Source organism: the organism of the source record quoted next, unplaced genomic scaffold (genome assembly GCF_019419815.1).
Source record: "Pyrus x bretschneideri cultivar Hongxiangsu unplaced genomic scaffold, Pyrus_bretschneideri_v1 Contig23, whole genome shotgun sequence".
NCBI classification, from domain to species: domain Eukaryota; kingdom Viridiplantae; phylum Streptophyta; class Magnoliopsida; order Rosales; family Rosaceae; genus Pyrus; species Pyrus x bretschneideri.
In genome coordinates this window covers 683,547-753,817 of record NW_025999535.1, presented here as the reverse complement: position 1 = coordinate 753,817, position 70,271 = coordinate 683,547, and the positions used below count along the sequence as shown (strand labels likewise).

At 37.7% G+C, this 70,271-nt stretch overlaps 11 protein-coding genes across 11 annotated transcripts in view; 6 read left to right on the top strand and 5 right to left on the bottom strand.

Annotated features, from left to right (window-relative positions):
• Positions 1–1,213: 1,213 nt before the first annotated feature.
• LOC125478091 (desiccation-related protein PCC13-62-like) lies at positions 1,214–3,884 on the top strand. Its single transcript, XM_048585869.1, has 3 exons — positions 1,214–1,581; positions 1,671–1,896; positions 2,039–3,884. Exons 1-3 carry the CDS (start codon positions 1,250–1,252, stop codon positions 2,405–2,407), a joined length of 927 nt encoding a protein of 308 aa, XP_048441826.1. The 5' UTR covers positions 1,214–1,249; the 3' UTR covers positions 2,408–3,884.
• Positions 3,885–19,155: 15,271 nt separating this feature from the next.
• LOC103934141 (putative indole-3-acetic acid-amido synthetase GH3.9) lies at positions 19,156–21,754 on the bottom strand. The gene is made up of 4 exons (XM_048585855.1): positions 21,451–21,754; positions 21,263–21,364; positions 20,135–20,958; positions 19,156–19,874 (listed from the first exon to the last, which is right to left on the bottom strand). Exons 1-4 carry the CDS (start codon positions 21,738–21,740, stop codon positions 19,300–19,302), a joined length of 1,791 nt encoding a protein of 596 aa, XP_048441812.1. The 5' UTR covers positions 21,741–21,754; the 3' UTR covers positions 19,156–19,299.
• A 5,126-nt stretch (positions 21,755–26,880) lies between these two features.
• LOC103934142 (protein LOW PSII ACCUMULATION 1, chloroplastic) lies at positions 26,881–30,369 on the top strand. Its single transcript, XM_009343855.3, is given in 10 exon segments — positions 26,881–27,287; positions 27,637–27,740; positions 27,892–28,027; positions 28,231–28,462; positions 28,908–29,065; positions 29,203–29,356; positions 29,359–29,390; positions 29,495–29,595; positions 29,734–29,830; positions 30,081–30,369. Coding segments are annotated over 10 exon segments (1,332 nt in total). The 5' UTR covers positions 26,881–27,044; the 3' UTR covers positions 30,156–30,369.
• An 844-nt stretch (positions 30,370–31,213) lies between these two features.
• Positions 31,214–31,772, top strand: LOC103934137 (protein RALF-like 33). The gene has a single exon (XM_009343848.3). It carries the CDS (start codon positions 31,302–31,304, stop codon positions 31,641–31,643), a length of 342 nt encoding a protein of 113 aa, XP_009342123.1. The 5' UTR covers positions 31,214–31,301; the 3' UTR covers positions 31,644–31,772.
• A 332-nt stretch (positions 31,773–32,104) lies between these two features.
• LOC103934143 (heat shock factor-binding protein-like) lies at positions 32,105–33,562 on the bottom strand. The gene is made up of 5 exons (XM_048585538.1): positions 33,416–33,562; positions 33,039–33,092; positions 32,881–32,904; positions 32,762–32,804; positions 32,105–32,476 (listed from the first exon to the last, which is right to left on the bottom strand). The coding sequence occupies exons 1-5, from the start codon at positions 33,416–33,418 to the stop codon at positions 32,331–32,333; spliced, it is 270 nt and encodes an 89-aa protein (XP_048441495.1). The 5' UTR covers positions 33,419–33,562; the 3' UTR covers positions 32,105–32,330.
• An 897-nt stretch (positions 33,563–34,459) lies between these two features.
• LOC103934145 (dol-P-Man:Man(5)GlcNAc(2)-PP-Dol alpha-1,3-mannosyltransferase-like) lies at positions 34,460–38,183 on the bottom strand. The gene is given in 14 exon segments (XM_009343859.3): positions 34,460–34,925; positions 35,031–35,087; positions 35,417–35,495; positions 35,579–35,712; positions 36,052–36,168; positions 36,320–36,408; positions 36,687–36,740; positions 36,821–36,887; positions 36,967–37,049; positions 37,051–37,125; positions 37,457–37,525; positions 37,625–37,762; positions 37,856–37,890; positions 37,967–38,183. Coding segments are annotated over 14 exon segments (1,335 nt in total). The 5' UTR covers positions 38,133–38,183; the 3' UTR covers positions 34,460–34,753.
• Positions 38,184–40,916: 2,733 nt separating this feature from the next.
• On the top strand, positions 40,917–41,637 carry LOC103934132 (translocator protein homolog). Its single transcript, XM_048585791.1, has one exon. It carries the CDS (start codon positions 40,990–40,992, stop codon positions 41,566–41,568), a length of 579 nt encoding a protein of 192 aa, XP_048441748.1. The 5' UTR covers positions 40,917–40,989; the 3' UTR covers positions 41,569–41,637.
• An 818-nt stretch (positions 41,638–42,455) lies between these two features.
• On the bottom strand, positions 42,456–44,019 carry LOC103934148 (xyloglucan 6-xylosyltransferase 2). The gene has a single exon (XM_009343863.3). It carries the CDS (start codon positions 44,017–44,019, stop codon positions 42,670–42,672), a length of 1,350 nt encoding a protein of 449 aa, XP_009342138.2. The 3' UTR covers positions 42,456–42,669.
• Positions 44,020–48,033: 4,014 nt separating this feature from the next.
• LOC125478101 lies at positions 48,034–49,340 on the top strand. Its single transcript, XM_048585890.1, has 3 exons — positions 48,034–48,835; positions 48,930–49,169; positions 49,321–49,340. The coding sequence occupies exons 1-3, from the start codon at positions 48,034–48,036 to the stop codon at positions 49,338–49,340; spliced, it is 1,062 nt and encodes a 353-aa protein (XP_048441847.1).
• Positions 49,341–67,211: 17,871 nt separating this feature from the next.
• LOC103934147 (stress-related protein-like) lies at positions 67,212–68,516 on the top strand. The gene is given in 4 exon segments (XM_048585765.1): positions 67,212–67,395; positions 67,656–67,880; positions 67,969–68,241; positions 68,243–68,516. Coding segments are annotated over 4 exon segments (678 nt in total). The 5' UTR covers positions 67,212–67,359; the 3' UTR covers positions 68,387–68,516.
• A 454-nt stretch (positions 68,517–68,970) lies between these two features.
• LOC103934146 (translocase of chloroplast 159, chloroplastic) overlaps positions 68,971–70,271 on the bottom strand; it is a 4,548-nt gene continuing 3,247 nt past the window's right edge. Inside the window, 3 exon segments of the mRNA XM_048585579.1 lie at positions 68,971–69,410; positions 69,413–69,574; positions 69,577–70,271. The exon segment at positions 69,577–70,271 is cut by the window's right edge and continues 3,247 nt beyond it. Of these exon segments, the coding sequence (XP_048441536.1) occupies positions 69,196–69,410; positions 69,413–69,574; positions 69,577–70,271 (1,072 nt within the window). The 3' untranslated portion in view covers positions 68,971–69,195.

The window sequence follows — 70,271 nt, the reverse complement described above, 5'->3', positions numbered from 1 at the left end:
TTTGTTTTTTCAAATTTTGTTTTTTGAAAACATGATCTATTAGAGGATAAAGGATGATAAACGGTTCGGATCATTGATATTATGTTCAGAGTTTTACCATTAGTGAAAATATTGTTTGGTGTTTTTAAAGTCTCTACAAACTATATAACATCGACTCATATTTCAATTAATTGTAAATGTTGAGACGTGGTATCAAAGATCTAAACCGTTCATCTTCCTACATCCCCCAGAAGATCATGTTTTCAAAAAAGAGAATTTTAAAAATGAAATTCAATATAAAGAATAAGGGCTAAACAACAATCGAAGGTTAAATACAAATTTAAGGTTTATGGATTATAGTATCGGATTTCGAAGTTGACTCCTTCATGAAAGTTTTAAAGCTTATTATTACGAGTGATTGTATATTTTTCTTTTACATTTCTTACTCTTCTACAATAATTATTATTAATTTTATTACTTTTACACTCAAATAAAAAGCACTATTCATGACGGTTTGGAGGGTTTTAAAAATCTAAACAATAATGTAAGTGTAACCATTGTCTACTTGTGGATGAATGATGAATCACGAGTGTTTATATGTTCTTTCACATTTTTCGTACTTGTAGGGATGTCTTATTGCCTATACTAATACTATACTAGTTGATTTAATTTTGGACAACAACATGTTACGTAAAATTTATACTATTAATGATAATGAGAAACTCTCATAATAAAAATAAATGAATAAAAATGAATTTTTTTTAACTTATATAGAATAATAATAATATAAAAAAATATATTTAATATAGAATATACCAATATATACAATATGGCTATTGTATTTTATAATAAATTTTTTAGTAATTAAACTTTAAAATTATAATTTATTTTTCTTAACGGGTTACTCACGTGTTACCCGTGTGTATGCCCGTTATTAACGGATTCTTAACAGGTCACCCGATAATAACCCGATTAGTTATCAGTGTTGACTCGAAATTCGTTATTTTCGTATCGTTTTCGTAGCGTGTAAGAAACGGCCGGGTCTAAAAAAAAAGTAATCTCTTTTTGGTTGTTGATAATTAATGTATTGATGACACCATCCTATATTTGGCTTCTACTTAGAAGGGTTCGGCCATGCTACCATTAGGTCAGTGAACGACTTCTTGTAGAGTATTATTAATTGCGCGCATGCCTATATAAAGTCAGTAGAAGTGCACGGTTTATTCACTCATACGCGAACCAATTTTATCAAACTCATACTATTGTTTGCATGAAATTAGCAGTAATGGCTCCTACTTCTACTGCATCTTATTTCAGTGCTGTCTTTGTTTTCCTTGTTGCTTTTAATTTCCTCAGCTTTCATTTCATGACTGCTTCTGGTCAAGCAGCCAACGACAGTGACTTCCTAGAGTTTATGTTGAACTTGGAATATTTGGACGGTGAGTTTTACTCATACGGTGTTTTTGGCAATGACCTCGATAGTATCTCCCCAAACTTGTCCCAAGGGGGCCCGCGTCCTATTGGTGGTCAGAAGGCCAATCTCGAACCCCTTGTGACTGAAATAATCAAGGAATTTGCTTATGAACAAGTTGGTCATATCAGGTATAGAGTGCATGATCAACTGTTGTAAATTTTATTAATTCTGACTAACCCTAGATAGTAGATATAATATGTATCTGATTAATTTTCAGAGCAATCACTCAGGCAACAGGCGGGTTCCCAAGGCCTCTTATAAACCTCAGCCGTGCGCTTTTCTCACTAGTTGTTGACCTAGCACTGGGTTACCCATTGCTCCCTCGATTTGACCCCTACGCAAACACAGTCAATTATCTTATAGCAGCGCAAGCACTGAATTATGATGGTCTAGTGGGTTATGTTTACATCAATGCAAACCTCAACGCCGATGCTGCTAACAGAGTACGTATAAATTAAGAAATGTTTATTATAACAGTTCTTGTTAATAATTAGTTAACAACATTTCTATCTATTAATCATTTTTTCACAATTAATTAATTAACCATAACTTTTGGGTAACGTATGTAATTCAACATGTATGCAGTTGGGTGCATCGCTTTTGGGTATGAAGGCTGGACAAAATGCAGTGCTACGTGCATTACTGTATGAGAGAGCGAATCAGACGGTGGCTCCGTACAATTTCACGGTGGCTTATATCGTCAGCCGAATTGCTGAATTGGGGAACAAGGTGACCAGGGGTGGCCTCGAAGAAGGCATCATAGTACCCATCACGCTTGGGGCTGAGAATCGAACGGTCACGAATGTCCTATCAGCGGACACGAACTCGCTGTCCTATGCAAGGACGCCACCAGAGATCTTGAGGATTCTGTATGGAACAGGAAATGAATACGTGCCTGGCGGCTTTTTCCCTGCAAAAGCAAATGGCCAAATTGCACGTACTCTAGTCATATAAGCAAAAGCACAATAATCAGAGCTGTGGGTTTATACTCAATAACAAATAAACGCCGGTTCATGTAACTGCGTCCAAATGCATCCAACTAAATACACACACGTATATATGTGTGTATTTACAATTTAAGAGATGTATTCGACCATGAATCTTAAATAAAAAAAAAAAAAATATATATATATATAATGATATTAAATTAACAAGGTCTTGATTGATTATGTTTATTCAGCTCTCTTACTACACCGAATATAAGCTATTTTCTAAGGACCCTTTTTCTTATTAAAAATTAGAATTCGTCGCAATAGAGCTTCAGCGGCCAATATTGTTCCCCGCTCTTGTTGGTTGGATACCTGTTTCAATAAAGCTTATCTATTTCGCTGTAGCCGTATGGCCAACCAGGCTCACAAAACACAAGCATTAAGGGCGTGTTTACCAAACCTGAATGGAGGTGGAAGAAAGGGAATTGAATTCCTCTCCAAGTGATTCCGGCGTTTACCAAACTTTGGGAACGAAAAAATTAATGAACTCCACCCAAAATCGCTAATCGTATTCCTAATATCCCCAGAATTCAAACACTAACTTGAAGGTGGTAATTGAATTCCAAAAGAAAGCCAACATCAGAAATCAAACTTCTCTACCGAAATTGCCCTGCCCTTCCCATCTGCCTCCCACAATTCAACCACCCAAAGCACACCCATCCCCACCCTTAACCACGCAGACCACCGCACCACGCAGATCCAAATTCGGATGGGGAATGAGAGATGCAGATGAGTATAGATTAAAAAAAAACCTTGTGACTTACCCACTGCGGATCGAATTTCGATTGCCGACGTTTTTACAAAGAGCATAATATAAAGCATTGAGCGGGTGGCAAATGGTTGAGAAATCCTAGATTGGCCGCAGGCAAGGAGTTCATGATTTACCACCAAAAGGAGATCTTCAGGCTGATAGGAACCCCTGACAAGGTTAGGATGGGCAAGAGTTGGTGCTTGGGGATGATCGCAAAAACAATATGCGGATGCAGACGGGGAGAGTAGAGAGAGTCGTGGTGGAACCGTAACGGTTCCCGTACCTTCCTTTTTTTTTTTTTTTTTTTTTGAGTTTTTTACTTCGTTTCCTTGTTGAATTAGGTTTTTAGTCTTTAAGAAATAAAAAAATGTTCAAGTTTTATTAAAAATAAATATATGAGAATTGTTAAGATTTTAATAAAACTATGTGTGTGTGTGTGTGAAATTTTATTAAAAAGTTACGAATTTTTCTATTATTAAGATTAAGGGTATTTTAGTAATCATATTAATTTTCATTCCGATTCAAGTGAACTGGTAAACAACTTATATCATTTCAACTCCGATTCTAGGACATTATAGTAAACAACTTTGACAAGAATTCGAGTTTGAATCCTCCCCATTCCAATTCCCTCTCAATTCAATTCTTCTTATTTTGATTACGGATTAGTAAACGAGCCATAAGACACCATATGCTTTAGTCTCATTTCATCCCCTCCTAGTTTCACTCATGGAACCACATTGTTAATAAATAAAAGGGTAATATGCTAAAGGAGATCACATATTATATCATATTAGAGTATCATTTCATGTGACAAATGATGCACAGAATCAATATCTAGTGAGATAACTTAATTAATTAACATAACATGTACATGTTACTTCTTACATTAGCTGATACACTAACAAAAAAGAGCTCTTTATTGAATCTGTTCAAAATAAGTGTAGGACTCCTTGGAGGATTCGTGCTATTCTTGAGGACATTCACTGGCTAACCAACAACTTTACATCGATTTCATGTAACTACATCTGCTGCGAGAGAGATTTTTCAGTGTGACTGTCATACGGGATGGTACATCACGTGTCACTATATAAATTGTGGGATATCTGTGTTAAAAAGTTAATAACTTAAAAAATAAAATTTCCGACCACTAACATAAAAACACATGGTGTATCATCCATATTCCCGTCACAACTAAAAATTTCTCTCCTACTGCGAAGCCAAAGTTCTTGAAAATGCTGTTACTAGTGTAGGCCATAAAATTCAGGATATAAGATTCTTTGTTAAAAAGCTAGGCATGTTTTCATTTTTTTAATACAAGCGATATTTCTATTAATTATAAATTACTCTAAGAGGAGATAAGAGAGTTTGAACCTGTGAATTTCATTTTGATTTCATTCCACACCCAAGATGCAATGCTTTCATTTTTTTAATGCAAGTGCACTTTTAATATGCAAGAAAGCCACCTTTTGAATTATTAGCGCTCCCATGCCTATAAGGTTAACAGAACTGCATGGTTCATTCATTCATACACAAACCGTTTTAGTAAACTCATACAATTGATTACATGAATTTAGCAGCAATGGCTACTAGTAAAACTACATCTTATTTCAGTGTTACCCTTGTTTTCCTTGTTGCATTGGATCTCCTCAGCTTTCAGGTCCTGGCTGCTTCAGTTTAACTTGAAGGGTTTTTGGCAAAAGTGCTCGCTATTTGTCTACCTCAATAAAAGAGCACTCAGGTTTTGAAATTTAATCAAACATACTCATATTCCTTGTGTTATTACTATATTTGCCCTTTGCAGAGATAATTCACCCTTTATACCAGTAAAAACTTCCACTACGTGAAAGACGATATAACGACCAAATTAATATCGACTCTATTAGTATCAACGACGCCATACCAATATATATTATTGATGTTATGTCGACATTATTAACACCAAATTCACATTATTGATGCCGCCATATCAACATTATCAAGCAGTGGTTATAGATTAGGAACAAGAGGTTCGTCTTGATTGGAGCAGTGGCTGTAAGATAAGAACCCTAATTAATGAACCTCTGAATTGCTCGTTCAAATTTTGGATCCGCGGATGAGGGTTAATAGACTGATAAATGACGATGTGTTTAATTTGGAACCACACCAAATTAGACAGGACTGTATAGGCAGGAGGATGGTTGCAAAGTGACAACTGTAATAATGCAAGAACCTGATGAATTCGTTGTAAAGAATCAGAAGAGGAAGGTGAGAAAATCGAAGAATTTTAGAGAGGGAAACTAAGAAATACTCTTCGTATTGACTTTTCATTAACCTCTCAATTTAGCAGTACAAGTTGGTATTTATACAATTCTATTTGCGTACTCATTAAGTAATCTAACATACTAACTATTACATCCCTTAATCCTTTGGCAAGAGTGGAGAGATTATCACAATAAATCACAGGAGCAGTGAGCAACGGAACCTGCAGATCACAAAGAAGTTGTCGAAGCCAGGCCAATTCTGCAGCAGTTATAGCAAGGGCTCGATACTCAGCCTCAGTAGAGGACCTAGACACAATATGTTGCTTTTTAGAAGCCTAAGAGATAGGACTAGAACCAAAATAAACCACATAGCCAGAGGTAGGCCTTCTGTCATTAGGATCACCTGCCCAATCTGCATCACTATAGGCTTGAAGATGTAACTTTCCAAGCTTGAAATGTATCCCAAAATCAATAGTACCCCTAAGATATCTCAAGATCCTTCTGACTGCAACAACATGAGACTCCATAGGGCTTTGCATAAATTGGCAGCATTGATTCACTACAAAAGCAATGTCGGGCCGAGTAAAGGTCAGGTATTGCTCAGGACTATGATAAGGGTGGCCGTCTTCCTTGAGTAGCCGATGATAGGGAAGACAAGGTGTTGCACAAGACTTTGAATCCTGCATATCCACTTTCTCCAAAAGATCTTGAATGTACTTTGTTTGGGAAACAAATAAACCTGAAGGTTTATATGAAATTTGCAGTCCCAAGAAGTAATGTAACTGTCCTAAATCTTTCATCTCAAACTCTTTAGTCGGCTTCAAGATAACATCATCTATCAAAGAAGAATCACTAACTGTGATGATGATATCATCAACATATAAGAGCAATATAACAGTACCAAAAGATGAATGCTGCACAAAAAGGGAGAGATCTGTTAGGGAAGCTTTAAATCCAATTCCAGGCAAGAAACTTGTAAACTTGTCATTCCAGGCTCTTGGAGCCTGTTTTAAACCATATAAGAACTTTTGAAGTTTACACACATAATGAGATGGATGCAGATCACTGATAAACCCAAGAGGTTGTGCCATGTAAACCTCCTCCTAAAAAATACCATGGAGAAATGCATTCTTGACATCTAATTGTCTCAATGGCCACTAAAAATAAGCTGCAAGTGCAAGAATAAGCCTAACAGTTGTTGGCTTTACCACATGGCTGAAAGTTTCACTATAATCAATGCCCTCATCTTGACTATACCCCTTAGCAACCAATCGAGCTTTATGTCTAGCTATAGAGCCATCTAGGTTCTTTTTAATTCTATATACCCACTTGCAACCAACCAAATTCTTATCAGGAGGAAGAGGAACTAGAGTCCAGGTATTTTGAGTATAAAGTGCATTAATCTCTTCTTTCATGGCAGTCTGCCATTCCATAACTTTATATGCTGATTTAAAATACTTTGGCTCAATGAGAGAAGGATCAATAGAAGTAACAGATGTGATGAAGGCTTTCTTCTTAGATATACCACTTTTAGATTGTGTTTGCATAGAATGCAAATTAACTGTAGGAACAGGAAGAACAACACGCAGACCTTTAGATTGAAAATCAGGATCCACAGGGATTAAGGGCTGTGTAGTATCTGTAGAGACTAGTAGGGGTGTGAGGCTTGGTATAGAGAAAGATTCTAAAGCACTAGTGGGAGAATTCAAAGAATCAGAGGCACTAATATGGTTCTGCAAAGAATCTGGGGGTTGAATGCAATAAGATGTTAGCATGGGAAGATGATGAAGATGGTGATTGTGCAACAACAATATTTTGTCCTGTAACTAATGCAGGTAGAACAGTGGGAGACACACTAGGTGATGAAGATGGACTAGATGAGATAGAACTAAGTTGTGCATATGGAAAACTTAGTTCATCAAATAGCACATGCCGAGAGACATACAATTTACCAGATAAAGGATTAAAACAAATATACCCTTTGTATTGCCCATCATAACCCAAAATATGCATTGAACGGTTTTGGGTTGAAGTTTATTGGTATTGTATGGTTTTAGAAAAGGAAAACAGGAACAACCAAAAACCTTTAAGTGGTACAAAATTGGTGATTGACCATATAAGCATGTGTAAGGAGACTTCATTGACAAATTTTGACGAGGCATTCTGTTGATAAGATAAACAGAAGTTGCACAAGCATGAAACGAAAACTTAGAAGGTAATTTGGCAGTTTGTAAAAGGGTAAGTGCAGTTTCAACAATGTGCCTATGCTTTCTTTCAGCCTTTCAGCAAGGCCATTTTGTTCAGGGGTATGAGGGCATGATTTGTGATGTGTTATGCCTTTATCAAGTAAAAATTGCCTAAATTTGGTACTAGAGTACTCACCACCACCATCACTTTGAAAAACTTTGATGGAAACAGAAAATTGTGTAAAAATGAAATGATAAAACTGCACAAAAATGTTGAACACCTCACTTTTATTCATTAAAGGAAACATCCAGGTAAACCTGGTATATTCATCTACAAAGCTCACATAAAACTTGAAACCCTCAATGGATATAGCTAGAGATGGCCCCCATACATCACTGTGGATAATATCCAAAGGTTGTAGAGTTTTATTAGCTGGATAAGGAAATGGTAGTTTAGTGAACTTGCCTTCTAGATAGCTTATACAAACAGACTTGGATAAATCTAAAGAAAAGGGAATGTGAGACTGATTTAACATTGTAGAAACTACAACATTAGATGGGTGCCCTAATCTTTGGTGCCGCAAACTTGACTTGACTTGTTGACCAATGAACCCATGTTGCTGTTTGGACAAGCGAGGTGTTTTAACTACATGATGAAGTATGTGCTGAGGTATGTAAAAGGAAATGGGATACAAACCAGCTCTACATAGTCCTTAGACAAGCAGTCTCTCTGTGATCTTGTCCTGAATCCAAAAATTGAATTCATCACATATAAAACAACACTTGTTGTCCTTACATAGCTTATATATATATAAGAGATGCTGAGACAATTTGGGAACATGCAAGATCTTCCTTAATTGGAAAGCATATTGTGGAGCATGTAAAATGGAAGAGCCAATATTAGATATAGGCAAACCTGAACCACTAGCAGTAGTGATTGTATCAGTGCCAGTAAATAGAGCAGCATTAGTGAGTGAAGCAAGATTAGATGTTATATGAGATGTAGCCCCTGTGTCAGCAACTCAATATTGTTCCTGAGGTGCAGATGGTTGATAAGCAGCATGCATTGCAGTTAAAGTAGAGGGTGGACTCCTTCCTTGATAAGAAAAATTGGCTCGATGACAGCACTGCATTGCAGAATGGCCAAACTTCCCACAGATTTGACATTGAACGGGAGATGAAGAAACAGTTGTGGAAGAGTGTCTTTGATAACAGTCAACATCAATGTGACCTTTCTTATTACAAATTTGACAGATAGGAACTTCATAGCCATGGTCAGGACAAGTGGAAATATGTGGCTGAGCTCGAGCAGGACCAAGAATACCAGCACCAGTATGAGAATTATTAGTAGGAAACCGGGAAGTGTTCCCAAATTGATTTCTACCCCGAACTCTACCTCTATAATTGTTGCCCCTATATCCTCCAGCATTGTTGTTGTAACCACTTGAGTAACTAAATCTTCCATAATTATTAGTAGTATTGTTATTGTAACCACCATGATGAGTAGATGGCAAAAAGGTGGACTTCGCAAATGACCATTCAGCAAGCAACAGGGCCTTACCATTATCTTTGGCAATCATAGCAGTGACAAAAGATTCAGACAAATGAATAGCATCAACTATAGCCTCTTCTGCAATCAATTATGCTCAAAAATCTTTTAGTGAAATAACATCTTCTCTTCCTCGGATTACAGTTCTAAAGGTGTTATACTCTGCAGGAAATCCTTTAAGAGCCAAAATCACAATATCATCATCTTCAAACTTAACACCAGCGGCTGACAAATGATCTCCTGCATCTTTGATACTGTGCAGTTATTGAGACACCGATTCTGATCCTTTTTTTAATATTCTGAAGCTCAGTTTTCAATTGGAATATACTAGCTTTAGTTATAGTAAAAACCCGATCTTTCAAGCTAGTCCACATTTCATGAGAGTTAGAACAATCAATAGCACATGACATCGCAGTTTCAGAGAGTGTAGCAATGATTAATTGCATAAGTGCACGATCGTGCATCTTCCAGACTTGAAAAGCCTTAGTTTTCACACCTTCTTTATTAGAACTTTCATCAAATCTAACAGGACATCGATGTGTACCATCAACAAATCTAAGTATACCATGACTTTCAAGAAGAAGCCTCATTTGATAGTGCCAAACAAGATAATTTGCATCATCAAGCTTTACTGTCACCGAGGTTGAAACAGTGGGAATTAGAGTAGTAATAAGAGATTGCACAATTCGCAATTGATCAACATTCACCATTTTTCTGAGATATTTGAGAAATTTGGTCGAAGAATTGACAAAATTAGGGTTTCAAATTACACTTTCATGAAGAGAAGAAGAGAATAATCACATTTCAGAGAGAGATAACAGCATAAGCAATCGAAGAATTCCAGAGAACAAGATCACAATGCACAAGTTTTAAATGCACAATTTCAGACTGGCAGATCGCAATTCAAAAGATCAAGAACAAGAATTGTGTACCAATTGACAAGAATTCAGAGCGCGGAAGTAGCAGAAGCACAGGATCGAAGATCGCCGACGAGGATACCATGTAAAAATGTAAGAACCTGATGAATTCCTTGTAAAGAATCAGAAGAGGAAGGAGAGAAAATCGAAGAATTTTAGAGAGGGAAACTGAGAAATACTCTTTGTATTGACTTTTCATTTACCTCGCAATTTAGCAGTACAAGTTGGTATTTATACAATTCTATTTGCTTACACATTAAGTAATCTAACAGACTAACTATTACATCCCTTAATCCTTTGACAGTGTCATGATCTGAAGCTTCCTTTTGATCTTGAGTCTTACACCTTTACAACAACACCTTTGCAAGTATTGTTAAGTATTTCCCGGTGACAACTCCTTTTAACCTTGGCTTTCAGTATCCAATTGGAGAGAGTGAGCAAAAGCGGCATGAAGCGAGAGAGACATGAAGATGGGGGTTGCAGAGTGTGTGAGAGAGGCGGAACAAGGGGTGAATAAAACCTATCTAAAAAGGGGTCAAGTTTCCTACAACCCCATGCCAAAAATGATTATGTTTGATTGAATATCAAAAACCTGAGTTTTTTTAATTTAGCTAGGGAAATAGTGAGTACTTTTGCCAAAAACTCTAACTTGAACTTGGAATACTTGGACGGTGAGTTTTCTCATATGGTTTTGGCAAAGGCCTCGCTGCGATCGCCCCAAACTTTGTCCCAGGGAGGTCTGCATCCTGTTGGTGGTCGGAAGGCCTGTTGGAGTTGAGACCCTCTTGTCCCACATTGGTCAATAGTATTTTTTCACTAGCCTTTATATAGGCTTATTCCCTTTTCTTAGTAATTAGAACTTGGACCATTTGGAAATGGATTGAATGCTTGGGCCTTATGGTTATGTGGATTAGGCTTGAATATAATATAGCCTAAATACAATTAATATTAATTAATCAAGACAAGGGCCTTGGGCCTTGGGGCACTTAGGGCCTTGGAATTTAAAATTAATCAGATTAGACGGCACTTAGGGCCGTCTAATTTGTATTATGCCTTCGTCTAATAGTGTATAGAATGGGAAGTCTAGACAAATTAGACGAAGGCATAATACAATAAAACAATGGCTCTCTAGTGGTGTAATTTCTATTGACTATGTTAAGTCAAAAGATAATATTGCGGATCCGCTTACTAAAGGTTTGTCTAGAGAGCAAGTTAAGCATACATCGAGGGGAATGGGTTTAAAGCCAATAGAGTAAAATGAAACTGCTAAACGGAAACCTAACCTAGTTGATTAGAGATTCCATGGTCTAGTTAGGCCATAAGTTACACCACTTCAAGTTTAAAATGGTATTAAGTGGGAAATTAGGCCATAAATTACACCACTTCAAGTTTTAAATGGTATTAAGTGGGAAATTAGGCAATAAGTTACACCACTTCAATTTCAATATTGCATTAAGTGGGAAAATTAGGCAATGGTGCTTGGAAAAGAAAAAAATATTTTGTGGTGGTGATTCATTCTCAAAGCCTATAAATAGGCTTCTCCATCAAGGTATCAGGCATCAAGGAATTCACAAATACATTTCTCTACTCCCAAAATGGAAGAGAATACTCCCCACACATCCAAAATCCTTGAAGCTTTGAAACTCTAAAGCTCTCAAGCATCCAACCCCCAAATTCCCAAGAATCCCGAAGAATGGAGAAAACACTCTTTATTCTTCGTCAAATCCTCCTTCAAGATCAAGCCCCGACGGCCCTTGAAGAACTTCCACCAACTCAAGATCAAGCCTCGACGGCCCTTGAAGAAAGTGTTCATCGTTCATCCTAAGATCAAGCCCCAACGGCCCTTTGGATCAACAGCACAAACAAATCCACACATCCAATTGTTCTTCAAGATTAAGCCCAAAAGCCCTTGAAGATCCGTTCATCCATCAACGTTCAAGATCAAGCCCAAAAGCCCTTGAAGATCCGCTCATCCATCAACGTTCAAGATCAAGCCCAAAAGCCCTTGAAGAAATCTACACAACCATTATTCAAGATCAAGCCCCGACGGCCCTTGAAGAAAGTGTTCATCCGTTCATCCTAAGATCAAGCCCCAACGGCCCTTTGGATCAATAACATCAACAAATACAGACACCAAATCCTTGAAGCTTTGAAACTCCAAAGCTTCCAACCATCTAAATTCCCAAGAATTCCGAAGGATCAAGAAAGCTCTCTTCGTTCTTCGTTAAATCCTCTTTCAAGATCATCCAATCGTTCTTCAAGATTAAGCCCAAAAGCCTTTGAAGATCCGTTCATCCATCAACCTTCAAGATCAAGCCCAAAAGCCCTTGAAGAAATCCACACAACCATTATTCAAGATCAAGCCCCAACGGCCCTTGAAGAAAGCGTTCATCATTCATCATCCGTTCATCCTAAGCTCAAGCCCCAACGGCCCTTTGGATCAACAACCTCAACAAATCCACACATCCAATCGTTCTTCAAGATTAAGCCCAAAAGCCCTTGAAGATCCGCTCATCCATCAACCTTCAAGATCAAGCCCAAAAGCCCTTGAAGAAATCCACACAACCATTATTCAAGATCAAGCCCCAACGGCCCTTGAAGAAAGCGTTCATCATTCATCATCCGTTCATCCTAAGCTCAAACCTCAACGGCCCTTTGGATCAACAACCTCAACAAATCCACACATCCAATCGTTCTTCAAGATTAAGCCCAAAAGCCCTTGAAGATCCGCTCATCCATCAACCTTCAAGATCAAGCCCAAAAGCCCTTGAAGAAATCCACCCAACCATTATTCAAGATCAAGCCCCAACGGCCCTTGAAGAAAGCGTTCATCATTCATCATCCGTTCATCCTAAGCTCAAGCCTCAACGACCCTTTGGATTAACAACCTCAACAAATCCACACATCCAATCGTTCTTCAAGATTAAGCCCAAAAGCCCTTGAAGATCCGCTCATCCATCAACCTTCAAGATCAAGCCCAAAAGCCCTTGAAGAAATCCACCCAACCATTATTCAAGATCAAGCCCCAACGGCCCTTGAAGAAAGCGTTCATCATTCATCATCCGTTCATCCTAAGCTCAAGCCTCAACGACCCTTTGGATTAACAACCTCAACAAATCCACACATCCAATCGTTCTTCAAGATTAAGCCCAAAAGCCCTTGAAGATCCACTCATCCATCAACCTTCAAGATCAAGCCCAAAAGCCCTTGAAGAAATCCACACAACCATTATTCAAGATCAAGCCCCGACGGCCCTTGAAGAAAGTGTTCATCCATTCATCAACTGTTCATCCTTAGATCAAGCCCCGACGGTTCAATAGGCAAACTGGTTTGGCTAAATTCAAGAAGAAACACACTTACATACCCATTCCTATGATGGAAGAAGTGTGGTGACTGCTGATGATGTAGGATACATTAGTTTAATGATATTGATACTTGTAAATCAAGTGGAATAGTAGCAGCCTATTCTTAATCAATATCACCTATATGAGAGTAAATATGGGGTCGCATTTATGAGAATTACATGGCTACAATCTCTAAAGCTCTCATGAATCCAGGATTTGTTCAGGACAAAAAAAAGAACACAAACGTATGAATTTGTGATGTGTAAATGTGGCATATGTTTTGCTTATTGTCTTGGTTTACTGCAGAGATGAACAGTTCAAGATTTTATATTCACTGCGTCATCTAGTAAATCCGATAAGTATATACTAAGGTAGGTTCAAGTCCAAAAGACACCTCTCCTGATGTATGTCACATCTATTGTTTACTCTCGTATCTTAGTGTGTCTAGGACCAAAGAGTCGTCTCAAATGTGGGGTATTGTTGGAGTTGAGACCCTCTTATCCCACATTGGTCAATAGTATTTTTTCACTAGCCTTTATATAGGCTTATTCCCTTTTCTTAGTAATTAGAACTTGGACCATTTGGAAATGGATTGAAGGCTTGGGCCTTATGGTTGTGTGGATTAGGCTTGAATATAATATAGCCTAAATACAATTAATATTAATTAATCAGATTCATTAATTTTAATTTTTGGATTAAGTTTTTTAATTAATTTATTAATTAAAAAACGTTTTGATTAAAAGACACAGCTATTAGAAAGAGTTGTATTTTTTTATTAAAAGATACAGCTATTGGAAAGAGTTGTACTTTTTTATTAAAAGACACAGCTATTAGAAACAGTTGTGTGCTTTCAAATACACTGAACAGGTATTTGAAAGGGTGTGAAACAGCCTATATATTTGCAATCACAGTATCCAAGTGAGGATCATCTTTTCTTCCTCCTTATCTTCCGTACAAAATTTCCAGAGAGTAAACACACAAAGCAATTCGCTAGAGTTCTATAATCCAGTGCGGGTTGTAGAATTAGGTAGTTGTATCCTGGTCGAGCAGACGTTGTAGAACCACAAGCACAAGAGTGGGATGAAAATACTGTTCGAAGGACATAGCTTTTATGCTAGCCTCTACCTTCTGTGATCAAGTTAGTATCATTGATATTTTTATATTAGTTTATGCATTTATTGTATAATTTCATTTTGCACATTAAGTATATTTGGTTAATAAAATATTAGAATTTCAAGTTCTGTTTATTTCTGTTATTTTTTGTTTATTTCTGAATTGTTCTCCAACAAGGCCAATCTCGATCCGCTTGTTGCTCGAACATCGGGGATTCGCTCATGAACAAGTTGGTCATATCAGGTCCATCCATTATCATTTAACAATTGTTATTAGCATCTTGAAATGGTCATTATGCACTTGAGTAATGCTAGAAAACCACATTTAAACCATATTGATGTACCATCTCATGTGACAAGTGATGTATACAGTCATTATCGAATCAGATAGATTTGTTAATTAACATGACATATATATATCACTTACCATGTCAAATGGTAGACCAATGTGATCATAAATTTTTTTAAAGTTTTATGTAAAGAAAATGTATAACTTCGTGTACATAAGTTCCTATTTATTAATTTTTGACTAACAACCGTATATTATTGTATGAATTGATTAATTTCCAGAGTATCACTGAGGCGATATATCCCAAGGCCCCTTATAAACCTCAGCCGTGTGATTTTTGTTAGAATGTGAGTATGATAGTGGGAGTTAGAACCAGTCATAGTATTTCAAATTGGTATGGAAATGTTTTGTTGAACAGTGTAAAGTTGTCCTAATCAATTTGGGATGAACCTTTAATTAAATTCTGATACTTGACACTCATAGTTGGATTGGAATTGTGTGTCAATTTTCTACATGATTTTAGTAGGAAAATCACTATGATTGTTTCAACATAAATAGTGGTCAGTGTTCTCGTAAAACAACGGCTTATTATGGACTTAGATCTATTGTAAGCCAATTATATTGTTTCTCAAGAGAGGTAAGTTTTGACTTCATCTTCATCGTTTGTTAAAGGTCAGATTTATTTCTTACAATTTTTCACTAATCGATCCTTGTGCTAACACAGTCAATTATCCCTCCATTTGACCCTTATGCTAATATACAGCCAATTATCTGTTAGCATCGCATGTACTCACTTATGATGACCTAGTGGGTTATGTTGCCACCACTCCAACCCTCACCACCCTGGTTTCTCGCAGGGCACGTGCCTGTGAACTAATCAATTAGAGAATTGTTATGCGGTTCTTTCTATACCCATCACACTTGGGGATGAGAATCGGACAGTCACTAACGTCTTGTCAGTAGATGTAAATTCGCTGGCCTAAGCAAGGACGCCATGTGAGATCTTGAGGATTTTGTATGGGACTGGATATGAAAGATTGTATGGCGGCTTTTTCCCTGAGGAGCAAATGGCCAAGTTGCAAAGATCTGCCTTGTCATTGCTGGAGGATTCCGATAAGCAAAAGCACATTAAGCCTCTAATATAAGTTATGGATTTATTTGTGCTCAATAATACAAACGCTGATTTGTGTAGCTGCGTGCAATTGCAGGTTAGAAGTATCCTGCTAACTTACGCCTTATGCTTGATTAGAATTTAATAATCATATGTATGCCACCATGAATCTTAATTAAACTATTAATAAAATAAAAAAGGAAATATGGTCAATTTTGATTATCTTGCAACCTAACACAATAATCTAGGGTTCATTTTGAAGTGCTTTTAAAATGACTGAAAATGTTTTTGATGAAATTGATTTTGGATTTTAAAAGCACTTTAAGTGTTTTTCAGGATCCAATTAGATTTTTACTAAGGATTGGTTTCAATAACATTTTCATCAAAAACACTTTTAGTCATTTTGAAAACACTTCCAAATGACTCCTAATAGACGACTTAAAAATAGCAATACTGTTTGAATTATGCAGGTGGATAACGTAATTACACTTTGATGTTTCTCATAATTAGATGCCAAATCACATCCAAGTCCACTCCAATATCCATTGATGATTTATTGGTGATTATAAGCATATAATAGTGCGTATTTGCATTATCTGCTCGAGCATTTAATTAGTTGCTTTTGCCTTTTCTTTATCGTCTTTGGCCTGTAAAGATGCTTGAGAAGTGTGTATTTGACACCACTCTATGTGGCGAAGGGAAGAAAGAACTAAAACCATGTTTGTCAAAGAGAGAATAAGATATATGGTCCTTGCCTAAGGAGATCTTTCCCTTCCCATTTGTTTGTTACATGATCCATGTAAACATATATGGTTAATAATTGCGTTCCTAAGGTGGGAATGCCCATATTCTACCTCTTGCGAGTGATATATTTTTACCTTATAAGTTTTATAATTAGAATAGCTCAATTTCTTAATTGTCATTTTAAGACCATCTCTACAAAAAATTATTTGAATTAGAGATTGTTTATGCATCCAAATATATAGAACCAATTGATGGTGTGAATACCAAATAACATATTCACAATGAACCGTTCATTTCTTTGATACATTCAGATGAGTAAACGATTTCCGACTTGAATGATTTTTTGTAGGAAGGATCGAACAATTGAAATGTTCCCACTATGAAATTTATACGATGAATATACGTTATTCACAAGAGGTGAAATGTGTGCATATCCCCATGAGGGAATGCAAGTATTAGCCACATATATGGTCATTCTTCCTATAAGAAAAATATCTGGCTCGTTTGTATTGAAAGGAGGAATGATTGCCGCTTACAGTTTGACACGAATACGTAAACCTTTTTTTGTGTGATTTTTCTCAGTTATATTTTTTTTAGCTTAAATTTATAAGAATCTATTCTGAATTTTATGTGTTATCTTTTGATTTCCTCCTACATGATTTCAACGTTTTCAAGGTACAGCTAGTGCATGGTGACTCGCTTTCTGTCTCTCTATAGTGGCGCACGTCCGTCTCGTGTAAAGTTCAAACTTTAGGGTAAAAGTAGTAAACAGAAAAATTGAGATCCTTCATGTTCCTCCAACCCTAATCGCCCAAGTCCAAAAGAGAGTTCCTTTTGCATGCGCATGCCTATGCAGACCTGAACATGGTGTCAGATCGATATATCTACAGATTCTACACACACTTTATAACGATTGATTATCTCCATGACTACGCTCAAATTGCAAACGGACACAGCACCTGAAAATCTTGTGGAACTAGTTCAACCACATATATAATTTGAACATGCAACGTACACAATTGTGGCATTATTGTGGACTGCGTCGTGTCTTAACCGATCGAGTGCCATATTATCCTGAGACCAAAATGATCGATCATGACAAGCACAAATGCGTACTAGTTAGTACAGTTGTCGGAGACTTTTTTTGTGTACGTGATCCATCAATTGCTGCCTCTAGGTATCCAATATTGTTGTGGTCAAAGTTAGGGAATTATATAAGAGTAGCTTCTTAGCAGGATTCCATTATATTCACCAATCTTCATTCTCTACACCAGAATCTAAACCGTTCATTCTCTTATCAACATCTAAAATTGTATATAGGAAAAATTATTCAATTTGGAGCAATGGTAGAGCTAGGATTTTACGTAAGAAGGGGCCTCACATAATGTTAAAATAAAATAAAATAAATGGATCATACTTACAAGAGTATAATACATGCTATTGTTCTGTGTTGGGATTGGGAGGGCAAAATATATGAAATTTCAAGAAGGGGGTGAGGAAGAGCTCAAAGTTTATTATTCTTCAGTTGGACAATGTGAGATATTTTTTTTATAAAACTAATCCAGACTTTTAAGTTTTAATTTTAAGAGATTGGTTTTTTTATTAAATAAGATGTTAAGATGTTAAAGTTAGTTTTTGGGATGACTGTTGTTGGAATTGAAAAGAAAAAGAGTCTTTTTGTTTTAACTATTGGTGAATAGAATTTAAGAGTTTTGTAAAAGAAGTATAGTACTAAGTTTACCAAAAAACAAAAGTATAATACTAAGTTGTTAATAATAATAATAATAATAATACTAGAGAAAAAGGCTGAAAGAGTGAGGGTAGGCCTAAGCCTATGCCGATCTTATAGCGCTTACTTCTGCCTTTGATTTAGAGATCGTTCAACCCTTCATATGGACCAAATGAATGAATGGTTCACTATGAAAATGCTATTTGTTATCCGTCGATTGGTTTGACACAGATGGACATCAAGGTCATCATTCTCTTTGGTTTGCACAACCAAAAAATTATTCAAAGTATCTACAAGAAGATCAAAAAATACGATATTGTATCAAAACTTTTGTGCAAAATAATATGAAAATATCCTCTAAACAATCTTCAAGTTGAATAAGTTTTTGCAGGTATAATCTTTAGATGATGATAAAAAAAAAAAATAGTTCGGATTATTTCATACAGTGAAATATAAACACAAACATTATGCAATAATTTATTTTTTTTAGAAAAATTGGTTTCAACCCAAAACCATAAGCATATTTTATTATTAAACCATTTTTTTGGGATTTTTTAATTTATACCCATTGACCATTTTTTCACATCAGATGATGATGAGTCAGCCTATGTTTATATGTTTATTATTTCAATTAATCAATCTTTTCTTTTTACCTATTTTACCTTTATACACGTTTTTTCTGTACCCATTACGTGATTTAATGTGAAAAAATGATGAATACAATGATCAAATTAAGGTGCATATTATATATTGGCAGCAAATGCATATTTAAACTTATTGCACCAACAGCTTATAGGTGCAGAATCTTTGTTGGTTCAGTAGCAGAAAATGAAGACTAACAAAAAGAGTCCTAATCTTGACTATGATCATTAACACACTCTGAGTCTAAGGGATCCACTTAGGATCTCTTGGACTAAAGAAACATGCCTTCACATTAGAATCAAGCAGCTTAAGCGCCTTATTCGACTTGATGCACCTCGGCGTTTTATATTGATTGATCGAACCCCCTTGGCTGATGAAATAGTCCATCAACCCGTCGAATGACCCAGGCTCCACCACCCGAATCTCAAGCGGCCCTACGGACTTGTCATATGCGCGGCACCGGCGATAGATGTAGTCAAGTTCCTCTTCCACAGCAATGCAGCATTCTTGCATCACCTTATCATCAAGTGGGGCTGTTGAGTCCACCATTGATCCATGGTATATAATTTCCCAATACATTACGTAGTGGCCGGGTAGACGTGACGTATCCGCATGGCTAGTGTACTCCACAAGAAGAGCATTGAAGGGTTCTAACAACTTTTTTGCTACAGAAACGCTCTTGTGCAAGTCCTCCTCATTAGTTTTGTCAGTATCGATGCTGAGAACCACATTCCTCCTACAGATGAACCGAAATTGTGGTGCTTTATTGTGAAATCCAGTCACTTGGAGCACATCACCGACTCGATGACGATACAGACCTGATTAATGGTTCATCAAACTCAAAAGAATTAACTACTTAGGTACTAAACAATCTTAGGGTATGTTTGTGAGAGCTTTTGTAAGAATCAGAAGTATTGGTTTTGTAACTCAAAAACTCTTTTAAATTGTTCTACTATAAGCATTCTTGGTTTCCCAAAAGCGTCTTTCGCCACTCTAAAAACACTCCTAAACGAGCACTTTAATTAGGAGAAAAAGAAATAAATGAAGTAGTGCTGAAACAAAATTAATATAGGTTTACCAGCAAAGGTGGTAACCACCAGTTCATAATAGCAGCCAAGGCTCAGTTGCACCAAATCAACAAGTTTATCATTACGCACCTCCTCATCATCATCTATGTTCATGAGCCGAGTCCCATTCTCTCCCAACGGTATGAATTCGAAATAACCCATATTCGGCAAAAGGGTAAACGACACGTCAGCGGGGTCAGACAAGGGCTTCAAGTTAACGCCAAAGTAGCACTCTGAGGAAGCATACATGGGGCAAACCAAGGGAAGTTTTCCATCACTATAGTACTCTAGAGCTGGGATATATTGTGCCATAGACCCCGTGACAACAGCCTCAATGTACTTCGCTTTAGGCCAAAGCTGGCATAAAATTCCCTTCCATGATGGAAGGCTACAAATTTCATTGATCTCATCGGCTAGACTAGGGTTAGGGACAGAAATTAAGGGAGCCATTGATGACCGGCATTCTGGGTCTGTGATCAAAGGGTCTAATTGGCCGGTACGGATGTCATTGCAAAAGTTGATCCAATTTCGTTCTAGGAACGAAAGGGCTCGGAGAAAGGCGGATGCAAAGACGGCGCCAAGCCTCAGGACTTGGTGGCGGTGGACTATACCGGATAGGAGTTGGCAATACATGCTTTGGTTGCTGTCATTGCATAAAATTGTCTGGTCAGGGCTTGTGCAATTGTTGAAAGGATCAGGGCTACGGCACTTGAAGTGGCTGCTCTTGTAGTAGCTGGTAAGCACCGTTCGAGCTGGTAAGCCGCAAGGTGTTGACGTTTCTGCCTTCACAAAGTAGAGCAACATAGCCTTGCCCTCATCCAGTCCAGGGACATACCTGCAGTTAGAATATCAAACACGTGGGTATAACTGTGTGTGTGTGTGTATATATATATATATATATATACACTTTTGCATATCAAGATAGATACATATACATCCTACTGGGTTCCGTAAACTGTTATTGGCACTCCAAAAAGGTCCTTCTAGCCTTTTTTTGTTAATAGAAACACAAGAGAGATAATTCCCTTAGACAAGTTCATAGGGACTACATATTTTTGAAGTGCCGATAACAGTTCCTTATACTATAGTTACAAGCTTATGTCAATAAATTAATGGACAGAGTAGTTACGATATTTAACTGGTTCATAATTGGCATAATGAGATTATATAGAAAGGTTCTACGATCCAGATCTTCTGCGATCGACGGCATCATCTTGGGCTCTCTTCCTGAAGTTCCCGAACTGCAAATGCAATAAGCCAAGCGAGTAAAACAAATTGATAAAAAAGAAATAGAAAAACAAGTAAACAAAGGAAAAGGCAGAGCTACCTGCACAATATTTCAGTTATGGGGTGGCCAGTAATGAGAGACGAGTCTTCACCATTAGTAATCCTTTTGATGTAAGGCTGAATGGCCTTGTAAGTAATGACAGGAACACATTGCTTAAAATCTGATACATCTTTTGATCCCTTCATATACTTACTCAAATACTCGGTTTTCGAATTTCGTGTTAAGATCTCTTTCAAAATGTCCAACTGAACTCTACCAGCCTTGGCTGTGAGCCTCTCAATCTCCTTCAATGCCTCCTCGCCTTTGTACTCCAGTTTCTTCCCATCCATGTTTTTAGTTTACAGCTCTTCTTCTTGCTCAATATATAGTTTTAGAACCCAATAGGTCTATATATAATGAGCTTGCCTTTTAATTCTTTTGTGCATTTCCACATCACTGCAACCTGATTGGGAACAGTTGGTGCCGACGCCATCCATAATGTGGCCCCTACATATGATTTGTAGAAACTATAACAATTTGGCCCCTACATATCATGAGTGCAAACTGCGAACTATAACAATGAGCTATACGCATCAAAATTGTTCACTAAAAGTTTAGTTAAACATCTTTCAGATTTATTCTGGCCTCTACACCAATTACCACTAACAACTAGCAATTCTACATGGAATGCATGATATTTATATTAAACAATTTCATAGTTTTGTTTTTCACTACATGCATGATTTTCACGTCTAAAGATTCTTAATTGAAGAACATGACTAGTGCTCCTCGGAACGAACACACAACTATGATCAATTAGCGTTGATTAGTGTCCATCTTTAATTATAATAGGGAAGCTAGTTGAAATGAGGAAAATATAAATTCCAATTGCGTAAATGACCACTTTTTGGAATTTTATTGATATGTCGTCAATATTTAACTGATAATGTCATCAATATTTGATTAATATGTTATCGTTGTTAGATTTTCATTATTTCAACAATTGAAATTTGTAAAATCCTCATCTAGACCAATTTTCTTATGTTATATATGTTGTGATACACTATTGGTCGATAAAGTTTTAAAGCACACGTACGCTAGATAAATTAAGGGGTCACTCTAACCACAATTATGTTACATAAAGACTAGGATGGTGTTCTACCACTGATATCAAAACTTATTGTCCCTAACATTACGAGAATCAGAAAGTTGGGATATTTTTCTTGCTAATTGCACCATAACATGCATGATTGGAGATCATCTCCATTTTTGGAAATCGCAACGGGAGGGCAGATATGTAGGCATGTAAATTAAACTCGAAAATTGATTGAAATGATCAATTTACAAATTCCAATTGTTGAAATGACCCCTTCCTCATTTGATCAAGTAATATATATATATATATATATATGAAATATTAACAGCATTTCGATTAGATATTAAAAAGTGATAATTTCGACAACTAAGATTTGTGGATTCGATTATTTCAGCAATTGAGATTTGTATATCGATCATTTCAGTCAAATTTCCTTTAAACTCCTCCATACTAGTTGATGGTGATTAGAAGTATATATAATCATGTCTATACTTGTAACTTTGATAACAGGACAACGTGACATAGGTTTTCAAATGCTCATTGATTTTATTTCTCTGGTTCTACATCATGTATTGTCCACATGCTAGATATATAGAGCTTTTTGCTCCTTTCCTGCGTCAATTAAAGTGTGAAGAAAGCTTAAAATCACCAACTTTTTTTCAGTTTCTGTTCCCCTCTATCTCTCAGAACAGAATGTGACTTGTAAAACACAAATAATAAAAAAAGCATTGCATTGAATTCTCACCAATAATCGCTCGAGTAATTTTTCAGGTGTGATGATCACACCTTCACTGTTTTACCAATGCAATCAGGTAGTTATGAGCTCTTTTATCATCCTTGTCGTTCACCCATGTTAAAACATAACTCGGCATCGCACAAAAAAATTTCTACCATCTTTGGTAGTTAATTAGCTGCACCTGCACTAGAAAGGCCACTCGAAAACAACAAAGCCAAGTTGGCCAAGTTGGAAGTTGCAGCAGGCATCAAGAGGTCAGGTCATTCAAAACCCGACATTAAATTAAAGTTATTCCTAAGTATCACATTTAGGAATTTGGATTGGATTACAAGGAATTTCATGCTGCTTCTCTTTTATGATGGGATTTGATCGATAGGCCCTTTCTTTTCTTGTGACAAACAAACAATCTCAACCTTTCATTGAGTTGATCAAGATGCTTAAGCTTACTGCCGACCGCCCAGCAGAAAAAATAATGACACATCTTTATCCAAAATGGACGTCCAATTAGCGGGTATCACAGCCAGAATTTTTTTTACTGAGCGATATTCCAGGGGTTGTGGAATTCAAACTCGAGACTTCAGGTGAAGGGTGAATGCTCTTAATGAACCAAGCTACAAGCTCCTTACATCAAAGCTAGCATCTTTACACACACAATAATAACCTTTTTTTTCCTTTGCATGATACTTCTAGCAAGACATGGCTGTATATTACATTGAAATCTTTTTTCCATAGCTGGCTAGGTTGTTGATGGTGTGGAAGAAAGTAAACTATACTGGACCTAGATTTTGATCAAAATTTCATGACCAGGGGGGAGTACTGGACCTCCACTGAAATCATGGTGGCCTCCAATATATCTGTTTTTGGGTTGGAAGTATTCTACGTATAATATTCAGCACACTCACCAAACTCAAAAATTATTAGTCCCATATGTACTCTTGGGTACATTGGTTTCGTGATATATATCCATCCAAATCCACTTCGGATATCCTTAGTTTTCGAACACAATCATGCCAGTGTGCAGAATCGTTTTTCTGATAACTGATCAGGTAGCTAGCTAGGCCAAACAGATCAAGAGCATGTGACTATCTATCCTTAGTTTTCGAACACAATCTGACGAGATTTCTTTATTAGGGTTTTTTGTCTTTAGGGTTTTATAGGTTGTTCCTATTTTAATGATTGTATTAGGGTTTACGTCCCACAATCTTTCGTTTAAAAGTAATTAGCTCAAATACATTGATGAATTTGACATGAGAATCATTCTTATTTCTATCCTCACTCAATAGCACGGAACTTTCTGAACTAAGCAAATGATAAGACTGAGGTAACATATCGACCAGATTTCTTTTATTCTCAGGGGTTTTCTTTTGTCTATGGGGTTTTAGGGTTTTCCGATTTAAAAGATTGAATTTACTGTCATGCAATCTCTCTTTTAAAAGTAATTAGCTGAAATAAAATTAAGGAATTTGATATAAGAATTTTATGTCTATCATATAACTGCATAACATGGGAACTTCCTGACTCACACAACTGATAAGATTGAGGTAACATGGGGATGGGTTCTTTATTAAATCATTTATAATTCAGAAAGACAACAGAAATGTTGAACTGGTATATAATCTTTGTGCAGCAGCAGAATATATGCCGATCGAAAGGGCATTGCATGGTCCCATCTGCAGGTTCTAAACATATATGCTCCACCAAAGCATCCACTATCTCATGAAACCCTAGCAATTAGCAAGCCAGCCCTGCACTCAAGATCAAAACATTTATATGTGAAAGTGATATTACAATTTACAGTAGGACAAAAAGGACCGACAAAAACATCTTTGCTCAAATTGTTTGTGAGTTAGTGGTTGAGCATTAATCTGTAGCTTTGGCAGCACAATTGGTGCAGCCTTTTAGGTAGTGACGGACAAAAGAAAAAGAGGTGTGCCAAATTAATGTAACGAGACTTTATAAACCAGCATTAATTTTGTGATGATTTTTACTTTTGAAAGTGCGGACGCGGCGATAATGCGGTACTGTTTCCGCATCAGGCATATAATATATGGTCTATTTATTCATATATGTTGTAGCCTTATAGGTGGTGTGACTCACTAAATTGAACTCTCACTTTTCCTATATCAGAGAAAGCATTGTGGTTATATAATATGACAGACAGATCCAGTTGTTTCTGTTTCAACTTTCAACTTTAGCTTGTTGGGGGCTAAGTTTTGGTGTCCATGGAATCCATTCCTTTTGTGTCTAGTCATGTGGAAGTGGTTATCTAACTTTGGCTCACTTTCATAACTAGATCAGGCATGGTATCAGAGCAGGTTTTCCATTGCGGTTAAAGATCATGGTTATGATTATAAATCCGTTTCAAAATCACATTGTTGAAGAGATTAGTTTCATCGATTGGAATTCTCCACCAATTTACGACAAGTATGATGATGACGACGAGTATACTGCTGCTGCTAGGAGATAAATGCTTTGTGGATTGGGGTTATCCGCAGAATATGAATACAATGGTGGAAACATTTTATGTACAGCTTCATAAAAAGGTCAAAACATTGCATTTGCATAATGATTGCGTTTGGGAAGATTTCGTTACTTACAATCTAGAGAGGAAATTTTTTAAGAAAAGACTCGGCGAATTTGATTGTGGTTCCTCAATATCCCTCCGACCCTACTCCTTACAAGAAACAAATTTGGAAATCTTATGTGCTTGATTTGAAGTCAATTTCTATTAACAAGGAACAAAGGTGTACTTGCTTAGGAATAGCGTGGAAGTGGAATGTACTTGAATGTTTTGTGGGTTTGAAAACTCTAACAATTCTGAAATTCTTTTGATGTGGCTGCTGTGGAAAGATTTGAAAGGTCATCCAAAAGATCGAGAAAAAAACAAGGAGACTCAAGGATGAGTTGTTTTTTTTTTTTTTTTGGAGAATAGGAGTATGATGTAGTTGACGACAATAAATATAGTATCTATATTAAATTTCATTGTTTGTGGTTTCTCATCTTTCAAAGCTATGTATTATTAGGTGTCTAGTAACTATAATCTTAGTATTAAGTATCCATCCTATTAATGTATTGTACTTTAGGATTCCATATACATTTATTTTGTGTAATTGAATGAGTTGTTTCTCCTATCTAAGTCAAGCATTTGACTTGGTTATACGAGTCAATCCATAACTAGCAACATCAAACGAATTCTGTTGCCCTTGATTGAATAAACTCCATATTATATATTCTCAGTCTGTTCGACACCCTTGGCTTGTCGTGCATCAGGTCATATTATTTTCACAATGCCTATGATAAAAAAGTGACCCCAAGTTCCAATTTATTTACTTTTCAAAATATCTAGAAAAAATTAATATTATTTTATACATATGGCAAATAAGTGCGCTTGATTATGCCACATAAGTAGACGTAACATAGTTTTTAATGAAACGGGATATAACGAAACATTTTCGTTACTGTTCATTTTTAACGAAATTGATATTTTTACTCTAAAAAGTCATTCATGATAATATTCACTTACAACACATTTTTGTCCTTTTGCTAAAACTCAAAATTTTCAAAATTTCTTTTTCTTCCTATAAATTTATGCAAATTTCAGAAGTAAAGTGAGATCGTAGTAAACTTAAAAAACGTTTCTCGAATGTAATAGGATATTACATTAGTGACGATAAGGTTTATCTCCGCCCAAATATAGTGAAGGGTGAGTTACGGGCGGTGTGGACCTTCTGTTGTTGGCGCAGTAATGACACTGGATTCGCTTCTCTCTGTTGATAACAGTGTGTCAAAGGTTTACAGTGCGAGTTGATAAAACTCGCTTTAATGGCTGTGGCTGCTCCGGCTCTGCATCACCACCTATGGCTCCGCTTCTCAAACCCAATAACACGAACAAGGCCGTCTCTTCCCGGCGGAGGAACCGCCTTCCTCACCCATTTGCAAATTCACCAGAACTCAGCCCGCATCTCTCTCATTTCCTGCTCTTCAACTTCTCAGTCCACTGAAGCCAGTACAGACACCCCCGAGTCTTGTGTGAATTTGGGTCTCCAGCTCTTCTCCAAAGGACGGGTAATTTCCCATATTTCCCTACTAATCGTCGCAACTTTCATTTTCTTTGAGAAAATTTTACGTTTTTGTGAGATGGGTGCGTTGAGTTTTAGTTTTCTATCAAGAACGTACTGTCTATATGTTGTTCATAATGTGTCGATATCAATGTTATCGTTTTCCTAAGTAGGAAATATCGTATCTTTAGTTTAATGTGTTAAACTTTGAGGTTAGGAAAGCAGAAATATTGTATCTTTGCGCTTTGTTTCAATTTGCATACGTTTAGAAATTTGGATTTTGGTGAATAAGAAGCTCTCTTTTTTGCTGTATGAAAGTATTTGATATCGTGTCTCTATGATCCTGGAGTTTTCAGGTTAAAGATGCTTTAGTTCAGTTTGAAACAGCGCTCAGTTTGGATCCCAACCCAATCGAGGCCCAGGCTGCACTGTATAACAAAGCCTGCTGTCATGCCTACAAGTAGGGATTTCGGAGTATTTTGTTGGTTTTCCTTATGCATCTCAGACTATCGAAAATATGCCCGAAGTTTATATTTTCTATCTGAATTTACCTCCAACTAATTCTTAGCTAGGCTGATAGGTGTGTTTTTTTCGTTCACATTTTGAGGAAGAGGGGAAGGAAGGAAAGCTGCTGATTGTCTACGTACCGCCTTGAGAGAATATGACCTCAAATTTGGCACAATTTTGAATGATCCCGACTTGGCCTCTTTCAGAGCTTTGCCTGAATTTAAGGAATTGCAGGAAGAGGTTTTTTACTAAACTCAAACTTTTAACTGTAAATTGTTTTGTCCTGTAATTTTGAGAGTGCATCTCATCCTCTGGTTGTTTCAACCGATTGGGGTTTGTAAGCGATGGAATCATATGAATAGCTGTTATTTATTGTTGAAACCTTGCCACGTTTTCTTCTGTCTTTGGACATCTTTTATGACAATTATTTCTTATTTATGCAGGCTAGACTAGGTGGGGAAGATATAGGCTACAGTTTTAGGAGAGATCTCAAACTCATTAGTGAAGTCCAAGCACCATTCCGTGGGATTAGGAGATTCTTTTATGTAGCATTCTCTGCAGCTGCAGGAATCTCAACGTTCTTTACTGTACCCCGGCTGTTCCGTGCATTTCAAGGTGGTGATGATGCCCCTGATCTCTGGGAAACTGCTGGCAATGTTGCCGTTAATGTTGGAGGTAAAATCAAGTGCTTTTACTTGCATATAAAAAGTACCGTTCTCCCTCTTTTCTATGTATAAAAGTATTGAGTTAATCCATATAGAGTGTCTTTGATGAGATAACGTTGTTATAAATAACAATACTACGTTTGTCAGATATGGTTCTTGGTAAGTTACTCTGTTTCATCGAAAACAGAACGTAATAATCTTATAGGATATCTGGAGACGTATGAGTTATAATTCATTCAATGAGTATCTCATACAGATTGGGAGTAACAGGGAAAAAAAAAAAAAAAAAGAACCCCAAAAGATCCAACTTTCACGAGTGTAAGCTTTTGGGTTGTGTGTTCATCGACAGTCGTGTCTTTCAATTGCTTGGGAGATCAAGGGATTGAATATGATACTGAGTGGACTTTGTAACTTGCTATTTAATATGACTAAGCTTTTGAATCAGTAATCTACAGGTCTTATTGTTCTTGTGGCATTGTTTTTATGGGAAAACAAGAAGGAGGAGGAACAACTTTCACAAATATCTCGCGATGAAAATCTATCGAGATTGCCATTGCGCCTCTCCACCAACCGGGTTGTTGAGCTTGTGCAGTTGCGTGATACTGTTAGGCCTGTGAGTACCAATGTTTTTTCTTTCTTCATTATCTCTATGTAGGTTATACGTTGGTGCAGTTCTTTTAATTCTCTACATCTATTTTTGTTTTCGTTATCTGGATAAATGCCAATGATCTGATGAAGTCTAGAATTTAGGTTATTTTAGCAGGGAAGAAGGAGACTGTTGCCTTAAGTATCCAGCAGGCAGCAAGATTTCGAACCGAGCTCCTAAGAAGAGGTGTTCTTTTAGTTCCTGTCATCTGGGATGAAGTTAAGGTACCTCAAATAGAGAAGAAAGGCTTCGGTACACCTTCAAGGCAGCTGCTGCTCTTCCTTCTATTGGAGTAAGATGCAAAGACTTTCAACTATAGTTCTCAATGCATGTTCTGAGATAGACTTTGATAAGTTATTTCATTCGTCCTACTATATCTGTTGGCTCCAATGGTAGGAAGATTTCGAGAAACGAACTCAGTCTATAACTGCAAAGTCAAAGTTAAAAGCTGAAATCCGATTCAAGGCTGAGGCTGTATCCCCTGCAGAATGGGAAAGGTTACATGTTACTCTTTATTGTCTACACACTTGTTTCGCCATCAAGTTATTACTCTAAATAACAAAATGCTTTGTGTTTATGTGCATTATTTGGTTTGTATGGTTTATATGCATTATGGTGTTGATATGCTTGATTAGGTGGATAAAGGATCAGCAAAAGTCCGAAGGAGTTACTCCTGGTGAGGATGTCTACATTATACTGCGCCTGGATGGTCGGGTTCGAAGATCAGGGAAAGTAAGTGCATACTGCATTTATGGCTACTTAAGTTCTGGATTTGAGTTTCTGAAATAGCAGATTTAATGTCCTGCATTTCATTTCAAATATACGCGTTTCTTTGCTCCATTTATTTCCATACACCCTACAAACGTTTAAACTGGTTCGACCCAAGGAAAACTTAATTCTGTGTGTCATCCTCTCCTTTTCGTTTCCCTTTGTATTGTTTTGGAGTTGAATACGTCTGTAATATACTCCGATATCTTTGCAGGGCATGCCGGACTGGCAACAAATTGTACAGGAGCTGCCACCAATAGAAGCATTACTAAGTAAACTCGAAAGATAGGAGAGTTTTTATGGATGCCTCTGTTAGGCAATCATCTGGTTCTTACACTTCCCATCCCCCATAATATTTCCTTTAACTCCACCCCTTTCGGGTCAATTTGTATTACTAATACGTCTGCAGACGCACAATTCATGTACATTCCACTGATGTATTGTAAATTTTACAACGAACGGTGAATTTTAGACGGGTGGAAATATATTTCGATTTTTGTTTATATACAACGCAGTTTCTTTGTTGGATCATCCTTTCTAGAAGGCCGTTGCACAACTCTGTGGGGGCTTGTAGCTTAAGTGGTCGAGCGTTTCACTCTCATACACTCTTGTTCTCGTCCCTAACCACCGTTATACCTAACTGACCGAGTATAATATAAAACAGCTTGTTTAGCTGTTGTTTTCAAAAAGATTAGTCTGAATCTCTTGACGTAGGAAGAAGTTTAATCAAAGTCCGCTTAAGTGGCTCGAAGTTGTTGTAGTGCCTGCTGGCGCAAATTCAAAAACAATATCAATTTCAATGATTAGTTACATACCGATTTGTGGTTTGAATATAATAAAATCATTTTACATATTTCAACAAGCAGCTTGCTTCGGTTTTGATGCGGCTCGTTCGAAATTGCTTTAAGAACGGCTAAAAGAGTGTGCTTCGGTTTTGATGTGGCTCGTTTGAGATTCCCTTAAGAATGGCTAAAAGAGCTCTCTACTGACTAAAAAGGCTCTAATAACGTTTCATAAAAAAAACTCAAAAGACACTTCCCGGACAAATAAGCGCTTTCTGGAGACAGTGAGCGTTTCTAAATTCCGATTGCTTTTTCAAGAAGCACTTGGTTTTTTTCAATTAAAGTCGTGACGTGTTTTTGATAAAAGCACTTTTAACAAAAGCACTTACGAGCGAAATCCGAAAACGGCCCTTGTGAAATCTCTACCAGCATATTTTCCGGTAGTGGTTGATTTCATTTTCTTGGTAGGTTTTGAACAAGTCATGGATTGTTCCAATTTCAGCTTTCTTCGTAGCAATTGGAACGAGGTTGAATTAATGCAAGTCAACAAAGTAATCACCTCCTCGAAGAAATCAGCATCCTTCATATCATTTAAAACAACTCAGCAGCTATAAATACTCGTTGGAAGCCAAAAACACACCATACAAAAAACTATGGCCAATTCCTCCGCCATTATCTTTTCCTTGGCCCTCGTCACCGCTCTGATCATCTCCGCTGACGCAGGCAGCGATCACAGGGTGAGCTGGGTTCCGCTGAGACCCCGCTGCGAGGGTTCGGTAGCAGAGTGCATGGATGATCATGATGATGAGTTTGGCATGGACTCAGAGATCAGCAGGCGCATCTTGGCCACCTCACAGTACATAAGCTATGGAGCTCTGCAGAGAAACACTGTGCCTTGCTCTCACAGAGGTGCTTCCTACTACAACTGCAAGTCGGGTGCCCAGAGCAACCCCTACAAACGCGGATGCAGTTCTATTGCCCGTTGCCGGGGTTGATCACCAGTGTAGCTGTTTTATGTTATGGATTTAAGTAACAGATCATGCTGTGAATTGTAATGCTCATACTATTGCTTTATCTTTCTGTTTTTATCCCGACAATACTGTAGTCGAAATTTTCTTGATCAACCTTGTTACTTAACTTAACAATCTATCCTAAACCGGGGAGTAGCTGGCTAGAGCAGTGTTCGAGTCGTCCTACTTGTGTATGCCTGGATTAACCAGAGCCGACTCGGTTGGGGCTATTCTGAAAGGTGAGTCCCTGCACGAAGAAGTCTGACCTGGGCCAACCACAGTCTAAGTAGGTAAACGAGTTCCAGAATCATCGTTCTAGGACGTTCCCGACTAGTATAATTTTATGAAATATAAAGATGTTACGGAATGTCAAAGTTTTCCCAGCAGCCAAACATTCAAAAAATAAACAAACAGCAGTGAACTGTTAAATTCTGAAGAACAACGCATGATAAAACATCATCTCATATTAATAACTTTCAAAAGATAGACCGTGAACAACATTAGCTACAAGAGCACACTGAGTGTTTATAATCTCATAGAAACATCAGCTTCAATCGATCAAGCACAAATACACAACCGCAGACAAAGAAAAGATATCACAAAAACCAAAAACCTTATCAAATGTAGGATGAGCACTATGTTTATCAGCAAGAACATGAATTGTAACTAAATTTATGCAGAACCTTCATCTTGCTTCACTTCATCTGATGCTGGCTTGGACTGCTGCATTGGAGACGGAGAGCCCTCCATTCCCATCTCTGTTTTTAGTTCGTTGATGCTGCTCTCCAATTCATTTATGCGAGAGCCCATCTCGTCAAGTGATCATAGTTAAGGAAACATAGCAGATATTTCACTGATAGCACACAGATAGTAAGGTTTCAAACCCGTCAAGATCCAACTATCAAAACTTGCAGGCAAAACCAGAAACCAAATGAAAACCGAAAATCAAAAAGTATACATAGACTAATTCCTTCAACCTAATCAGACATACTCGTAGTTGTGGCTATAGGAGGAATCTATAACTAATTGAGAACCAAATATGACATCACCCTAACGCGGACAGATAAACGCTTTCAAAGTTAAAGAAAACGGGAAAAGGATATTCTTCGTAACAATGGAGTCGGACATTGTTTGGAACCTAGATTGCTGCAAACAGAAATTTTATCAGTAACAGTCAGTTATTTGATTCAACCAACATCACCTCAACTCGAGAAAAACTCACCATTTGTTGAAGAAGATTTTGCACCTGCGAAAAACAGACACCGAAAAATCATTACCAACACAAACATTCTTGTAAAAATGATCCAATAATCTCAAAATCCTACATTTTTTGAACAAAAATCGAAACTCAGAAAGCTATGAGAACAATTAGGCACTCACAAAAGCAGACATGTCGGCAGTGCTCTGCTTCGGATCCTCCGAATCATGCCCGTCCTGCAGAGAAAAACAAATTCAGAGCAAAACACAGCCAAAGTGCTCCACAGAGTGGCCCTAACGACATGTCGTACCAGCAACAATCGCCCAAACCGACGTACATTTGGGCGAATTGCAACGATCAGAGAGAAAGAAAGAAGCTTTTGCGGTAATATCAAAAGCAAACGAATTTGGGCATTCAAGTTGTAGCTAGAAAATTCAAAATTTTGAATTGAATCGAATCGGAGTTGAAAAATTCAGGAACCCTAACGGAAAAACTAGACGAAATTGGACGATTTATTTCCAGAAAAATAACGAAATAAAGAACGAAGATTTGAAATTACCATTCTCTGCAACTTTTGGAAGTGTTCTTCTTGCTCCTTCTTCCGTCCGTACAGTAGCTGCAATGGCGATGCGTTGGGGCCTTTGGGTGCGGTGTGGCCTCTGGTTTATAGTTCCGGTGATTCGTTTGGACACGAAATTACTGCTATGCCCCTCCTTTTGAATTCAAAATTTCATTTTCTGGACCAAGGTGATGGTGGGCATTTTTGGAAAGTCAATGACTTGGAAGTTGAGAAGCTGAGCGCCACTGGAATTTCAAATTTTTTATTATCGTCACAAATAAATTAATACATTTAACGGTAATAAATAAGTACATTTTAAATTAGAGAGTTAGAAAAAATAAAAAGTTAAAAATCTATCACAATAAAGCGTTAATAGTATGTCTACTTAAGTCAAATTGGATGTTGGATTATTCCGATTATTAATTTTCATGTGTATTGAAACCATTTCAATTCCTTCTTTCCATGTTCTTACTAACAAATATGAAACAGAAAATGCTAACTCAAGTCTCTCAAAAGTAAAACTCTCCACAGATCTTTTGTCACCCCTCATGTTTTTGACACAATGTTTTGTAATATTAACATTAAACTGTAAAATGACAGAAAGTCCATCGAAGGTTTCACCTTGAGGGAGTCCCCTTTGCATTTCTCAATATGAAATCAAGACAATTGTCGGTTTCTAAGTGTTTTCTAACACCAATAAATAGAGATAAAGAGAAAAGATCTCGAGTCTACATATACCATCTGTGCATTTAGACAAATCTTGGCCATTGATGAAAGTTAAGATTCCACCATGAAACCAATTGGCACTATGAGAAGTATCTCAACTTTAAACAATGCAAGGTCTCTTGTCCCATCAATATAGAATTCATTCTAAACACACGCCCCTCATGTGTGGTAAATTTTCAAACCTTACACATGAACAACACAATAGATGACATGGAGCGAGTTTGACCTGTTTAACTTCACACTTGGGACAGCCTACTCTGATTTCATTAAGAAAGTTTGTCAAAATTTGACCGAGAAGTAATACTAGATCAAGAGCTAGTTTATCAATTGTGTAATGCTATTAAATTCCAGAAAAATTATAAGCTAAACATCGGGAACTGGCTGTCTTCTAACATCATCCATCAACTCAAAAGGATTCCGACACCGGACTATGTTCTCAAAAGGAGCACCATTCGAACTGTATAAATGACAACTGATACACACTGGAACAACAATCTCAAGAGAAGAAACAAAACCCTGATGCTTGTTCCAAGAGAAGAAGCAAAACCTCTACATTAGCAGATCTATATCGTCTGTATAAGCGTTGTTTATGAAGATCCAGTAAATGCAGCATCATTTATCTTTGTTTTCAGGCGATGCTTTGTTGTCCACAAAAGGATATTCAGACGGGGCAGACCATAGACCGACCAGTATTACTATGTGGAGAAAAAAAAGCATAGCCGATGAGTACAGGTTTGAAGGAAAGACGTTCCAGCAAAACTCCACGCCGATAAACAACAATATGCTGTCCAGAATAAAGAAGTTCAATCAACAAAACGGATCAAAGTAGTAATCATACGTAATTAGTGAAGACTATGTAGCCTAAGGATTCAATGACAAAGCAGCCTACCGTAGTACTGTGGGAAAAGGCGTTTTCCACAATAGATATGGTAAGCTATGGAAATACCTGCAATCAGGCACATAAAGAACATTGAGTGCTATGAACAAAAGTTAGTGAATAATGTATTGAACTGCGCCATATCACTTCGTGAGTAGGTGACCACCATAAAAAGAAACCCCTTTAATTCTAAAGTAGCGGGCAGATTAGCACAGGTCATGCATTGACATCGGGATCAAAGAAAATAGGTGCATTTAGGCGATCAGCTTTCTTACCTTCTCATTTGAGAATACAACTTTTACAGATCCTATATTGTAAATTAGCTACCATGCATTTCTAAGTAGAGCATTCCGGCTACAAGTTATGATTTATACAGAATATCATCCAGCAAAACTTACCACGAGTAGAACTGATAATGCAATGATCGAGCACATACAATGCCGATGAAATTCCCAACAAACATAGTCGTCACAATATCTGAAATCACCATGCCCACATTAGTATCAGTTAAAAGGAAAAGTAGTAAGGAAAAAACCTTATTACAGAGGCCTGCTACTTACATTCTTTTCTAAGGACCCTGTTGGATGAATGGATGTTGAAGGACTTCTTCAAAGGGAATGAACTTGTAAGAGCAAATTTGAGTTTTATAGGATCAAGTCTAGAATACAAAAATTTGAAGAGTCCACCTTCATGCCTGCACAAGACGATTACCAAAACATATTCAGCAAAAATACATAATTATTTGGCCATCTATAAATACCAATTACTTGTCAAGATACTAGAGGAATGCATGTTACTGTAGACAAGAGTATTTTAGTGCCAGTAGAGTGGTATCAGGAGGTTGTGATTGTCAAATGTGGAAATATGTCGAGATCAGGACAAATGTTTTCTTTTGGCGGGAACAACATTCATAACTTCAACTTTATAACTTCCTAACCTTGCCATAAAAATAGAACGATCCATACACCTAACACATTCTCCACGCCACTTCCCCAACAACGCTTATTAAAAAGAATTATACAGTTATACTTACATGCACCATCTATAATGAGCAAAAGCAGTGAGTAAACCAAGGTGAGCAATCAGCAAAGAGATTGCAAATGCCTTCGATACAAATATTGGCTCAGGAACAAACTTGAAATTAACAGACCTGAAAAGAATTGCATGTTATTTTTCAACAACAAAGTGCACTAATGAAAGGAATTTCAAATGAAAAATAGACCATGTATTGCTGAATGAGCACAGAAATTCGAATGGAAAATTTCTCTTAAAGATCATAAATTATTGTTCAAAGAATGTACCAAAAGTGAATAAAAACTCGACCGAGATTAAAGGCTCTTGAGATGTATGCAAACGGATGAGACATGATGAAAGGCATCCCCAACAGTATCTGCAGAACCATACCATTCAGCAAATAGCTGTCAACAAATGAACACCTGACAGGATAATGCTCTTGAAATGAGGATCTTGAAGTTTAGCTCACCTAACGATGTTGGAATAAAACACACAGAGTCAACTTCTGCACTACCAGAGTTGCTTACTCTGAATTCTAAAAACGGTTAAAGAAAAATAATAGAATGTACATAAGGCTGCAAGGCTAAAACAAATGAAAGCTTACAAGCCTATGCAAACATTAGTCCGTTGAAAACAAAAGGAAGAGGTAAGCACCTGTACAAGTGCCGCACCAGATAAAGCTGATATCACTCCACCGATACTCATAGACTGTAAAAGATGTGTTGCTGGTTGAGAAATTTTAGCAAATAACTCATGCACGAATCTTATAGAAATGTAATTAATATTACCTTTAACATGAGGAGTAGTAGAGGTGGAGCATAAAGAAGCACATTCATCTTTACGGAAACAGCTCCACTTGACAGATCACAAAAGGCAAAGTTAAACAATCATCGTTTATCTTCACAAAAGTTCATCAAGGATGTAAGAATGCTACCTGAAAATGATCAGTCCTAGATGCCACTTTTGGTAAAGAAGTGAGGCCAACGAAGCATACAGGAGCATCATGGCCAAACAGTCAGTTAAAAAGACGAAGCACAAAAATAGAATGAACCCTTTTTGATAGACAAAGCAAGATGAAAGCCCACCATGGAACCTGCAAAATAACAAAAGGGAATTGGAAGCCAAATCAGAGCTGACACACAAGGGAGGAGAATCAAGTTTAAAACAAAGTTGTCAGCTGAGAAACAATACGCTGTGATCTTCAATATCCGGTAACACTTATGTTAAACATCCAAATATGTAATACAGTTAGTTTGACTACAAATTCCATGGAAAAACCTTCCAATTATTTTGTCATCAGTTAGGATGTACAATTGATAGTTCATTAAACCAATCACAACTTTGCAACATCAAAACCGGTGGGCAAAAGGCGCTAAAGCAGAATCAACACTTCATATTCACAAAAAGATTGAAATTTGTCATACCACATCTGTCTTCCCATAGATGAACAATATGATCCCCAAGTTTATAATGTACAAAATCCCGAACAAAATCTGCAAATATGAAATAGAAATTGAACCATTGGACAAAATCTACAAGTAAAAACTAAAAACATCAACGGAAAAACTTCCGTATTCGAAAAAAATGATCACCTGAGCTGGATGAACTTGGCCTCCTGTAACATACTGAATAGCAGAATAAAAGTAGAGGAAGCCAGCAGGATAAACCAGCGGCCCTGTGTCGCCTTTTAAGTTAGCATAGTCTCTCTCTCCACCAAGAAACCCACTAACCTGCCAATCAAATACTGTCATTATCTCGGCACATTTTCTTAGTAACCAAACAGTCAATAGAAAAAAGATAAAAACTTGGGGAAGATCACTCACTTGTGACATGTACGCGTCCCAATCTATCTTCGTATCTGCAACCCAACACTCACAATATCACCAATCCGAATTCATATATACAAGAGAGAGAGGGAGAGAGGGATAGATTACAGGGGACATAGGCGATGATAAGGGCGACTAGGATCGCATCGCAAAGGAGCAAGGCGGAAGAGAAGAGTAATTTAGAGTCTTTGAGAAATTTGGGGTTCGAGGAGTTGGAAATCCGCCGCCGCTGCGGGGGTTTCGGCCGCGTCGCCGCCGTCGACCTGCCCGCCATGGTTAAGTCGTCGTCTTTGGACCTCAAGGCTCAAACGTACCAAAAATTAAAAAAGGACCGTTGGACTTGAATACTAGAGTCCATGATCTGACCTTTGCTTGAAATCGGGCCGGGTTGATGGTAAACAAAAACATAGGCCCAATATAATCTTTATATTTTGAGTAAATTGTAGCAATGGTCCTTCAACTTTAATCAAATTTGAGCAATGGTTCCTTAACTAAAAATTCATTACCATTGGTCTTTCAACGCATCAAAATGTGTAGTTATGGTCCTTTTTGTCAACTTCATCATAATTTTGTCAAAATAAGTTAAGTTTGAAGGACCACAATTGGGGTCCCTCAACTCATCAAGACGTGTATTTTTGGTCATTTCCATCAACTTTGTCAATTTTTTGTCAAAATGAGTTATGTTGGAATGACCATTGCTACAATGGGATTGAAGTTGAGGGTCTATTGCTCCAATTGGATTAAAGTTGAAGGACCATTTCTCCAGTTGGATTAAAATTGAGGGACCAATAGTAATTGATTTTTAGTTAAGGAATCATAGCTGCACATTTTGATGAGTTGAGGGACTCATGATAATAGATTTTTAGTTGAGAGACCGTTATTCCAATTGGGTTAAAGTTAAGGATCATTACTACAATTTACTCGTATATTTATGTACAGGCCAGCCCAAAATACGACCCCTGTGTTTTGCGGTGGTGACTAGCCACGCTGTTCTTTGATTAAAAAAAAATCTGCAAGAGAAACTCACATACCACTCACTCTGTGCTATTCCATTTGTTTCTCTTCCACGAGCACAGTGTCGGAGTAGAAAATTTACAACGATATGGTCATAAAATATAAAGTTGCAAAAATTGATCATACTTCTTTTACTTATAATTGTTAATTTATGATTGGGATTCTATGGCACAACCAAGTGCGATGAGGGTGTTTGACCGAATTTGAACACTAGAGAAGCTTTGAATTAGGATATATAGAGTTTGAGAGAAGAAGGTGTTTGCGTATTTGATCAGTCTTCATCTTGTTTGAGAATTAACATGCTAAACTTTTTTGAAGTGAAACATAACACAAATGACGTAACTTTAATTTATGTCAATTTTAAAAAAATATTGATTAAAGGTCTCTTCATTTCATTTATCTAGCTAGTATAAGGGTCAAACGAAATTTCAAAAAGGAAGTTATATGTGTTATTGGAGTCAGCAACGGTCAATGCTCCACATTGGCTCCGCCACTGCGCCGTTGTACTCTCATCGTCGACGAAATATTCTACTCGTGCCAGCATTTAGCTCGGAAAGCTCCTCTGCGTCAAATGTTCAACTCACCGCCTGATCGTCTTCAACCAAAGCCTCCTACCCTCTCTCCCAAGCTCCCAACCCCTCTTCTGCCTACCTTCTCAGATTTACAGAACCTTCCTCTTAACGATCCCCTGGTAGCCGTCTCTCTCTCTCTCTCCCTTTCTCTCTCAAATTATTTGTGATTTTTTTCAGATTTAATAATATAACATATATGAAAATCAAGCTACATTTAGAACTTCAATAAAATACAATCTAAATGGATTATATCCCACATATTTACACAAAGTATCTAATATACAACGTTATAGGATCTCAAACGAAGTACTGAAATCCCCCTCTACAGCTACACTTGAAGTTCCTTGTACGGTTGTACCCGGCGATACCTGTAACCTTCAATGCCGTTCCTGCATCTTGAAAATGGTGCACCGAACAAACCAAAACTCGGATAAGCTTCAGATCTCGAATGAGTAGTTAGTAGACAAACTATGGTTCTCAATAAGCTGGAGTTCACCATACAGACTATACTATTAACAATCACTAGTTGTCCCTGATTGACGTGGACGAGGATTTGAACATGGGCGCAAGATGGATGAGGCGGGCATACTACTTTAGTTAACTGCTCTGATTTACGTAAATGGCCTTTTACCACAGTATTGAAAATGAGTTAAGTTATTGTATGACGGTGTGAGTTCGATTCCTATCGATAGCTAATATAACAAAATTTGTCGTTTAACAAACAAATATTGATCTGACCCACGAATGCAAATGTTTCACTTCATCAACTTTTTCACACTATCAACTTTGTACATTTTGTGTTGAATGTATATAGATGTGTGAGGGTAGTAGTGGGAGGCTAGGAGTGATCCTAAATGGAAATCTTCACCTGGATTTTTTGAGAATCATCGGATCATTTAAGCTTTTGACAAAATCATGTTCGTTATGTCGGCATACTTATATAAGTTGCACTATTGAGCTGAGTTGTGTATTTGGATGAATACAAGTTTGACAAAGACTATCTTATCGCACTTTTGCAAATCTTATCCCCGACGTGCGTGAACGTCCATGATAATATCATGAAGATATTTTTCAGTGTGATCGTCACATGAGGTGGTACATTATGTGTTCTTATATAAATAGTGAGTTATGTGTGTTAAAAAGTTAATAACTTAAAAATTTAAATTTTTCACCACTTACATAAAAACATATAATGTATCATTCATATTCTCGTCACAACTAAAAATTTCTTCACAGTATAACCGACCGACAGAATGAGTTTTTGGTTCTAAAAGCCAACCCTCAAGCCACGTGTGGCTACACTCAGCTAGTCAGCTCTTCCACCGTTAATCATCTGGATCTGCTACTACGTGTGCACAAGTACAATCTCCATTAGCCACGTGTACGTCTTCCACCCCTCCACTTCTTGCCTCCACCTCCGCCCACGTGTCCTCCCTGTAAACTCGCTCTCGTCTGTATATCTCCCACCTGAAATTCCTCCAACAAAACCAAAACAAAGTAAGAAACAAAGAAAAAACACGCACTCCTTTTATCCCTCTCTAAAAAATGGATAATTATTCCGACCACCTCAAGCAACGCAGGGCAGATGACCCTACCACCGCCGCCGTGCCCACCACCACGAACAAGAGCGGTTACAGAAGCAAAAAGGACATGAAAATGGACATGGCCAAACGCGGCCTTAGGTCCCTATCCGTGGCAGTCGCAATCCCCGTCTCTCTCCACCTCCTCGCTATCTACGCGGGCTCATCCGACCCATATCGCATCGGATCCAAGCCCTTCTGGATCCCTCCCCTGTGGGCCCTGCGATTAACCTGCATAGCCTCCAGCTTTATCATGGGCCTGGCTGCTTGGCTTGTGTGGGCGGAAGGTGGGTTCCACAAGAATCCAATGGCTCTGCCCATTTACTTGGCCCAGCTAGGGTTGAGCTTGATTTGGGATCCGATTGTGTTCGGGGCGGGGGCTCCGTGGGTCGGGTTGATCGTGTGCATGGGGATGTTCGGGGCGATGATCGGGTGTTCTCGGGTGTTTAAGGGTGTGAATCCGGTCGCTGCCGATCTTATAAAGCCGAGCTTGGCGTGGGTTGCGTTTTTGGCCGTCGTAAATCTTAAGCTTGTATTCCACTGAAGTTTCATTGTACAGCAGCTTATGTTATGTACGTATGCATTTCTCAATATAATTGCTATAAGCTTTTGTCTTGCTAAGTCTCCTTAGAAATGTTTCTTATGAAACACTTATATCGCATTCGAAACACACTTTATTTTAAAGGAAACTAATAAAAAAAACTTGAAAATTTTAAGTTTTAACGATAAGGATAAAATAAAAGTTAAAAGTGAATGGTACAATGATTGATTTTTTAGTGTAAAAATATCATTTTTTGTTAAAGTAAATAATACTGAAAATTTTTCGTTAAAGTTCTCTTATTTTAAAGCATTTTTAAAATGATCCACATATATTTCGGAGTTTGCTTAAACTTTGTAAAGAAAGGTTATAGGTTCGTGTAGTCTCTTTACAAAATAAGGGTAAATTGACGTCCAATAGGCGTTTTTTCCCGACTCTCGCTATGCAAGGTGGCCTTGCGTACGGTAGACATTCTCTCCTACCTTGCAAGCCGGAAGTCTTATTGGTTTGAAATCGTCTTTATTTTTCAAACGTGAGTTAAGTCTAGTTGGTCAGTGCGGGCTTAGACCCGAAAAGTTGTAAGATTGTATTATGTGGTATAGCAATTGCATTTAGTTGAAGATACAGGGACACCAATGAAGCATAGCAGACCAAGTATCTCTGAACCTAGTGCATAAAACCAACCATTAACCATTGCAGATTCAACGAGCCTGGACTTACAATAATATGAGAGGGAATTTCCTATCCGGGTTGGGGTGTATACCTGTTGATGGGGTATACACCCCGGGACTATGTATCCCGGGATAAGAAATTATCTCCGCTACAGAATAAACTCGGGGGAAATACATGCATAAGATTGTCGAACTCCATTGCTAACATAATCCACAAACACGAGCATGAACAGGTCTCACCACAGTATGAATATGAACACAATAACGTCTACAAAACTGATTGGAATTTTTGGAAACAATAAATAATCTCTCTGATTTTCGTTCGGGAAGTGGTGCACAAATTTATAATGTACAAAAGAATACTATCTCCAAATCTAGCACAAGACAAATAAATAGCATACGGATTCTAACTTATACATCAAGTAACACGAGTGAACTAAGAAGACGATACCTTGGCGGCCTTGAATGCCGGATGAAGCAATCCAAGTTCATCTTTAACCTCGAGCGGATTGTTTGTTTCGTTCCTAACTCTCTTAACTCTTCGACTACCCAGTGACCGGTGCGTGAATCCATAGATTTGAAGAATCTGATTGTCCCCAAAGTTAAAAGCTCTATCCATCTGCTCAAAGCATCTCTTAACCGAGTAATCTCCGAACTTCCCACACGGTTTGCAACCCACAAAATGCGTCACCAGCGGCCACCGGTGGTCACCCAAACCAGGTCGATAATTCTCAATCATTTCCTCGTACTTATCAACCAAAATACCCCAATATCCATGCAAATAATATCCACTCTCAAGATAAACCTTATCGCCCCACTTCTCTCTTTGAGTGGCCAATATATAAACCATGGCTGACTGATCATCAGCTTCGAAAACCGGCCTACCTTTCAATTCCCTAGTGAGCACCTTCCCTGCCTCCTCCCTAATCTTCCCTTTCGGTCCCATCGGAGCCCAAGCATCGAGCATATCCAACGACCACTGCGTATTCCTCAACAAAAAGCTCCCGGTATTCAACCCAATCCAACTTTTCTCATCATACACCATCTCGTTCCACCCGTGCATCACAAAGTTGGAATCTTTGTACCTCTCCCATGGCAATTCAAAAGCCATATCTGTAAACATTGCATCACTATCCATCCACCATAGAAACTCAACCTCCGGGTGAGACAACAGGAGCTTCCGAATCAACGGAAGCTTGGCCCAAAAACCCGCCATTTCGGCATCCAACAGGGCCATATTGTAAAAAACCTCAATCCCATGTAATCTACAATAATCGATTTTGTTCTTAATCGACTTCAACAAGTAATGATCACCTACCGGGTTTTCGCAGGGTTTTGGCGACGACCCAGTCACCAGAAGCACCCGGGGCTTACCAGGCCCGACGAAATTTGGGAAATTAGGATTTTCCCGGAGCCATTTCGACCTCTGCTTGTCCCAATTCGAAATCTTGGGTCCAAGAGTGTAGGGCTTATTCGGGTCGGGCCGGTCGTCCTCCCCTTCGTCGACCAGGATCTTGTTAAAATCCAAGGCGTTGTAGTTGTTGGGGTCGGACGGCGTCGCGTGGACCTCCTCCAGGACGCGGTGGGGCTCCGCCCGCTTGCGGGAGTAGAAGTGGTCCCGAATCTCGAGGAAGTCCTGCTCAGGGGTTCCGAACTTGCCGGCTCCGATCGTGCCGCGGAGGACGACCACCGTGAGGACGAGGCAGAGGATCGTGACCTTGCTGTGCCGGAGAGCTCGCTGGATCCGTCGCGATCGTTGAGCTCCCAAGCATTTCTCTAATATCATAGCTGAAATTTGAACCTCAATAGAACATACGAAAATTGGGGAATTTGGGAAATTTTGGTGGATGGGGAGTGGAAACCCTAGAATCCACAATTTTGACAGAATTGGTTTTGGGACAAAGATTTTGTAAGCCAATGTCGGAGGTTTGGTCGATGTTAGAAATGTTTTTAACCTAATACGCGTTTCTTTTTATAAAACAGTACGGAAGTTGAAAAAAAAAGACAAAAATTGTTATTATTATTTCACTAATCTTATTTTACACTCTAATCTTTTTATATTTAAAAAGAAAAATACAAATGTAGAATGAGATTTTTGAAGTACTAATAACACTTCCGAACAAAAAACAACAAAAGAATGTTTATTGGTTTGGGCCTTTGGAATTTGGACCCACTTGAGAGGAAGATTAGAGGCCTACTTTATAGTAATGCATGAATGAGTTAGCAAGTTCACCTCTCTTTTTACACTCAAGTTTCATCTCTCTTCGTATATATTTTTTTGAACGCATTAATATTTTTACATTAAGAGGAGGGGAAGTTTGGCTAAGCCACACAATGGGCAATTTAATTTAGTATCGAATTCGTCATCCACGAGATTCGAATCTAAGACCTCTCACTTCCAAGTGAAGAAAGTGATCTAAAAAGTATATATTAAATGATCTAAAAAGTATTGCCTTTAAAATAATTGAAAACGGTTTTGTTGAAAATACTTTTTGAAACTAATCCTTAGTAAAAATCCAAACGGATCCTGAAAAGCCAATCATGTAAAAATCCAAGATAAGGGATCCCCATTTTTTCTCAAAAAATGGAGATTGGTTGTGGGATCCATTTCACAACGAACTTCAACGATCCGAATGATCTATTTGGTAAGTCTCGTTTCATAGATCATTTATGCAAAAAATTCAATTCAATCTGAAATCATTTGCTTATTTAATTATCACAATGAAAATTCAATGTTTCTTAAAACATAGTGTTAGTCAATATCTTTAAACTCAATTAGATGTCTCAAATATTTCCGATTTGATTAATATTTTACAAACATGATCCATAAGCAATGTTTAAAATATCGGTATCAGTAGAAATATCAATAGGCAAATTTGTGGATATATTGTATATCGATATCGATATTGATTGTCTTCGATGGAAATGATGAATATTTGCTCAAAAACATGGAAATTTTAAATTATTTTTTAAAGAATGTCATACGAAGCCACAACACATGTATAAATCAAGAATTAATGATTAGATACTGTGTAAACAATAAGTATGTGATATATGAGAAGAAAAACTTCCTTATAATGACAAGTAATAAAATAAATCATTTCACTATAAAGCATACGTAACTTAATTGAAATTTTCATCATAAAGCAGCACAAGTTTTATTGAAGTAAACTAATACCATAAAGAAAGAAATTAAAAAATAAAGAATGCATAGGCTTATGGATATTTCCTGCAAACTTTTTACAAATTGTCTACAAACATTGGATATTTCTTGAAAATATAAAAAATATCGAGGAAATTGACTGATTTACGGAAAGATCGTGTTCACCCCTTCTTTCCATATCATTCCCTGAATTTCTGGATATTTTTGTGGAAATATCGAACATATCCAGGATATTTCAAACAGTGTCCATAAGGAGCAACTTCAAAAATAAACAGTTCATATTTTTGAAGTTCAATGTGGTCCAGGTTCCACAATTAATCTCCCTTCCACTAAAGACTCCGCTAGTTTTCATAGTATAAATGCAGATCCAACTTTATTTCTCATACATTTCAATCTGAGTTTCACTCTGCTGTGACAACCATTGTCGCAGGCGCCTCATGCCATGGCACAAATCGCAAGGGCATTTGGAATAGTATTTCAACTCGTAACTTGTATCCGAATTGTCACCTGCCGCTGCTTCCACTTCAAATAATGAATAAACTTGTTCACCGTTCCTACCTTTCTTTACTTGTCTGTCAAACCCTTGAGTTCTACTCTTTTCCTCCCTCCCAGATGAAATATTCAACAATAGCCTTTAGTAACTAGTTGTTGTAATTTAACCTCTAAAAGAAGATAGAAAATAGGTATAAAGGTTAAATTACAAGTTACTAAGGTTAACCAACATGTAATTTAACTTGTAATTTAGCCTTTAGTAGATACTATTTTTTTTAACGGATATGAACGGACGACTAACAAGTTAAAGTATAGACACACATCATTGCCATGTCCACACAATACCAGCACGGTACGAAAAGAACCAAGAATTGACGTTGTGTTTATGTTATGTAAAGCACACAAATGTAAATTAAGTAAACCAAGAAAATGATTACCCGTAGATTTTGTTAAGAGTCTTTTCCAAGAGTACGGTAGATCCAACTGCTACATCATCTACCTTTTGCCCATTTTGAAAGAAACGAAACGTTGGCTGCGCATCAACAAATTATGTAATGTTTACCATGGTCATCGTTAGACAATTATTGATTAGGATTTGAACAAATTACAACCCTAATTATTGAATTTTACTTTAAAAACAAAGGTTAAGCATATGGTACAAATTACACTAAGTAAGAATGAATCACTTACCGTACAATTGATATTGTACTCTTTCATTACATTACTAAGGTCTTCTACGTACTGCAGAGAGAATAAACAAACCCTAAGTCAACTTATCTTGAGGCAAAATAAGAAATCATATCATAATTATCAAGAATTGAAATGATTGAGAAATAATTTGATCAAAGTGAACCAAAATCATCTTACAAGGCCATACCCTATGATCAATTATAATTTGATACAATGCTACATGTGGGAATTCCTTGGCCCACCTACTGATGACTGAATGTGTGCAAAAGTAGTCTGCAGAAGAACAGTAAACCAAGTATAAGTTGAATAAGAATACTTGGTTGCAAATGACCTGCCTGTTAAAAGTAATTCATAAGAACTTACCAAGCGTCTGAGCGTCGTATTCATAGAAGCAAAAGATTGCTGATAAAGATTTATCTATATACCAATGAATTATTGAAACACATAATAAAACTGCATTATCATCTCAAAACAAAACAAAACAAATTAATTCAAACAAAGTAAAGAAAAAAAGGATTAAAGTAAGTTTCACCACAAATACGTATCAAAATATACAAAACGCAGACCATGCACAATAGCTTTACCTTGTGTGTGTGTGTGTCTAATATAATCGAAGAAGTGAGAGATGTTACCTTGAACTCTTTTAAGCTCCAACTCATACTCAACCATTTTATACAAGTAAATTTCTGGGGGAACTGAAAAATAAAATCTTTGTTGTTACAGCAAAGTCAGTTGGACCAACGGAAACAGAAAGTAAAAGAGAGATGGAGTACCTACAAAGAGGCGCCGGTCTTCCCATGGAACGTGCATAGACCAAAATTTGTTCCACTTCCAGTCAGGATATTCTGCTAAGAAAAAAAAATAGGCAGGCGACATTCATTATTGTAAAAGTTTATTTAACAGTTTGAGAAAAAAATCGCTGGAAAGGCTGTTGAATTGTAATCTTGTCTTGGCCCAAAGATAATTGATCTGGCCCATACACAAAGAAAGATCCATGCACATGCTAGAGAATTCTAGCAAAGTTCAAGTTGGTGGAAGAGTCTAGAAGAATGGTGAGGATTCCACCAACATACAAGATTAGTGTAGATAATTCTAGCTTAGGAAGGTAGTGGAATTATCTAGATATCTCTAGCATAATGTTTTCATGCTTCTCTAAGGTTCCATCCATGCCTATAAAAGGAGAAGGCATCCACACCATTTGTAACAACCAAGAGAGCAAGTAGCAAGAAGTGAGAGTGTCAAGTAAGAAGTAAGAAGAAGCAACAAAGCTTCTAAGAGTGTTTGAGTGTTTCCTCTTGTACTAAGTTTGTGAGTGAATAAAAACCTTGTGTAATACTTTGAGAATTCTTTCTTTCTCTTGCCTATCAATTCCGCTGCGTTACATTTTTCTTTGTGAGATAAACCTCTCCAAGTAGTGAAGCATTTTTAAACCCCCAACAAAGTGGTATCAGAGCTATGGCTAGCAATGCTATGGCAGCCTTCCAAGTTCCAGTGCTCGACAACAACAACTTCGATAATTGGAGTATCAAAATGAAGGCCCTTTTGGGTGCACACGATGTCTGGGAAGTCGTGGAGAAAGGCTACACTGAGCCAGAAGATGAAGCTACTCTGTCTCAACCCCAGAAGGAGAGTTTGAAAGATTCAAGAAAGAGAGACAAGAAGGCTCTCTACCTCATCTACCAAGCATTAGATGACAATGGCTTTGAGAAGGTCTCGAGTGCAACCTCTGCCAAGCAAGCATGGGAGAAGCTTCAAACCTCTTACAAAGGAGCCGAACAAGTGAAAAAGGTTCGTCTTCAAGTATTAAGAGGTGAGTTCGAATCTCTACAAATGAAAGGGTCTGAATCAATCTCTGATTATTTCTCAAGAGTCTTAGCCGTTTCCAATCAATTAAAAAGAAACGGGGAAAAGTTAGAAGATGTTAGAATTATGGAGAAGATACTACGCTCGTTGGACCTCAAGTTTGAGCACATTGTCGTGACGATTGAAGAAACTAAAAACTTGGAAGAAATTAGTATAGAGCAATTAATGGGTTCGCTACAAGCATATGAAGATAAACATAAGAAGAGGCAAGGGAATGATGAGCAGCTCCTCAAGACGCATATCCAGCCAAAGAAGAAAGAAGAAAGCTTCAACAACGAGAGAAGCCAATACGGAAGAAGTCGTGGTCGAGGTCGCGGACGTGGACATGGGCGTGGATGTGGTTGGAACTTAAACAACCATAGCAACTACGAAAGAGGAGAAAGCTCAACAAAAGGTTGCGGAAGAGGACGCTCAAACTCGAGTTATGAAAAATCTCATGTTCAATGCTATAATTGTCAAAAGTTTGGGCATTATGCTTGGGAATGTAGAGCTCCAAACAGTAGACTTGATGAGAAAAGTCAATTATGTGAAAGAAGAGCAAGAAGAGAATGGTGTTGTGCTACTAGCATGTAAGAACAATGATGGAGACCAAGACTATACATGGTACCTTGACACCGGCGCTAGCAACCATATGTGCGGAAGAAGAAGCATCTTCGTAGAGCTCAATGAATCAGTGAGTGGCAACGTTTCTTTTGGAGATGAATCCAAAATACCCATAAAAGGAAAAGGTAACATCCTTATTCCCTTGGAAAATGGCGGTCACCAATTAATTTCAAATGTTTACTATGTGCCCAATATGAAAAGCAACATTTTGAGTTTGGGTCAACTCTTAGAAAAAGGTTATGATTTTCATACGAAAAATTATATCCTTTTTCTTAGAGATGACAAAGGAAGATTAATTGCCAAGGCGAAAATGTCAAAGAATAGAATGTTTCCCATGAACGTTCAAAACGATGTTGCAAAGTGTCTCAAGATATGTTACAAAGACATATCTTGGCTTTGGCATCTTCGTTTTGGGCATCTTAACTTTGGGGGACTGGAGTTATTATCCAAGAAGGAGATGGTGAGAGGCTTACCGTGTATCAGCCACCCTGATCAAGTTTGCGAAGGATGTTTACTTGGGAAACAGTTCAGGAAAAGCTTTCCAAAGGAGTCGACCACAAGAGCCCAGAAGCCACTCAAGCTCATTCACACCGATGTGTGCGGTCCAATAAAACCAAGCTCTTTGGGTAAAAATAATTATTTCCTTCTCTTCATTGATGATTTTTCAAGAAAAACCTGGGTGTATTTCTTGAAGCAGAAATCAGAAGTCTTTGGAGCATTCAAGAAGTTCAAAGCCGCTGTAGAAAAGGAGAGTGGTTGCAAGATCAAAGCCATGAGATCTGATCGAGGAGGAGAATTCACTTCGAAGGAATTTCAAGAGTTTTGTGAAGCAAATGGAATTCGTCGACCTTTGACAGTTCCAAGATCCCCTCAACAAAATGGAGTGGCGGAAAGAAAAAATTGAACCATCCTCGACATGGCTCGAAGCATGCTCAAAAGCAAGAAATTGCCTAAGGAATTGTGGGCAGAAGCTGTAGCATGTGCTGTCTACCTATCCAATCAGTCTCCAACAAGGAGTGTATGGGGAAAAACTCCGCAAGAAGCATGGAGTGGAAGAAAACCAGGTATTTCTCATCTAAGAGTTTTTGGAAGCATAGCCCATGTACATGTACCAGACGAGAGGAGAACCAAACTCGACGACAAAAGTGAGAAGTTCATCTTCATTGGCTATGACACCAATTCAAAAGGCTATAAGCTGTATAATCCAAACAATGGGAAGACGGTGGTCAGTCGAGACGTGATGTTCGATGAAGAAGGAGAATGGGATTTTAGCCCGCATGCAGGTGATCTTCACTTCTTTCCTCAATTTGAAGAAGAGAATGAACAAGGGATGATGGAGCAAGCAAGAGAGGTTCAACAAGAATCCACTACTCCACCTGCTTCACCAACATCAACCAATCATGGTAATTCATCAGCATCAGCATTGTCAAGTGGGAGTCTAAATGAAAGAGAAGTACCACGCACAAGAAGTATACGAGATCTTTATGAGGTAGCTGAAAGACTAGATAATCCTACACTTCTCTGTCTCTTTGCTGATTGTGAACCAGTCGACTTCCAAGAAGCAGTGCAAGATACTAAGTGGAGGAAAGCAATGGATGAAGAAATTGAAGCAATCCAGAAGAATGATACATGGGAACTCGCTATTCTTCTGAAAGGACACAAAGCCATCGGAGTCAAGTGAGTGTACAAGACAAAGAAAAATGCCAATGGAAAGGTCGAAAGATACAAGGCAAGACTAGTGGTGAAAGGCTATAGTCAAAGAGCCGGAATCGACTATGATGAGATATTCGCACCTGTTGCTCGGTTGGAAACTATAAGATTACTAATTTCTTTGGCAGCTCAAAATAGTTGGAAGATTCAACAAATGGATGTGAAGTCCGCCTTCCTAAATGGAGTTCTTGAAGAAGAAGTCTACATTCAGCAACCGTCCGGCTATGAGATCAAAGGGCATGAAGACAAAGTTCTGAAGTTGAAGAAAGCCCTCTATGGGTTAAAACAAGCACCACGAGCATGGAATAGTCGCATCAACAAGTACTTTCAAGAAAACAACTTCATCAAGTGCCCTCATGAACATGCTCTCTACGTCAAAGTCAAAGATGGAGATATTTTGATTGTGTGCTTATATGTGGATGATCCAATCTTCACCGGGAGTAATCCAAGCATGTTTGAAGAGTTCAAGAGAGTGATGACCAAAGAATTTGATATGACCGACATCGGGTTGATGGCATATTACCTAGGCATTGAAGTCAAGCAGAACGAAGAAGGAATTTTCATCTCCCAAGAAAGCTACACAAAGGAGATACTGAAAAAGTTCAAAATGGACAACTGCAAGCCCGTGAGCACGCCAATGGAGTGCGGAGTCAAACTAACCAAGTATGACAAAGGAGAAAGCGTAGATCCAACATTTTTCAAAAGCCTAGTTGGAAGCTTGCGCTACTTGACTTGCACAAGACCAGATATTCTCTATGCTGTTGGATTAATCAGTCGCCACATGGAGAATCCCACAACTACACATTTGAAAACGGCCAAAAGAATTCTTCGATACCTCAAAGGTACTGTTAACTTTGGCTTGTTTTATTCAAGTTCTGATAACTACAAACTTGCTGGATATAGCGACAGTGATTGGGCAGGAGATTCCGACGATAGAAAAAGCACTACTGGATTTGTGTTCTTCATGGGAGACACTGCATTCACGTGGATGTCGAAGAAGCAACCGATTGTCACTCTCTCTACCTGCGAAGCTGAATATGTAGCTGCTACTTCATGTGTCTGCCATGCAATCTGGCTGAGAAACTTGTTGAAAGAATTAAGAATGCGACAAGAAGAGCCAACAAAGATCTATGTCGACAACAAGTCTGCAATAGCTCTAGCAAAGAATCCAGTATTCCATGACAGGAGCAAACACATAGATACCCGTTATCATTTCTTAAGAGAGTGCATTGCAAGAAAGGATGTGCAAGTGGAATACGTGAAGTCTCAAGACCAAGTTGCCGACATATTCACCAAGCCACTCAAACAAGAAGACTTTGTCAGACTAAGAAACTCAATTGGCGTCACAAAACAAGATTAAGGGGGGATGTTGAATTGTAATCTTGTCTTGGCCCAAAGATAATTGATCCGGCCCATACACAAAGAAAGATCCATGCACATGCTAGAGAATTCTAGCAAAGTTCAAGTTGGTGGAAGAGTCTAGAAGAATGGTGAGGATTCCATCAACATACAAGATTAGTGTAGATAATTCTAGCTTAGGAAGGTAGTGGAATTATCTAGATATCTCTAGCATAATGTTTTCATGCTTCTCCAAGGTTCCATCCATGCCTATAAAAGGAGAAGGCATCCACACCATTTGTAACAACCAAGAGAGCAAGTAGCAAGAAGTGAGAGTGTCAAGTAAGAAGTAAGAAGAAGCAACAAAGCTTCTAAGAGTGTTTGAGTGTTTCCTCTTGTACTAAGTTTGTGAGTGAATAAAAACCTTGTGTAATACTTTGAGAATTCTTTCTTTCTCTTGCCTATCAATTCCGCTGCGTTACATTTTTCTTTGTGAGATAAACCTCTCCAAGTAGTGAAGCATTTTTAAACCCCCAACAAAGGCAACAAGAAAAGCCTTTGAAGAGAAAGAGGTGGATTATGTGCCTGAAGCGGAGGAAGAAAAGCCATTGATGCGACTTCTGTGCTGCAGAAAATCAAGGTTTGGTGGTGGTGAAGACAGTGCAGCTGCTACTGAAATTAAGGTTAGGCTTTGGATAGATTTACGATTGCCCCTTCCAAGCAATTGTCGCACCAAAAACCTTGAATTCCTCATTCTCTTGCGGCTTCGCTTCTGTTTTTGTGTTACTTTCGAGTTGGTAGTTGGGTGAAGAGGATCCTCCTTGCGATTTCTTCTACAATGATTTTATGACAGTAGTTATTTTTGACAAGTTTAGTGGCATGACAAAAAAGGCGCACACACACATGTATAGGTTTAGCTAGGGTTTAGTATTTTGGTCAATAAAGCCGAGTTTTAGATATATTTAGTCTTGGGTATTTTGGTCAATAAAACGTAGAATATATTTCCCTATGCTACCCGAATTTTGGTGAATAAAGCCAGGAATTCAAGGGCTTTGGAAGCGAATTGCTACAGAGAAGAGAATGGCTACGAACTCCAGGGTTTTAGTAAGACAGTTACTTGGCAATCCCCTAAACCCCTGCACAGCTCTTCTTCATCACCATAACCATAAGCATCCTCTTAGTTTCATCAAAACCCTAACAGTTTCAGTCCCAATCACACCATCTTTGCCACCACGACCGCCCCCACCGGCAATTCCTTCCTCTTCAAAACTCTTCTGTACCCTTGACTCCAGCTCAAAAAAGGAAATTGTTATTGGGTCCTATAGCCGCTGGTCTATCAACTACAAGGGTCGGTGACTTAACTCTCTTCAAAACTCCTTCCACAAATCTTCTGCCTTTGTTGTTGCCTTGCCGCCGCTGACTTAACTCTTTTCACGATTTTCTTATTTTCAGGCTACTCAGACATTCCTCTCATTTTGCTCCACAACCATTACGATCAGTATGTCAGCGCAGTTAAAACAATTCAAGGTAGTGTTTTATAGTTTTTTTTTTTTTTTTTTTAATTAAATGTTTGCTTGAAAGTGTTTTTTTTAGATGAAATTGTGTACTTTTAATATAAGAAAACATAAGATTTCATGCAGTTTGTTTTATTTGTTCTTTTAATTCATTGGAACAGACCAATCTTTACCGGCAATTATATTATTCACGACCTATTACGAGGCCAGTAAGTTCAAATGAATTTACTTTGTTTAATCAAGCTAGCTGCTTCTCTTTGTGATATAATCGGGAGACGATAATCACACACCTTGTTTCTTCCCCTACACAACCCTCTTAATCATTTGTGTTGTTTCCATTTGATTTGTTCAATCTAACGCCCGTAAATGAAGAAAAGTGTGTAGGAAGAGAACTAATGTGCGTGATTATCGTCACCCTAAATTAAACTGCTCCGTTTCCAACTAAGTGTTTGATGTACTCTTCTTGTGCAGTGTCTCATGTCACTTTTGATATGTTTATGGAAATGTGTGAGCCTTTCCCACATGTAATAGCATATGAGTTCCTCCTTGATCCTGAGGTGTGCCACTGTAATCCAGTTTTCTATTATCCCTTTTTTTTTTGCCTTCGGGAAGCTATTGAGTTTCTGCTAAGTTTTTTAATCCAAACTTAAGAATTAAGAATAAGATCAAAACAACTTAGGGGTTGTTTAGTATTTAAACTGAAAGTAATTTACAGTTTAAAATGACGAATGTAACAATTTAAATAGGCTCTTGTTTGTTTCATATAGGTCTGAGAATGGAAAAAATAGTTTACCACATGTTTGATAAGGGTGGGGCTATCCATACCCCCATTTTTACCTGCCACATATCTCTTGTTAATTTTTGTCATTTAATCTTCTTTAATTCATTTAATCCGACGGCTAAAAATTAAGAAAGTGTGTGAGAGGTAAAAAATTATGTGTGGATAGCACCACCCTTTGATAAATCTGCTCCAAAACCCCCAAATGAAGGGAATTGAAGCCTTTAATTAAGTCCCCTCGTGTTTGCTTTTACTTTCCTCTCAGAAAGCTCTTCCCATTCCCAAAAGGCTTCGTTTGGTATATATGGAGGATTATATTAGAAGGGAGTTGTATTATAATTTGATTGTTATAAGTTAAAATGTGTTCGTTAGCTAGGTCATGTACCATGCTGTAATTGTTATCTGCATATGTGAGCCTGCTTAAGGAATAAATATGATATCTTATTATGCCTGATAATTTAGTTAATTAATCTAACATTGTTTAGTCTCTATATGTAGGAAGACAACTACAAAAGCATAATGGAAAATCTTATTATTCCCCGTACGGTAAATTATTTGACCCTTTAAATTTTGTTTGGAGCTAAGAATGTTCTTAATTTAGCTCCACGATTTAGTTGTTCATATCTTTATCCATAATTTGTTTATAATATACGATTTATATACCTTTTGTAGCCAACGTTTCATTTCTATCAAAATGCGAAAAAGGTAGCTGAGATACCCGTAAAAACTGGGGGAGTGAAGCTTGCGAGATCTCCTTGAAAAAGACTCTTGTGAAACCCTACATGTAAGTATTTTCTAGATTATTTTATATTTGTTGCGAATGAATCTTATATTGATAAAAAAATAAATTTTGCATGGTGTATAAGTAGAGATATTTCTCATATTGCGAAATGGTTTTATGCTAGAACCTCAACCTTCTTCATAGTATCAAATCAGATTATCCCACATGTAAAGTCCAAGGGGCACACGTACTCTACGTCACCCCGTTTGTGTTATCTACGTGTTTGACTCAAAAATTGACTACACGTAAGAGAGCGTGTTGAGAATAAATCTCACATTAATAGAAGAATGACATTGCATAAGCTCATAAGTAATTAAGTTAGGCTACTCTGATATTACCAGTTAATTTTATGGTAGAAGTAATCTCAACTTTCTTTACATCTTGCGTGCTTTTGTGAATTTGTGAACTTGATTTTTACTTTTTTTTTTTCTTCTTCTTATGATATATTGATTGAATTATAGAAAATAGTTGTTGAATTTTCTTATCTTGCAGTCCTCAACCTAGAGAAAGATCACCTGGCAATAAGGAGAGAAGGAGTTGAAATGGTCGGTTCGGAATCGGATCCATCGCCCCGTTCCAAGTCCTTGCTGTCCGACGAATCGCCGAACACTTGCCGGCCGGAGAACTTCTTTGGTTATCAGCACCCATTGTCATAAGCTGCGATCTTTTTACTTTGCGTTAATTGGATGAAAATGTAAAATTTTCCTTTTAAACACTTTTTTGACAGCTGTAAAATTGGTACTTTATTTTCCCACAAAAACATTATCCAAAAAAGATTCCCATTGGACGGTGAGCGCATTAAAGAAAGAAGAAGAAGAAAAATCCGGGGGATCCGGAGGGGTTTGGGTCCGGAGAGGATCCTCTCCCTCCGAATTGTTACCCGCCGCTGCTTCCACTTCAAATAATGAATAAACATATTCACCCTTCCTATCTTTCTTTCCTTGAGTTCTACTCTTTTCCTCCCTCCTAGATAAAGATTCAACAACAGCCTTTAGCAACTATTTATGTAATATAACCTTTAAAAGAAGATAGAAAATAGTTACTAAAGGTTAAGCAACTTGTAATTTAGCCTTTAGTAACTATTATTTTTCATAACGAGTATGAACGGGTGACTATCAAGTTATAGTATAGACACGTTCTTGTGACCACACAATACTAACATGGTAAGAAAACCTAGAATTTACGTTGTGTTTATGTTATGTAAATGAGTTGTGTAAACTTGGCCAGAACTACATCAAAGCACACAAATCTAAAGTAAACCAAGAAAATTATTACCTGTATATTTTGTTAAAGAGTTTTTTCCAAGAGTACGGTAGACCCACCTGCTACGTAATCCACCTTTTCCCATTTTAATTATTGATCGTAGGATTGAATCTAACGGCCATAAGCCGTTGATCCGTTGGATCCGTACAGAAAAGTCCGGAGAGGATCCAAGTCCCACGAAAATGTTTTGTACGTGTTTGTAAATTAATAAAAAATTATAGTTACTGATATCTATACCTAGTGACACCAATATTTGTGTTCAATTTTTATTTTTATTTTTAACAAACGATAGTATCTACACTAAAAGGGTGAGAGAGTGGCTAAGCCTCACAATTTGCCTTTGCCAAGAATCGAACCTAAGACCTCTCACTTACAAGTGAAGATGAATACCATTAAACCATAGTACTAAGTAACATTTGTGCTCAAATTCAAGTAGGCACAAATACACTTTTCTGTTTTTCTTTTGGAACACAAACTAATGTACTCGTTTGTTCAAGGGGCACATTTGAGATAGTTATGTGTTCAATGCAATTTAAAAAGCACAAACACATATTTGTGTTGAATGACAATGAAAAGGGCACAAATCAATGGTCTTCTTAGCCCATTTTTCTTGTACCAGAGGGAGGTGAACGTGAGAGTGGGATAATTTTATATTTGTTTTTTTTTTAATTAGAGACATGAGTTGATGACATGTGGGTTTTAGGAAAAAAAAAAGAAAAAAAAGCAAACTTTTTTTTGTACAAAATTACTTTCATGCTCATTTTTTTTCTTGATAATTTTGTTTTTTCAATTATACATAATTTTTTGTTGACAAAAGGTTTTCTCTCCATAAGTTGTGTGTAGATTACACTTTTACCCTAAAACTGAACATGCGAATTCAGAAGCGGGAAAGGAGAAAATTAACCTGATTTCAGAAGCCAAAGCACTATAGCAGCGCCGGAATGAGCTTTCCTTTTTTTTTCTTTGAGTGAACGCAAGGGCTATCTTTTTTTCCCTTCCTTTCTCTTTTGGATGAACGGAAACTAACTTTCTCTTTTATTTTCCCTAGTTCAAAAGGATTTTGATGGAACGATCTTTATATAGAAGATGTAGCAAACCATCCCTTGAACATACGAAGAACAGTCTGCTAATCTTCTTGGAGCTTTTGGGACAAAATACGTGTGAAGCATTCTTGTTTCTCGCGATGCGGCGTTATGGTTTTCTTTATCATCTTCATGAGCACTGTTCATCCCCTTCACCACCATCACCACCATCACCCCTTTCACCGACTATTACTTCTTCCGCACCCAAGCCCTCTTCTTCCAATCCCTTCTCTAACTCTTCTAATCTGAATTTTCTGCAATTACAAGAGAGGTGGCTGTCCTCATCGTCTTCAGGAGGTCCAACGAAAGTTTCCCTTCGTGAGTTTGTAAAGCACAACCCTCCACATCATTACTATATAAACTTACTTCCACATCTCCATGAAATATTTTGTAGTAAAAGTCACCTAAACCCTCCCGTTCAGAACCTTATGGACATACTTCCACATGTCTATAAAATATTTTATAGGAAGCTTTTGGAGAAAATGAAGGATGCTGAATCTCATGGACTCAGTTTCGACCTTGACATTGATTCTTTTGACATTATCTTGCAAAACGGAACGATGTACATAGAACTAAAAACAGGGAAGGAGCACTATGACAAAAAGTTTGAATTCAATCACATGCACGCCTTAAACAGTCAAATATTCACTGACGGTGTCCCTAAGGAGTTGGAAAGTATGACAAAAGTGTTGATTCGGACCAAAGACATAGGTGTTGCACTATTGCATCATGCGACCTTGCCATCAGTCCTTAGGAACCAAGTACGCATGTGGGTTTATTCCAAGGTAGGTGAAGCCAAAGACTCAAACGACCAATGGGAGAGGATGTACACAATGGAGTTGGATGATTACTTCAGAAATAAAGGCTTTCACTATTATCCTCAAGATAATTGGATGTCAAAAATTGATGTGCGGTTTTGCCCAGAGAATATGAGTAAATATCTTAATATTCCAATGGAATTCCTCCGATGCTCGGCCAACATCATAAAACATGCGCTTCATCAGGTAATGCAAAATTAAATATACATGTGTTGTTATTTATATTTTGGTCATGTGTATGTTGAAATCTAATTTGTGTTTTTCTCATATTGATTTAGGCGCAATATAAGTCGGTGATTGACCCACAACAAGGGACCACATCTGAACAAAAATTAGCCATTGAAATTGATGTCATGCTCACTACAATTTGGCCAGAGTTTTTAGACGAGCTATTTGAATTGATCCTATCGGCTCAGAAGGGTACACCTCCAAGTTGGTTCCCAAAGGAAGTCACTTGGGTACCTTTTGAACACATCATCGGCCAAATATCCAAGTGGTTGCCCTCATCTTTTTCAAGTAGCTCTCTCTCCCTCTCTTCCATATTATTTATGTTTTGGCTTTGTATGTCCTAGCATACTTTTACTGTTTTATTTTTCCATATTTCATATATCAATATAAATTTATATATCAATACAATGCAGGTCCAATGAAAATTTCTCTTCATGAATTTGTAAACCGAAATACTCCAGATCAGTACCTGAAGGACATATTTCCGCACGTCTATAAAATATTTTTAAGTGAAACTCATCAAAACCCTCCACTTCATAACCTTATGGACATACTTCCACCTGCCTATAAACTATTTTATAGGAAACTTTTCGAGAAAATGAAGGATGCTGAATCCTGTGGATTCAGTTTTGACCTTGACATTGATTCCTTTGACATCATTTGCCACAATGGAACGTTCGACATAGAACTGAAAAAGGGGAAGGTGCACTGTGGCAAAATGTTCGACTTCACACAGATGTACCTCTTGAACGGTCAAATATTCACTAGTGGTGTCCCTAAGGAGTTGGAAAGTGTGACATATGTGTTGGTTCGAACCAAAGACATAGGTGTTGCACTATTGCATCATGCGACTTTGCCATCAGTGCTTAGGAACATAGTACGTATGTGGCTTTATTCCAAGTTAGGTGAAGCCAAAGACTCAAACGACAGATCGAACAAAATGTATACGAGGGAATTGGATAAGTATTTTTACAATAAAGGCTTTTGCTATCCTGGTTATCCTCAACAAAAATGGATGTCAAAAATTGATGTGCGGTTTTACCCAAAGAATATGAGTGATTACGATAATGTTCCAATGGATTTCCTCGGATGCTCGGCCAACATCATAAAACATACACTTCATCAGGTAAAGTGAAATTTAATATTCATGTGTTATTACTATATTTTCCCATGTATAAGTCGAATTCTAATTTATGTCTTTCTTCTTTCGATCTAGGTGCAATATCAATCGGCGATCAACCCAAAGAAAATGACAATGTCTGAACAAATATTAGCCATTGAGATTGACGTCATGCTCACTACGATTTGGCCTGAGTTTTTAGACAAGATGTTTGAATTATTGATTGTTTCAGCTCAGAAAGGCACACCTCCGAGTTGGTATCCGAAGCAAATCCCTTGGGTGCCCTTCGAACATATTATTGGTCAAATAGAAAACTCTACGGGTAAGTACTTTTCCATATTACTTTACTTGATTTCCTAGCTTCATCCTCATTTTTTGAGTACTCTTGTGCCTGCAGTGAAGGTATTGCTGAAAACGAGAAATTTTTTTTTGGAGAGTTACATTCTTTATCAAATATATCCTTACTACAAGATTTTGCAGGTATGCTTGGATGGGAAGACGAGATTTTGGGACAAAACTACACTTAGAAGCATGGGGGGTTTCTGGAAGCTGTGGAAGCCGGTGGAAAGCTTTACTTCAGGGAAGGGATAAAAGCTGTGTCACCTTATTGATCTTCTAGCTTATTATTTTTCTATTTCTCTCTGTGATTTCGAATATGTTTTATTTTTCATCTGTGTTGTCAAATTATTTATATGTATGAAATAAAAATTTAGTTAGATTAAGTGTTGCTTAGGTATCTTCAAGCCATGGGGTATGAAGATCTGTATTCACAGTGCAATTTTTTTTCTTTTTTATTTGTGCAATGTTGCATTTGCCCTGTTTTAACAGCTGAGACCAAATACAAAAAATACCAACTAAAATAATAATGAAATTGATCCATAAATAATAGCATCCTTTGATGATACAAACCATTTAGAGGACGCTATCAAGATTTTCAGAAGCATGCATCAACTATAAGCCTTCAAAATATTATTAGAGTCGAGGAGTGGATCAGCTGGCCTGCACCTCAAGCCAAACCGGCCTTGTTCTCTCTTCTAATTATATATGTGGATTACCGTTTGCAGCAATATCTTGTGCAAACTAACAATCATGTGCTCAAATGCTTTCCACATCCAAGATGAATGAAAGTGTAGAAATGAACGAAAATGACCATCCACTTCATTTCTCATCCTTTGCGATCTGAGTTTCACTCTGTTGTGACAACCATTGTCGCAGGCGCCTCATGCCATGGCACAAATCGCAAGGGCATTTGGAATAGTATTTCAATTCGTAACTTGTATCAGAATTGTCACCTGCCGCTGCTTCCACTTCAAATACTGAATAAACTTCTTCCCCATTCCTATCTTTCTTTACTTGCGTGTCAAACCCTTGAGTTCTACTCTTTTCCTCCCCCCTGGATGAAAGATTCAACAAGAACCTTTAGTAACTATTTTATGTAATTTAACCTCTAATGAAGATAGAAAATAGTTATTAAAGATTGAACTACAAGTTACAAAAGGTTAAACAACCTGTAATTTAACCTTTAGTAACTATTATTTTTCTTAACGGGTATGAACGGGTGACTAACAAGTTAGAGCACGGACACATAAACAACCAATTAACATAATGGGTCCTTAATCCTTATCATGTCCACACAATACCCGCATGCATGGTACGAAAAAAAAAATCAAGAATTTACGTTGTGTTTTTGTTATGTAAATGAGTTGTGTAAACTTGGTCAGAACTACGTCAAAGCACACAAATGTAAATTAAGTAAACCAAGAAAATGATTACCCATAGATTTTTTTAAGAGTCTTTTCCAGTAGTACGGTAGATCCACCTGCTACATCATGTACCTTTTTCCCATTTTGAAAGAAACGAAACGTTGGCTGGAAAAGAAATGCGCACATTAACAAAGTAAATTATTTTGTGCCTGCTGCATAAAATCTCCCAACTATAAGGTTGATTTTAAGTTGGGAGCAGATCTTTGAAGACCCTAAAAATTTATAAACGGTATGATTAAAGGATGCAATCAAATACAAAAGGATAAAATTTCAGTGAGTTTTGAGTATGTGTTTGTAGGATCTTCAAACATCATATGCCAATTTAAAATCGACCTTATATTTGTGAGGTTTTATGTAAATGACCCATTAACTTTACTTTCTACTTAAGACAAAAGAAAAGCCATAATATATTAAGGGACCAAATTGCTTAGTCCAATTCCCAAACTATGTAATGTATAACATGATCATCTTTACACGATTGTTAATTAGGATATTGAACAAATTATAAACCGAATTAGTGAATTTTATTTTCAAAACAAAGGTTAAACACATGGTACAAATTACGCGAAGTAAGAATGGATCATTTACCGTACAGTTGATATTATACTCTTTCATTACATTATTAAGGTCTTCTACGTACTGCAGAGAGAATAAACAAACCTTAAGTCAACTTATCTTGAGGCAAAATAAGAAATCATATCATGATTATGAAGAATTAAAATGATTGACAAATAATTTGATCAAAGTGAACCGAAGATCATCTTCTAAAGCCATACCCTATGATCAATGATAATTTGATACAATGTTACATGTGGGAATTCCTTAGCCCACCGACTGATGACTGAATGTGTGAAAAAGTAGTCTGCAGGAGAAGTGTAAATCAAGCATGAGTTGAAAAAGAAAACTTGGTAGCAAATGACTTGGTTGTTAAAAGTAAATTCATAAGAACTTACCATGCGTCTTAGCGTCATATTCATAGAAGCAAAAGATTGCTGATAAACATTTATCTATATACCAATGAATTAAAGAAACACATAAGTAAAACTGCATTATACTCAAATTTTTCTCAAAACAATACAAATTAATTCAAACAAATTTCAAATGAATTTAGGGTTAAAGTAAGTTTCACCATAAATACATATCAAAATAGACAAAACGCAGACCATGCCACATCAGGTACACTAATAGAATGCCGGCCAGGGCACAATACTTTACCCCGTGTGTGTGTATATATATAATCTCAAAGAAGTAAGAGATATTACCTTGAACTCTTTTAAGCTCCAAATCATACTCATCCTTTTTATACAAACAAATTTCTGGGGGAACTGAAAAATTGAATCTTTGTAGTTACATCAAAGTTAGTAGGAACATCGGAAACAGAAAGTGAAGGGGAGAAGGAGTACCTACGAAGAGGTGCCGGTCTTCCCATGGAACGTGCATGGACCAAAATTTGTTCCACTTCCAGTCAGGATATTCTACAATACATTCAACGTCTGAGATTGAGGGGCTTGAAAACAAAACTTTGATAAAAAAAAAAAAAATTAAGGCGTTGGCAAGGAAAGAAGAAAAGCCCTTGAAGAGAAAGAGGCCGGATTTCGTGCCTGAAGCGGAGGAAAAGCCCTTGATGCGACTTCTGTGTTGCAGAAAATCAAGGTTTGGTGGTGGTGAAGACAGTTCAGCTGCTATTGAAGTTAGACTTAGGGTTTGGGTAGATTTACAATTGCCCATTCCAAGCAATTGTCGCCCCAAAACCCTTGAATTCCTCATTCTTGGATGAAGAGGATCCTCCTCGGAATTTCTTCTGGAATGATTTTATGAGATCGAGTACGTTAATTTTGAAGTTTAGTGCGAAGGCGCACACACATATATAGGTTTCGTTATTGGTTTATCTAGGGTTTAGCTAGGGTTTAGAATTTGGGTATTTTGGTCAGTAAAGCCGAATTTTAGATATTTTTATTTTTGGGTATTTTGGTCAATAAAACGTAAACTATACCTATATTTCCTTATAAAACCCGAATTTTGGTGAATAAAGCGAGGAATTTGGAAGCGAATTGCTAGAGAGAAGAGAATGGCTAGGAATTCTAGGGTTTTAGTACGACAGTTACTTGGCAATCCCCTAAACCCCTGCGCAGCTCTTCTTCATCACCATAACCATAAGCACCCTCTTAGTTTCATCAAAACCCTAACAGTTTCAGTCCCAATCACACCATCTTTGCCACCACGACCACCCCCACCGGCAATTCCTTCCTCTTCAAAACTCTTCTGTACCCTTGACTCCAGCTCAAAAAAGGAAATTATTATTGGGTCCTATAGCCGCTGGTCTATCAACTACAAGGGTCGGTGACTTAACTCTCTTCAGAACTCCTTCCACAAATCTTCTGCCTTTGTTGTTGCCTTGCCGCCGCTGACTTAACTCTTTTCACGATTTTCTTATTTTCAGGCTACTCAGACATTCCTCTCATTTTGCTCCACAACCATTACGATCAGTATGTCAGCGCAGTTAAAACAATTCAAGGTAGTGTTTTATGGTTTTTTTTTTTTTTTTAATTAAATGTTTGCTTGAAGGTTTTTTTTTTTAGATGAAATTGTGTACGTTTAATATAAGAAAACATAAGATTTCATGCAGTTTGTTTTATTTGTTCTTTTAATTCATTGGAACAGACCAATCTTTGCCGGCAATTATATTATTCACGACCTATTACGAGGCCAGTAAGTTCAAATGAATTTACTTTGTTTAATCAAGCTAGCTGCTTCTCTTTGTGATATAATTGGGAGACGATAATCACACACCTTGTTTCTTCCCCTACACAACCCTCTTAATCATTTGTGTTGTTTCCCCTTGATTTGTTCAATCTGACACCCGTAAATGAAGAAAAGTGTGTAGGAAGAGAACTAATGTGTGTGATTATCGTCACCCTAAACTAAACTGCTCCGTTCCCAACTAAGTGTTTGATGTACTCTTCTTGTGCAGTGTCTCATGTCACTTCTGATATGTTTATGGAAATGTGTGAGCCTTTCCCACATGTAATAGCATATGAGTTCCTCCTTGATCCTGAGGTGTGCCACTGTAATCCAGTTTTCTATTATCCCTTTTTTTTTTACCTTAGGGAAGCTATTGAGTTTCTGCTAAGTTTTTTAATCCAAACTTAAGAATTAAGAAATAGGTCAAAACAACTTAGGGGTTGTTTAGTATTTAAACTGAAAGTAATTTACAGTTTAAAATGACGAATTTAACAGTTTAAAGAGGCTCTTGTTTGTTTCATATAGGTCTGAGAATGGAAAAAATAGTTTACCACATGTTTGATAAGGGTCGTGCTATCCATATATACCCCCATTTTTACCATCCATATATCTCTTGTTAATTATTGTCCTTTGATCTTCTTTAATTCATTCAATCGGACGGTTGAAAATTAAGAAGGTGTATGAGAAGTAAAAAATGATAAGTGGATAGCACCACCCTTTGATAAATCTGCTTTAGAACCTTGAAGCCTCTCCCCTCGTATTTGCTTTTACTTTCGTCTCAGAAAGCTCTTCCCATTCCCAAAAGGCTTCGTTTTTGGTATGGAGGATTATATTAGATGGATAAGACGTATTTTAAAAGGTACGTTTGAAAAAAGAAATGAAAATTTTGTGGCTAACTTGGAGACTTTAGAAGAAAAGTTAATGGTGCCAATCCTCTCCAAAATGGGAGGATTTAGAAGGGAGAAATATTTTTTTCATGTCTAATCCTCTTTTAATTCTATCAAAAGGAAAATAACTCCACTCTAACTTCAAAACCTCAAATTAGATAATGAAAATTTGATTCCTGGAACTATATAAGACTAATATTAGTGACTTAGTGTTGTATCTGATTGATTTTTGAATGTTCCCAGTAGCGACGGTTGAGAATGAAACTTATATTGATGAAAAGATGGCCCTTACATAAGCTTATAAGTAGTTGAAATATTCCTCATATTGCCGATCAGTTGTATTATAATTTGATTGTTATAAGTTAAAATGTGATCGTTAGCTAGGTCATGTACCATGCCGTAATTGCCATCTGCATATGTGAGCCTGCTTAAAGAACAAATATGATATCTTATTATGCCTGATCATTTAGTTAATTAATCTAACATTGTTTAGTCTCTATATGTAGGAAGACAACTACAAAAGCATACTGGAAAATCTTAATATTCCCCGTACGGTAAATTATTTGACCCTTTAAATTTTGTTTGGAGCTAAGAATGTTCTTAGCTTAGCTCCACGATTTAGTTGTTCATATCTTTATCCTTAATTTGTTTCTAATATACGATTTATATACCTTTTGTAGCCAACGTTTCATTTCTATCAAAATGGGAAAAAGGTAGCTGAGATAACCCGTAAAAACTGGGAGAGTGAAGCTTACGAGATCTCCTTGAAAAAGACTCTTGTGAAACTCTACGTGTAAGTATTTTCTAGATTATCTTATATTTGTTGCGAATGAATCTCATATCGATGAGAAAAATAAACTTTGCATGGTTTATAAGTAGGGATATTTCTCATATTACGAATTGGTTTTATGCTAGAACCTTAACCTTCTTCACAATGTCAGAGCAAATTATCCCACATGTAAAGTCCAAGGGGCACATGTGCTCTACATCATCTGTTTATGTTATCTACGTGTTTGACTCAAAAATTGACCACACGTGAGAGAGCGTGTTGAGAATGAATCTCACATTGATAGAAGAAGAACATTGCATAAGCTCATAAGTAATTAAGTTAGGTTACTCCCATATTGCCAGTTAGTTTTATTGCCAGTTAGTTTTACGGTGGATGTAATCTCAACTTTCTTCACATTTTGCGTGCTTTTGTGAATTTATGAACGTGATTTTTTTTTTTTTTTTTTTACTTCTTCTCATGATATATTGATTGAATTATAGAAAATAGTCGTTGAATTTTCTCATCTTGCAGTCCTCAACCTAGAGAAAGATCATCTGATAAGGAGGAGAGGAGTAGAGTTGAAGATACGTTGAGGTACAGAAAGATCACCTGGCAATAAGGAGAGAAGGAGTTGAATTGTCGGTCGAATCGAATCCATCGCCCCGTTCCAAGTCCTTGATGTCCGACGAATCGCCGAACACTTGCCGGCCGGAGAATTTCTTTGGTTATCAGCATCCATTGTCACAAGCTCCGATCTTTTACTTTTCGTTAATTGGATGAAAATGTCAAATTTTCCTTTTAACGACTTTTTTGACAGCGGTAAAATGGGCAGTTAATTTTTCAACAATAACATTGGGGAATGTTATTGTACTTCAAAAATCTAATTATATATATTTTTTTAATATAAAATATTTAAAATGTAGAATGAGATTTTTAAAATACTAATAATAATACTGAAAATATTATTCAAAAAAAAATTTCATTGGACGGTCAGCGCAGTGCACCGCCGTATGACGAGCGTCGTCGTAGACGATTACTGATTGAGTGCAACCAAACAGACACCTCGGCCGCCGTGCCGCGCCCATGCAGAGAATATATCCTCCTCCTCTCGCCGCAACCCGACACCTAACCGTCGTAGTGTCATCCTTAGAGGTCCACGTGTCATCATCGCGTAAGACGTCCCCATGCTTCCCCAGCGCTTCTTCGCACCCGTCGAATTATTCCTACCACCATTACGAACCAAGCTGGAAAGATTTTTCAATTTAACCGTCATAAAAGTGATATATTTGGTGGACTATCTGTTCGTATTTCTGTCATAACTAAAAATTTTCGCATTCGAGCACATCCACCGTTCCCGAGACGCCACGTGGTGCGGAAAATCTGATTCCAGCCGTTGATTTTTGGAGATTGTCGCCCACGTTGGAATCCCTATAAATTTGAATGAGTCCCAACGCTTCGTTTCATCTTCTCCGTTTTATTTCGAGAGTCGAAAGGCATCGAAGGTTTTGAAAGCAGAGCAAAAATGGCAGATTCTGAAGCATCGCAGTCTACACAAACGGTAAACTCTCTCTCTTGTTCTGTTTGGTTGCCGAGAAAGTGATAGAAAAGTTCGATTATTTTTCTTTTCGGAATTATGAAACTGTTGGTTTTGATAGTGTTATGTTTGGTTGCCAAGAAAGTGACAGAAAAGCTTTTTTTTTTTTTTTTTTTTTGAATTTATGAAAATGCTCTGTTGATTTTGATTTGGAAACTTTCTGTTTGGTTGCCGAGAAAGTGACGAAAGTTTCTAATTTTTCCCTTTCGGATCTTGATTTGTAGGTGCGAGTGGACGAGAAGAAGCTCAAGTATTTGGAATTCGTTCAGGTGGCGGCGATTTACGTGGTCGTGTGCTTCTCGAGCCTGTACGAGTACGCAAAGGAGAACTCCGGTCCGCTTAAACTAGGGGTTCAGACGGTGGAAGGCACCGTCCGAACCGTAATCGGACCGGTCTACGAGAAGTTACACGGCCTTCCCTTCCAATTCCTCAAATTCGTCGATCGCAAGGTCAGTCTAAAACCCTACGTTCCGCCGCCCGTTGATTTTACAGTGTAAACAGTTGATAGTTTCTCGATCGCGGTCACGTGATTTGCAGGTGGATGAGTCATTGAGCGAGGTGGACCGTCACTTGCCAATTCTGGTGAAGCAGGCGTCGAGCCAGGCGCTATCGGTGGCGAGAGCGGTGGAGCGAGGCGGCTTGATGAGCACGGCTGAGAATATTACTGTGAGCGTGTACTACAAGTACGAGCCGGTGGCGGAGCAGTACGCCGTGTCGGCTTGGCGAGCGCTAAACCGGCTGCCGCTGTTTCCACTGGTGGCTCAGATAATAGTCCCAACCGTGTCGTACTGGTCCAACATGTACAATCAGGGCCGTCGGGTACACTGCCAACAGAGGCTACTCCGTGGCAGCGTATCTGCCGTTGATTCCGACGGAGAGGATTGCCGAGGTGTTTGAAGCAGAGAACGTGGTTGCCGTTCCGACGAAAGGTGGGGCTGTTACAGCGCAGCGGTGATGACCGTTGATCCGGGCTGGGGGCTTTATGGTCTTTTAGCTTTTTCTTTATTTTCCGAATGTGAAGTTTATTTTGAGCCCGTTTTGGAGCTCGCGTTTTGAATTATAATCCAAAAAATTGCCGTAGGAAACAAGGAGAGAAAGAAAGCGTTGAAGTAGTGCCTCTATTGCGTTTTTATCGTTTTCAGCAAAAACGGTGCTATTCACACATTTTACAAAATTTTTAACTGTCAAATCAAATAAATCGAAGAAGATTAAAATAATAGAAACTAACAAAATGCGTGTGAATAGCACCATCCTTTGAACAATATACATTCAAAATAAATCGATTGTTTGATTTATTAATGTAGAATTGCTCTTTAGAGCTTCTAAGAGATTAACGAATATGAGAGTATAATTTCTAAAATTTAAGCTCTAAATTATGTATAAACTAGAAATGTCATCTTCTCGACGCATCCTTAAAGAACGGATATCAGGCACAGAGAATTCTGGCTCTTACAATTACTCTATCACCAGCAGTCAGGGAAGCAAATATAAGTTGAAAAGTTATCACAAAGATTTAGGGCATCAATGGCAGAGAAAAAGTACAACTGAATAAACTCAAAACTTGTCATTAACTAGGAATCATTAATACATATAATCCGAGATTTTAACAGCACCATCTCGTTGAATAAACTCGCTCTCTAAGTTCCATCTCGTTTTCGATACTAACTAATCGCGCAATCTCAACTTTATTCGACAAAATATCAAAACATCGACGCCGTAAATATAACAGAATGGAAACAGATGACAAAATGAATAGAACGTATCTTAGTAGATGGAGTAGTTCTCACTGGCTCTGGGCCAGATGCTGTTGTAGATAGCCTTGACAACCGGAATCACAGCAATGAGTGCGAGTTGGAGTTGTTCGGAGCTGCTTGTTCTGATCGATATCTGTCCGCTGCGCTTGTTGTTCAACCCTGCACGAACAGCCATCTTGTAGTTGCGCCCGAGGGAAAACTGGGACTGGAGATTTGCCCCCAGGCCAAGTCGCCCCTCCACCGCACTAGAGACAGACCCAATGAGGATTGATCCTGGCCGATCGGAAAATCTGCTTCCCTTAGCCGCACCTCCAAATTTGCTCCATATGCTGAGTCGCCCTGAGATCGGACAGTACCAGTAGTACCCACCAATAGCAGGCGCTTGCCAACGCATACTCCTGTTCAAGTTTGAATCCAGTGGACACATTTTCACCCAAGAATGTCACAGATACTCCGGCAGCATTCTTGAACCTCTTGGAAGTCTTGACTTTAGTGTCTCCTCGGACAATGTATGCAAGTTGCTTTCCCATGTTCTGAATGTCAAACCCTAGCATACTCGACCACTTCTCCCCGTGCTTAGCACCAACCGAGGAATCTAAATGAATATTGAACTCTTTCTTATCCTTTGTAAGCTGAACAGCAACAGCTGCTGGAAAAGAATTAGCAATGGCCAGACTATGTTCAAGGTTGACACCATCATACCCACAGTCATGGTCCCAGCCTTGGGAGTCCAACACTGGCCTTGCCGTGAACTGAGAAGTCGGCTCCAAGAACCGGTACCTGTAAGCTGGATTTTCACCATCAAAAGAAGGCGGCAAAACCATATCAGGTAATGCAACCGGCACGGCTGCTGGAGCACCGTTTTCTGGATCTTCTTCACCCAAATAACCATACTCCTCTTCACTGACCTTGCCCTTCTTCTTCATTTCTTTCATCCTTCTCAACTCATCTTTCCACATCTTCTTCTGGAGGAGCTTAACCCTATAATCGTACTCCTCAGCGTACGCCTTCCTCTGCTCTCTGCTAAGCTTAGCAATCTGAGCCTTCTTGAGAGGCTTAAATGACGGAAGCTGATCATACTCATCC

Coding starts and splice junctions, on each gene's coding strand:
- LOC125478091 (XM_048585869.1), top strand. CDS start 1,250: ATGAAATTAGCAGTAATGGCTCCTACTTCTACTGCATCTTATTTCAGT. Junction 1,582..1,670: donor GAACAAGTTGGTCATATCAG/GTATAGAGTGCA, acceptor ATTAATTTTCAG/AGCAATCACTCAGGCAACAG. Junction 1,897..2,038: donor ACGCCGATGCTGCTAACAGA/GTACGTATAAAT, acceptor ACATGTATGCAG/TTGGGTGCATCGCTTTTGGG.
- LOC103934137 (XM_009343848.3), top strand. CDS start 31,302: ATGGCCAATTCCTCCGCCATTATCTTTTCCTTGGCCCTCGTCACCGCT.
- LOC103934132 (XM_048585791.1), top strand. CDS start 40,990: ATGGATAATTATTCCGACCACCTCAAGCAACGCAGGGCAGATGACCCT.
- LOC103934141 (XM_048585855.1), bottom strand. CDS start 21,740: ATGGATGGGAAGAAACTGGAGTACAAAGGCGAGGAGGCATTGAAGGAG. Junction 20,959..21,262: donor ATTATGCCAATTATGAACCA/GTTAAATATCGT, acceptor TTCTAACTGCAG/GTATGTCCCTGGACTGGATG. Junction 19,875..20,134: donor GGTGGTTACCACCTTTGCTG/GTAAACCTATAT, acceptor ACCATTAATCAG/GTCTGTATCGTCATCGAGTC.
- LOC103934143 (XM_048585538.1), bottom strand. Junction 32,905..33,038: donor CTGCCGACATGTCTGCTTTT/GTGAGTGCCTAA, acceptor TGTTTTTCGCAG/GTGCAAAATCTTCTTCAACA. Junction 32,805..32,880: donor AAAATCTTCTTCAACAAATG/GTGAGTTTTTCT, acceptor TTCTGTTTGCAG/CAATCTAGGTTCCAAACAAT.
- LOC103934148 (XM_009343863.3), bottom strand. CDS start 44,019: ATGATATTAGAGAAATGCTTGGGAGCTCAACGATCGCGACGGATCCAG.
- LOC125478101 (XM_048585890.1), top strand. CDS start 48,034: ATGGCTAGCAATGCTATGGCAGCCTTCCAAGTTCCAGTGCTCGACAAC. Junction 48,836..48,929: donor AGGAGAAAGCTCAACAAAAG/GTTGCGGAAGAG, acceptor TTGGGAATGTAG/AGCTCCAAACAGTAGACTTG. Junction 49,170..49,320: donor AATACCCATAAAAGGAAAAG/GTAACATCCTTA, acceptor CCTTTTTCTTAG/AGATGACAAAGGAAGATTAA.